The sequence below is a fragment of the Lissotriton vulgaris genome, chromosome 3_1 (assembly GCF_964263255.1).
Source record: "Lissotriton vulgaris chromosome 3_1, aLisVul1.2, whole genome shotgun sequence".
Classification (NCBI taxonomy): domain Eukaryota; kingdom Metazoa; phylum Chordata; class Amphibia; order Caudata; family Salamandridae; genus Lissotriton; species Lissotriton vulgaris.
This window is the reverse complement of record NC_141689.1, coordinates 701,090,647-701,162,735: the sequence shown is the minus strand read 5'-3', so window position 1 is coordinate 701,162,735 and position 72,089 is coordinate 701,090,647.

Genomic DNA, 72,089 nt, shown 5'->3' with positions numbered 1-72,089 from the left:
TGTCATGGGAATTGTAGTTCTGTTTTTAACGTGATAAGCAGTGTTTTAAGTGCGCTGGATCCCTTCTTTGCTGGGCCCTCGTTTCTGTCCTTGAGAGTTGTGTCTCAGTAAAAGAAATTTGGAACTCAAAAAATCTATTAAATACAAATCTGAGTGTCTGGCTTGGAGACTGTAATCGACTCAAATCATTATGGAGGACACCAGTGAAAGAAAGGAGAGGATGGCAGGTGGACGATGGACAGTAGGATAATCATAACTATGTGGTGGACCACATGGAGGGCTACGATGACCAGAGCCATAAGGACCAGCCAAGAAGAACACAGGGCAAGGGAGACTAAATTCACAAGTACCAGGGTGACTTAAGCCAGGATGAACTAGGAGCAAGTACTAAGTACTAAGGTGACTGGGACTAGGGTGAGAATGATCAGTTGAACCATGAGGATGTCAAGCAAGGGTATCAGGACCCAGCCGACCAGGATCAAAATAACAGAAAGATTAAGGGTGAGAGGAACCAAAGGCCCAGGACCAGCAAAACAAGGAAGACTATAAGGATAAAAGAGCACCGACCAAGACTAGAGGGACTAGGATGACCAGGTCCAGGGCAGTAGACTCCGGTGGACAGAACAGAGAGAACCAGTACCTGAAGAATAACGGGAAGGAGAACAAGGGACAGAAGGGCCAAGACCACGGAGATCTGACCAAGGAGGACCAGGGGACCAAGAGCACAAGAACCAGGACAGGGAAAACGACAACTGGGTAGGAGCAGGGCTTGCAGGACCACGTAAACCTAGATCAACAGAGCCAGGAGGAATAGAAAGTACCAGGAAACTCAGGCCCAGTGGGACCAGGATCAGAATGTCCATGAGGAGCAGACTCAGGAGGACCCTAAACAAGGATGACATGGACTGCATGGAACACAGGAACTTGGAGGACCAGGGCAGGGGAAATGAGACCAGAACCGGGAGGATTACTATTAGGAGGACCATGACAGGGGCTACCAGGGTCAGATGGACAAGAACAAGGTAAAACAGGCAAACCAGGTAACAAGGAGAACTAGTAAGACTAGGATAGGGATGGAGGGGCTAAGAGGGCTAAGGAAACCAAGACTAGTGGGACCAGCACCAGAAGATCAGATCTAGGAGTATTAGACAAAAGAGTGCCAAGTAGAGCAGATCAATTATCTTAGACAGCAGGGCCAGGATGAGGAGGATCAGATGTAATATGCCAACCAGAGTCAGGAAAAGCAAGGGGGCTGTACCCACAGTATAAAGACCAGGACCAAGAGGTTAAGGTCCAGTGGGCAAAGAATCCGAACTATGAAATATAAGAAGAGGAGGACCAGGGCCAAGAGCACCAAGGGGGTGAGACCGAGGACCCAGGCCACCAGGTCCAGACAATAGGCTCTAAGAGGACCAGAAAACAGAAGAGCACAGGGATCAATATCAAGGGAAACATGAACATCTGGGAATACTGGGACCTGGAGGAGCAGGGTGAAGAACAAAAGAAGGACCAGGAAAAGAAAGATAAAGACCAGGATGACCACAGTTAGAAGTATCAGGCCAGAGGGCTAGGAACAAGATGGCCAGAAGGATGGGGAACAGGATGGCTCAGCCAAATGACTAGAACAAGGAGAACTATGGGCCGTTGGTGTAGGACCACTATGACAAGAAGCACGGGGCCCAGGGTAAGGAGGATCAGGATCAGATCCAGCAGAACTAGGAAGATCAAGTGCATGACGACTATGGTCTATAGGGCCAAGACATCAGAATAGTGAGGAAGATGAGGAGGGCATCACCAAGAATACCTGGATGACAAGAGCCAGGAGAACCAAGTCCAGATTAAGAGGATTAGAGGGATCGGGACCAAGAGGACAAGGAACAACCTTAGGAGTGCCATAGGGACCATGACATAGGAATCAGGGTCCAGAGTACCAAGGAGAGTAGAAATACCAGGTGCTGGGTAGCAGGACCAGAGTGTGGAAGCTCAGGATAACCAAGACAGAGAGAGCTAGGCAAACAATGGGGCTAGACCTGGAACGCCAGGAGGACCAGGACCAAACTGACCAAACTCAGAAGGGCCCAAACAAAGCAAGTCAACACCAAAAGGGACAGGATTAGGGGCACACCACCATCAGGACAATGAGAAAACGTCACCTGGCCAGAAGGACCTGGATGATCCAGACCTGTAGGGCTAGGACTAAGAGAGCCCGACCTAGGAGGACCAGGGCCCAAGAGCTTGTTTTGCTACTTCTATGCTGTTATAGGAATATCTGGGCTACCAGGAATTGGATGAATTGAATGAGGAGGATCAGAAGCACCAGCTCAAGGGGACATGGGTAAAAAGGACCAGGAAGGAACGGGAAGGGCTAAGAGAAGGGGGCTTGGAAGAACCAGCATGGCCAGGGTGACCAGGAACAAGATGGCTAGGCATACAAAGACCAGAACAAGAAGAACCAGGAAATAGAGAATCAAATCCAATAGGTACAAAACCAGGAAGAAAACAAAGACTCTGAGAAACAGAAATAGCAAGGCCAGGCTATTGCAGGCCAGAAAAAATATGAGAAAGAGTAGGGGAACAGGACATGGAGGATTTGGAGCAGATGCCAAGAAAACCGGAGCCAGAAGGAGATGGGCTAAGAGTACCATGGCAAGCAGTACCAGTGGCACCAATGCCAATAGGAATAGGAATATTAAGGCCCAGAGGCTCAGATAGAAGACCTAGCATTCCAGCACAAGGTGGACCAGAGTGAGAAAGGAAAGGAGAACCAGGATAAGGGGGTTAGGGTGATGGGAGACAGGATGTCCAAGTAGGGTGGCTGACCAAACCAAGAAGCATTAGCACTATGACAACATGTTAGTGCAGAAGTAGGATAACAAGGAGCATGAGGTCTTAGAGGACCAGGACCGGGATGATATTGACCGGATAGAGGAAGACCAGGAAAACTCGTGAGATCAATAACTGCTTGTAGGAAAGTGTCTTTTTTTACATGGTTTTCCCCCCATTTTTTGCCCTAGTACTGATGCTTGTTGACTGAAAGTGCACAGGGTCCTTGCTAACCAGCTCCCCAGTGCTAGTCTTTCCCTTCAAAGAGGTACAATGTTCAATTGTAACTCAATTAAACAGGACTTTAGCACCCCTGTAAATCCCCAGTAAATGATACCCATAGTACCCAGGGCATGGGTACTAAAGAGGGCCTCTAAGGGCTGCAGCATGTATTATGCCACCTTAAGGGACCAACACACAAATTGCATAAAGCCTGCAATTGCAGGCTACCTGAAATGTTGCAAACCATTTTTTAAAACATGACGGCTCACTCCCAGTGTGTCATGTCCAAAGACACTGTATATATAATATGTAAGTCACCCCTACAGGAGGCCTTACCGTCCTAAGGCAAGGTGCATTATGTTGTATGTGAGGACTTATCTGCATGAGCAGATATGACACTGTGATTCCCAATTCCATTACTGGTCATTGCAAGTGTTCAGCCAGCCAATACGAAACCATTTGTTGGTCACTGGTCGTCACAAATGACCCAGCTACATGATGGATGCACTGAAGGTTATGGTGTTAAATATCAAACACCTTGTCTTGAGAAATCCACACTGATGCCAGTGTTGGATTTATTATGACATTCTCAAATAGGGCACCTTAGAGGTACCCCCTGAAAACTACCAGTCTTTTAGTGTGCTGGCTGACTGTACTCTTCCAGCCTGCCACCACAGATGAGTTTCTGGCCCTATACTCAGGAGAGCTAATAGCCTCAGAGGTCAGGAACAATGCCTGCTCTGGAGGAAGGTGATCACACCTCCTCCAGCAGGATTGCTAGTGAAGTAGCATATCAAGACCAGAGTCTTCAATTCCTCTGCCACCTTTGATATGTGACCCCGGCTTCCTCCAAACCTGGAGAATACCATCCCAAGACCTGGGGTCCATTTGGCACCAGAGCAGGCTGGAAAATTAATTAGCTAGTCAGCAGACACTTCACACTAACATACTAGGCACACCCCTAAGGTGAGTCACCTGAAGTGGGTTTCAAAGAAAGCTTTCATCATCTTGTTTTCGGGGAAACTGGGAAATCTCGGTCAGGTGTATGCCCACTCTCAACAGGAAGTGTTCATACAGGGGTGTAGTCATCCCAGGGGTAGGTAGCTCATTGTATACTAACTTAGACTCTCCTTAACACACCTAAATTCAATATTTAGGTTTGCCTCTGCCTCTACCTGGGAACAGAAAAAGGACAAAGAGTTGTTAAAAATGCAAGAAACGTGGACGAGCACCAAAATTAGTGCCAAGCTCTGCCTGGCTGCTACTCTCTTGACAATTGCAAGTAATGACTTGCGCTCCTGCTGAACAGCCTCCCCAAACCCTTGGACGACTGTCCTCTACTTCGCCAACCAGGTAGCATCTCCATTGAGATAGAGGAGCCATCTCCCTGCATCTGCAGGCAATGACCACATCTGCCCCATTCACTATTTTGCTGACCATCGGGTCCCCCGAGGGAGCAACTCCCCAGAAGGAGGTCATCGAGAGTCGAGGAAATCATCCCGTCCCTTTACCAAGTTTATTGACGCTGAGCCTTCCCGGAACCTCTCTGTACCAAATCCCGGTGTACTGGAGCCCTTACAAACACCAAGGCTTGTTATGTGTCCAGCCCAGATACCATTGACACCAATACCGACCTGCCGACGAGGAACATCAGAAGCTCCATGGTCATTACCAACAGTGGCACAATTTGTAAGCACAGTTCTGTTGAACTGGAGAGTCGCCATATAGAAGACCTGTCGAAATAACAATTATACCTTGCCGCTTGTTCGTCAGGCAGCAGCTTTTCGGCGCCAGCAAATCTGTCTCCCTTTTCCTCCGTTTTTAATCAGCAACTCGCGGTACCCGCTCCGCGGGTCCCGCATCGTGAGGACAGCCAACGAAGACCCTCTTGGATTTAAAGGGCTTTAAAGGGGGTTGTGACCTTGGATCTTGCAGGGCTGCGAGCAGGATGAGGCGCAGGACTACGAGTCCCAGGAGCGCCCGCCCGCCCTCACTGCAAACACCTGGCCAGCTCTCCCTGCAGGCCCCTCCCCCATTGGTCTCAAGAAAAGGCAGCTGATACGGTGATTTGGTGGGATACCTTGCCGCTTGTTCGTCAGGCAGCAGCTTTTCGGCGCCAGCAAATCTGTCTCCCTTTTCCTCCGTTTTTAATCAGCAACTCGCGGTACCCGCTCCGCGGGTCCCGCATCGTGAGGACAGCCAACGAAGACCCTCTTGGATTTAAAGGGCTTTAAAGGGGGTTGTGACCTTGGATCTTGCAGGGCTGCGAGCAGGCGGAGGCGCAGGACTACGAGTCCCAGGAGCGCCCGCCCGCCCTCACTGCAAACACCTGGCCAGCTCTCCCTGCAGGCCCCTCCTTCCCCTTTGGATCGTATAAGTTTAATGGTGTAGCCCCGCTGCGCGGGAGCGACCGGGAGAAGCCCGGGACAAGGGCGGGACCGTCTGTGGCCGTCCGGGGCCGACGGAGGCTGGGCTGGGCCCTCTCCCTGACATTTTGATTGCGGACTAGCTAAGGTACTGTGTTATAAGAGGAAAATTTCGTGGACTACTGATATTGTTTAATACTGAACTGTGCTGCGCTGGTCCACTAGCTATTTGTACCCCCCACTCTTCTCTTGGTTACCAGACGGGGGTCAGTTTGAAGAGGGTTTTTTGAGCCTTCACTGAATCGCCCAGGAACTCGGATTAGTAGGAGGGGTTAATGTTTGAGAATAGGACCAGTCTTAGCCTACATGGTTTTTATTAGATTTCTGTTGAATGATTTCGCCTTGTAGGTGATTTACCTGAGATTAACACGGACTGATCTTAGGCTACTTTTCGAAATTAACCCATATTTGAACCTTAGCATTCATCTGTAATTGTTTTAGGACTTTGAATTTATTGAAGCAAGAATTTGTTTACGCTGTTTGGTATTGTTGTATTCTTTGTCTTGCTAGACTTGCGGCCTGTCCTCATCACCCTACTTCACTTATTTAAGTAGTTTTTGATCTTTGATACCATCTCTACTCTCTTATAAATATGTCTAAAAAATTGGCCCCTGTTACCCCAGCACCACTCAAAACCTTAGACTCCTTCTTAGTCCAAGTGGTTAAAAAAAAAATAATGATAGAAGGGAATCCTTAGGTTTGAGCCAATCACCCATTTTGCTCCCACTGAGTCCCGATCCTAGTGCACAAACGCCTGGTACATCATTACTTGATCCTACAATTCACATACCTGACACTAATTCATTAGACATTGGCATAGATGATGGAACTTCCGACCCGTTAGCTGATCAGTCAACTAATGTAGTGTCTGATTCTGAGCAACAGCAAAATACTGTCGCGGAAATTCCTTCACCTTCATCGCCTGTTATGCGACCTGTGAGAAATTGTTGAAAAGCTCAAGCTAAACGGGGGGGGGGGGAAACAGCTAGGAAGGAAAAAGATTGCCTCACCCCCTAGACATAAAGGGAATAATGTGGAGCGCAAAGATGCTGATGAGCTCAGACAAATCATCGACGATGACCTATTTATTTATTTATTTTTTTATTTATTATTTTTATAACCAGGAAAACAGAAAACAGGAGCAATTTTACTGCAGAAACAAAAAATGAAAAACAAACCATAACGAAGAGAAATAAAATGTTATCTGTACAGCAGGTACTACAGATTGGGCCGATACTCCAACAAAAAAGGAAACAGTATGTTAGACAAGGTCAACAAAAGTACAGCAATAAATATTTCAGACAGGAAGTATATAAACATTAATAAACATTGATTTTAACTCAACCAATACCGCTAGGTATAATGCCTGCTTTCCATCTGGTTATTGGGCGCCAAAGTGCCTCCCCACGAGCCCTTGTTTTGGCTCCTCTTGTTTCAAAAATAGCTGTTTCAAACCTATAAACTGCTAGGAAGCGCGCTAGCCACATCTGAAAGCTAGGAGGATCTCTTTCTTTCCAGCGGGTTGATAATATAAGTCTTAGTACTGCCGTACCTATAAACATTAATCTTTCTTCAGATTTATTCAAATTTAGTGAATAATCATGTCCTAGTAAAAATAGAGTTTCTGATTCTGGTATTTTGTGATTGAAAACCTCTTCCCAAAAAGCTGCAATCATATTTTTGATTATCATCAAATCAGGACAGTTATAAAACATATGAGTTAACAATGCAGGTCCTTGATTACATCTAGGGCATAAATCATTCTCCCGCTTCCCCCATGAAAACAATTTGGCAGGGGTAAAATACAGGTCAAATACAGTTTTATAAAGTTGTGCTTTGAGGTTACTGGCCATAAATAACTTCTGGCTCATCTCCAAGACTCTATCAATGTCGACATTAGGGTTGTTCAATTTTGTGTACCATTTATTTTCCATTTTGTCAAGATCATCCTGTTTTAGAGTCAAAAGAATGTTGTATAGGGTTCCAATCCTGGTGCTTGTTCTGGGAATTACATCCAAAATTTCAACTTTAGAAAGGGAGATTAAGGACTCTTTGGCCTTTAATTTAGCGAATATCTGGGCGAAACTCAGAAAGTCTCCATTAGTTAACTTAAATTTAACTTTTAAATCAGAAAAGGTGGAGTCAAAATTATTTACTAAAAAGTCACCAATTGTTCTTATTCCAACCTTTTCCCATTTCTTTAGGACCACATTGAGTTCCTTACCTCCAATCGCATTTGAACGCCAAAGAGGCGTATATCGATTGATCCTGGCAATATGCAAATATTTAGTCACTTTCTTCCAAACCCTCCATGCGCTATTTATAACTTCACCCTTGATAGCCTTATAATTTTTTGCATCAGTTTTCCGTAGAAGTAAGCCCTTAGCCTCCTGACCTATAAGCAGTTCATAAATTGAGGGGATATTTTCAACTCCTTCTGGATTATAGCCATTAAGCATAGGTGTGAGTTGTTTTAAAAATGCTGCCCAATAATACAAAGGAATATCAGGAATTGCCAGGCCACCTCTATCCAAAGGCAGTGATAGTAGCGCCAAGGATCTCCGAATCTTACCATTCTGCCACATAAATTTAGAAATAAGTGAGTTAATCACCTCTAACGTTTTCTGATCGATAGCTAAAGGAATAGCCCGAAAGAGGTACAAGCATCTGGGGAGTGTATTCATTTTAACATAGTTGGCTCTGCCTATAATTGACAGATGTAGACTATTGACTCTTTCAAAATCATTCTTAATCTTAGCCAGTAATGGATCAAAATTAGCTTTAGATAGTGATTTAGTATCGACGCACATAACAACTCCCAAATACGTAGCCTTTCTGGTTCTACGTTGATCCGTGCAGATACTATTATCCGTACACAAGATAATCGTTTTTCCTTTGTTAAGTGAATAGCCCGAGCAGCGTCCAAATTCAGTAGTGATCTTTTCTATTTCACGTATAGCCTCAATCGGGTCGGTTGTAATAACCACAATGTCATCGGCATACGCTAATACTTTAGTTTCGAATTGACAGCTAATGACCGGTTTAATAATGTTGTTTCCTAAAAGATTCAAAATGAGAGGGTTAATATATAAAGCAAAAAGCAGGGGTGAACAAGGGCATCCCTGCCTAGTACCCCTTGTGATATTAATATTTTCAGAGAGTAGTCCTGCCGCTAGTATTTTTGCTTTGGGCTGACGGTACATTGACTTAATAGATTTAATAAATTTGGGGCCGAAATTATTTTGTTTCAGCGTTTCCCAAAGGAAATTCCATGAGACGCGGTCAAATGCTTTCTCAGCGTCAAGAAGGATCATTGACATCTGTCCCCCCGTGGCAGCCATGGCGTCGAAAAGGGCAATTGCTCGACGAGTGTGTTCTGTAGTTCCTTTACCCAGAATAAAGCCATGTTGCCACGGGGAGACAAGCCGTTCAATGACCCCACTGAGTCTGAGCGCTATAACTTTTGCATATAATTTGGAGTCCGAATTAATCAGGGATATGGGTCGATATGAGGTTAGTTGTTCGGGAGGCTTTCCCTTTTTCGGAAAAACGATTATTTTAGCTTCATCCCAAGATGTTGGTGGGGCACCATTATATTGAATACCAAGAAATAAATCATGTAAAATAGGGCACAGCTGTTGACTAAGCATCTTATATAAATCAATTGGAATATTATCCGGACCAGCTGCCTTGCCCGAGGACAATGAAGATAGTGCAACCTCCACCTCTGCCAAAGAAATTTCTTTTTCAAGATCTTCCTTACTAGAATCATCTAACAACTTTGTTGCCTCCGTATTAATAAGAAGATTATCCACATAGTCTATTATATCCCTTTCGGTAGCCGGAGTATCTTCTGTATATAAATTCTGATAGTATCTTTGAAATTGATAGTTGATATCTGTCGCATGGGTAAAGGTCTGTCCATTTTCAACTATTGAGGGGATATTATTCCTTGTATTTCTCTGGCGTGTAGAAAGAGCCAGGTGTCTACCCACTTTTTCTCCACTTTCATAAATTAACTGTCTGTGGGTTTGATACGTTTGGGCCGCTTTCTGGCTGAGGTTGGTGTTTAATTCTGATTTTAATATTGCTATCTGGGTCAACAGATTCCCTGCGTCTTGTTTTTGCAGTATTTTAACAGTGTGTTCCTCCTCGGCTTTAGCTAAGGCAGCAATTTTCAGTTCGAAATTAACTTTCAGGATTTTTCGAGCTTTATTTTGATAGCTAATAGTCTCACCCCTTAATGCAGCTTTGTAGGAATCCCATACTATATTTCTTGGTGCACTATAACGATTCATATTAAAAAATTCATTAGTCCAAGTTTTGATGTAATTAATATATTCATTATTAACTAGCAACTTCCTATTAAAAGTCCAAGAATGGGTTTGGGTGGAATTGTTAACGTACATGGTTAGTAATACTAATGGATTATGATCCGAAATTATCTTAGGTGGTTTTGTTATGTTAGAGTGATTTGCTACTTCTCTGGAAGTAAAGATATAATCTATCCGAACATGTTTTTGATGTGGATGGGAAAAGTATGTATATCCAGGATCATTTGGTTTATTAAAAAGCCATGTATCAATCAATCCCATACTGGATATTAAGCTCTTAACCGCTCGAAATACTCTCGGTTTCCTACCCATATATTTCTGTGCCGGTGTTTGAGTTATAAATGCCGGGGGTAGTGAGATATTTAAGTCACCACAGAGAATTAACGGACCCTGCCACGTAGCTAATTCTGTTTCTAAGAAATCGAATATTGCAGGATCGTCATGGTTAGATCCGTAAACGGAACAAATGGTAATTCCATTAGCAAGTTTAACAATTACCCACCTTCCATGTGTGTCCGATAAAGAACGAATTCCCTGGCCAAAGCAAGATTTCGCAAAAATTGCTACTCCCCTTATATTTGAGGATTGGGAAGTTGTTATCAATAGATTATACCCTTTAAGGCTTAATAAGGCTCTTTTGTTCCATGGGATGTGTGTCTCTTGAATACACAAAATATCTACGGGATTTAATTTAATTAACTCGGCCAGTGTATTACGTTTATCTCTAGATAAGAGCCCCCCTACATTCCAGGTTTGCACATTAAATTTACCCATTATCAAAATGAAAAGATTGAAAGATGTTCTTGTACTTATTCATATTGTGTTCTTTGCCCTGTAATATCACCTCTCTCTTTAATACGAAAATTAACAATGCTCCTGTTCCTGATCCTGGTTCATTTTTTATTTTTTTGCCCCCTTCCCCCTCTCCCCCCTTTGCCCTTCCCCTCCCCACGACCCCTACAATCCCTCCCCTGGACCCCCCCAGCTGCCCCCTCCCCTTTCCCCTTTCCGTAGGCGTTCAGACTCCACTTGGAGTCTGTGTGATGGAGCGCTGCACTTCTGCTGAGCTACCGCTTCCTAAATTAGAAAATAAACATGAATAGGAAATTTCTCTGAGAAAAGAAAAAAAAAAAGAATGCTAAGTACTGAATACTGAACACTGAATACAAGCCATTATGTCCCATGACCTTACTCATTTAAGTCAAATAAATCCTACATAAATCCTCTACATCCCATCAATTCGTTATTAATTACAGAAGAGGATTCCTTCATACGAACAAAATGTTCTTAATTAAGCGATTAGGATTATTCTCCAAAATTGACTACAGATTGTCTAAGGTCCATCTACGATATTTCATCAAGAAAAGAGGCAAGATGGCGGTCTGAGTGTTAGACCGATCAGCAGCACTTCGCTGAGCTCCGCTCCGTTTGTCAAAGATTAAGATTAACCCGTCTTGCTGAAAAGAGTTTGCCTTAAAGATGTTTTTTGGGAGGACGAGATATCTGGAAATGAGCTTCAGCTTCTTATGATTTATTTAAAAGAAGCATCCGACCGGCGGCTGTTCTATGAGGAAAGAATGCTTGAAACAATGTATCGGCTTGGAGAGAAACTGTTTAATTGACTTTCCCGCTTTTGACTTTTCTGCTGCTTGCCGCTTGTGCTTCTTATGATTTATTTAAAAGAAGCATCCGACCGGCGGCTGTTCTATGAGGAAAGAATGCTTGAAACAATGTATCGGCATGGAGAGAAACTGCTTAATTGACTTTCCCGCTTTTGACTTTTCTGCCGCTTGCCGCTTGTGTGATTGAAACACGAGCGATATGCTACAGGGGGTAGTATTTTTCACCAGGAACACGAGAGCCCCTGACTCACTCATCCACTTACTTGGGCTTATTCAGGAGGACCTGGTTTTCTCACGTCTTCCATCAAACGGAGCACAAGCTCCGCTCCGCGCTTTGCCCGAGACGATTCAGCTGAGGAGGGCGTGTCAAGCAGCGCTGCAGCCGGCATCTCTGAGAGACTCCGTGTTCCTGTTCCTGCTTACTACCGGCAGTTTGTACAAGGATCAATACAGTGAAAGGCAAAGGAAAGAGAAGTTGAGAACTCGGAAAACAGCAAAGATGCCCCCGAAAAGTGCCTCAGCAGCTGCTACCAGAAATCGAGTGGCAAAGGCAGCGAGAGCACTACGCAGGGAAATCGAGAGACAGCAACAAGAAGGCTTGCAGGATGGAGGAGAATCTGATGGTGCCCCTGCTAGAGCAGCAAGATCAAAATCCAAGAGACAACAACCCACAGTGTCTACATCTATCACCCCCAGACAGGAAGCCCTTGCTGCACGCAGAAAGATAAGTACTTCTGGGGGGAATTCAGTGCTTGATTTACTCTTTAAAAAACATACTGCTCAATCTAATCCTCAGGTTGAGACTGAATCACCATTGCCTCTACCCCTTATCGATGACCAATGTAGTAGTCATGCGGCAGCCCCCCCGGCTTTACTTGTTATACAGACAGATGATCCCCGGGGTGTTAACAATGCAGTAACAGAACCTCTAAGCGCTCCCCCCGTTCTTCAACCTATTGGGAATGTACCAGACAACCTGACCGTTCTGGAAAATGGGTTACTTTCTGAATCAGCAAAATCTTCTGAACCCATACAAATTAGCGAGATTGTAGATGGGCTCGAAACTAACAGTAAGCAGATAGAGGAGGGACGCTCTATGTCCTTCACCGGCCCAGGTGGAAACATTTTAGGAAACATTTTAGGAGTGCAGAGTGAGCTGCCCAACTGTTCTGGGGAGACAGCCATAAATTAGACTTTACTAACAACACCGTCTTGTCTGGTAAAAGCCCCTGAAGAATTAATACCTGGATCTCTACACCCTGGGCAATCTGCAGTAAACTTAAATGTATTACATGATATTGTTGATCCGACAACCCACTCAGATGCACCTCAGATTTCGGAGACTGAGAAGGATCCTAGTGAGTTCTACTCTTTTTCAGATGAAACTGGAGAGGTCGGGGAGGTCGGGGCTGATGTAATAGGGGAATGGTCAGAGAGCTTTGTTTCTACGGAAGAAGAAGAGGAAGATGATGAACTGGGATCTCACCCCTACTCTTCAGAAGACAGCTACGGGGGTGAAAGTAGGAACATTAATACAGTTAAATCCAAAACAGGCATTAGAACTATGCATAATACCTTAGCTAAAGAATGCTCTGATAGTAATTTTGGTGCCAATTCTGCTTCCTCTGAGATTCCTCCTACTGCGGTTGAGACTATACTACAAGCAATTGCCGCTCATAGGGAAGAGACAGCGCTAGATAGTAAAAGATCCCAGGCAGCCCTTCGTAAAATGCAGGGGGTCGTCAAGAAACTCTCTAAAGCATGCAGTAATATTGGCGAGAGAGTTACTGAAGTCGAAACAAGGGTTATGATAGCAGAAAAAGAGTCCACCGAGAATTCAGAGAAAATAAAGTTACAGGAAGCAGAGCTAATGGATATAAAATGGAAGCTCGAGGATTTTGAAAATAGGCAGCGTCGCAACAACCTACGCATCCTAGGAGTGCCTGAGAAATTGGAGGGGGAGAATATGCGAGCCTTCATTGTTAAACTCCTTAGCGCTTCCATGCCCGAAGTTCAAAATTGGAATTGGGAATCAGAAATACAGAGGGCCCATCGAGTTCCATTCAATCCACCACCCAAGCCAGGGCTGTACCCACGAGCCATATTAGTATATTTTGGGAACTTTTTGCTCCGACAAGTGGTGGCCGAGAAAGCGAGACCCGATCATAAACTTTCTTTCAACGATGTCTCTTTTTTTTCAAGGCCTGACTATTGTCATGCAACGGTGGAAAGACGCTGGTGGCTCCGTCTCCTAATTAAACCTTTCCAAGAAAAGGGAGCCCTGGCTTACCTGAACAACCCTGCTAAACTTAAAATCGTTCATGGTGGCACGACAAGGTTTTTTCAATCAGAAATTAAGGCAAAAGCTTTTCTTGATGAAATATCGTAGACGATGACCTATTTAATAGGATCTCGGACATGATAGATATTAAAATTAAGACCATTATCAAGCCACTTATTGGGAAGATCGATAAATTAACTGCAGAAGTAAAAAGATGAGTGGGTTGCAAAGTAAGATGGTTAATGACTTGGAGAATTTAGCCGTTCAAGTTATTAAACCAGTCGTTATCGTGGAGGAGGATCTGGGTGCAGATACAGGCCCTATGGAAGCTCAACAACAGCCCACCCCGGAAGGCCAATTACCACCACCTGTGCCCACCCAGGACACAATAAGAGAGACCCCCACTTTACAACCTGTGGCGCTAGCCCCATAGTATTTAGGGGATGATTCTTCTCAATTTATTATGGAAGCCTCACCATTAGTCCTGGTATTGGCGAACGTTCCTGTCTTATCTCAGGATCAAAGAGAATCCGCTCAAGGACTAAAAGACAAAGCTTTATATTGGCTCACTAATAATATGCGTATGGCAGATCAGGGAGTTGACCAGTTAGTGGGGGAAATTGTCATGACAAGGAGGGTATCATGGATTGGGAATAAGACTAAGAAGTTTAAAGGGGACTGCGTAGTTTTAAATTTTGCTAGCGCAGAAGTACTCCCTAACATTCTCGCTAATATCCTCCCACCCCAACGTAGAACTGGATCCATAATCCCCCTTACCCTGAAATTCTTTTATAATGAGAATCAGATGGCGACCTCCTCCAACATCTCCAGGCCTAGAAGGAACGCTAGAGTTGCTCACTTGGGCGGGGAAACCAGACCCAGACTTAACAATGATTTTCACCCCATGACTAGCCGTGGGATAGGGCAACACAACTTCCCGAACGGGCCAACGGCCAGAACACTAGGGCTATTTTGGCCCAACATAAATAGGTGGGGCCCAAATACCCCGGGTTATGATAATAGAGGCCAGGGAAACGGGTTTATGACCAGGCAGGGGAACGAACACTTCTTGATGCGACCTAATACTCCTCAGCCTATGTGGAATTCAGCAGCAAACGGATGGGGTCAGGTGTCTACCCCGTTTGATTGGGGACTGGGAATGGGGAACAGATACGGAGTTTTGTTCGGCCTAAATGACTGCGACTGACATATAGAGGTTACAAACCAGGGGAAAGAGTCCATAGTTCAACAACTGGATCAGATCAATCCACGCATCAATGGCCTAGACCCCGATGAGTCTATTCCTCAGTCAGTGCACGAAGACCGAATTACATCTGGGCATGATCATCCCATATCCTTGCCATATCTGCCTGACCATAGCTCGATCCAGGGCCAGGGCTGTGTTAACCCACATAGCGTATTGAATGAGGGATTTAATGAACTAACCCAAATACAGCGAGAGCCTGAAGTGGCATTGGTGCGGGACCCAGAAACTAAGACACCTATAGATTCCTGTAGATTAATAAGCTGGAACATAGCAGGGCTAAATGGTAAGCGTCAGGATAAAGCCTGGTCAAGCTTTGTTCTAGGCCACCACATTATTGCCCTTCAGGAAACTTGTGACATTTCAGACAATCAGTGGTGGGATGGGTTTATTAGTTTTACTAAAGCAGCCGTTTACAGTCGCATGGGGAGGGCCAAGGGAGGCCTTTTATTCCTGTTTTCCTTAGATTTAAAGGGAAGTTTTAGGCAGATTAGCACCGACTCCCCTAATATCTTGATGGTTGAAAGAGTGATTAAAAACACTAGTAGGACTATTTATATAAGTTTCTACAACTCAGGGAATAGTGATTATAGAGGCCGTAATATTACCGATCAAGATAGTATTTTAAATTTGGTCAGTCAGAATAATACGTTTGATACAGACTATATCTTATTAGGTGATTTTAATATTCATCCGTGCAATCTAAATTGCAGGAGTAGCAGTATTGAAGGGGATGATGGACCTGAGGGACCTCATTTTGAACATACCACAGAGGGAGAGGAGCTGGAAGATTTTGTTGCCAACTTTGACCTATATGAACCAGATGGTGGTATAAGATTGCCAACCTTTACTGGCATCCCTTATGGTACAATCATAGATTACATTTTTGTATCACTAGGCATCCTTAACCGGGTTACCGTCTATCACACCACACAATCACATTTTAGTGACCATAACCCGGTAGAACTAGAAGTGGCGTGGGGAGGCAACATGGGTCCATCCCCATTGAAAGTAATTGCCCACCCCCTGAGGACTACTGACCAAGGTAGACGCATGAAATGGGCAAAGGTGGTTCCGGAAAAATTTTACGCTGAAACTTTTTCAAAGATTAAGGGGCAGGTTGAGGTTTGTAATAATCCTTGTGCACAGGGTCAAGAAGTTGTAGAGGCGTTCGAGGTAATATGTGGGCAGGTGTCACAGGACCTTTTAGCAAAGACAAAAAAAGGAATCCCAGGAAATAAGCGCTGGTTCGATTCAGCATGCTCAAAAGCACATAGACTATTACTGGCAGCCCTAAAAAACACTCCCAGGGCAAAAGATGAGATTACCAGACTCAGGAAAACTTATAAATTAGCAATAAAAAAACGAAAGGATACTATCAAACAAGAGGCATGGGAGGGCCTCCTTTCGGCGGCAGTCCTGAAGGATAATAAAAAATTCTGGGACATCATCAAACAGCCCTTTTTCTCAGACGACAATAATGATCCTATGGACTGCGTTATTCCTGATGAAAAGTGGCTATCTCACTTTAAAAATGTCTATGGGGACACTGTTGATGCAACTAAAGATGTCCTGTCGACAAGCCCAGTCATCCGCCCCATCATCTTTAATCGAGATGAGGTGGAAAAAGCTATTATGTCCACTACAAAGCACAAGGCACCTGGCCCTGACGGTGTGCCTGCCGACTTTTTTATGTACTCCCCAAAACTGTGGGCTGAAGTTTTGGCAAACGTGTTCAATGCAGTTAATGGTAATCCTGTTCCTGCATCATGGAATACCTCCACCATAGTTCCCATCTTTAAAAAAGGTCAGCGGGATGATCCAGGCTGTTATAGGCCTATATCCCTCCTGGATTCATCAGTAAAAATTTTAGGAAGAGTTCTTCTATCCAGGTTGAGGGGAAACGTTGAGGGTTGTGGTGGTTTTGTCCGAAATCCAATACGGATTTAGGGAAAGAAAGGGGACTATTGAACAGTGCGTCAACTTGCATTTGCTCATCTCCAAATACACTGTAGCCAAGGAGGGGTCCGTGTATCTTGCATTTATGGACCTCTCCTCGGCATTTGACCTGGTCAATAGGACAAAGTTGTGGTCTATTCTGCGGGAGATGGGTATTGATGAGGCACTGGTCACCTTTATGGCCTCCCTGCACCAAGAACTCTTCTCAAGTGTACGTGTGACAAATGAGGGTAGGCGCACCGCTCTCTTAAGATCATTGAGGGGTGTGCGGCAGGGCTGCATTTTAGCCCCCTTGCTCTTTACCATCTACATCAATGGCCTGGGCACACACCTAGGGGGGCAGGAAGCCGACGTCCCGCTTGTAGGAGCAATAAAGATCCCGGCGCTCCTATATGCGGACGACGCCGTGCTGATCGCCCGCACAGGAGTTGGCCTTCAGCGCCTATTGAGCGCCTTTGGTTCATTTATGGAGCAATTAGATCTTAAAATAAATGTTGCCAAGTCACACACAATGGTGGTGGGTCTAGAGTGTCGCAGGAAGAGAAACAAAACATTTACATGCAGGGGGGACATGGTCTCTAGGGTATCCACATTCCCATATCTAGGCATACTGTTTGACCAGAAAGGGTCCTGGGGTCCACAGGTTAGAGCTAAGAGGTTGGCCGTCATTCGATCATCATCAGCACTCTTGAGCTTTGCTGGTAGGCTGGGGGCCAGGCCTATGGAAGCCATACTAAAAATCTATAATAGTAAATCTGTGGCCATTGCATTATATGGTTCCGCATTGTGGGGATATGCAAATGTGGAACCAATCCAGAGAGCGGAGAATGGATTTATTAGAACCCTACTCTCTGTACCTCAGTCGACCCCAACGTATTCTATCCACAAAGAAGTTGGCTTACAGTTTCTTTCCGATAAGTTGAGTATGGCCCCTTTGATTTTTTGGCTAAAAATGTGGATGAATGAAGAACTCCCATTCAATCATAAAATCATGTCCGATGTCCTGTCCCTTGATAAATCCAACAAGATTCCTTGGCTGGCCTATTTGGCCAGAGCTTTTTTAGACCTAGGCCGCCCGGAGCTTTTTACCTCCCCGGAGAATATTAGGATCCAAGACCTTGACTTTGTAAAAAAGTCTTTCATGGGAAGGAAGGAGGCATGCCGTGAAGAACGTGAACTAGTAAAACCGGCAGTGAGGGATCATTGTTTGTTGGTCAGCTCGCCATCACTCGCACCTTATCTTGGTTTCGTCACAATCCCCTTCCACAGGTTTCTTTTAACCAAATTTAGATTTAATTTGCTGCATTTTTACTTAGGCTCTTTTAACAATTGGCAGAAGCCAGATTTAGCCCCGCCCTGTAGCTGTGACCAGTTCTCAGCACAAGATACAATGCATTTTGTTATGTTTTGTGGGTTGTACTTAGAGCCAAGGAAAAAATTCTTGTTGCCAATTCTTAAAGAAGCCGGCTTCACTCAGGTGAGACCGGCTTTGCTCTTCTTACAATTACTACCTAATCCCCACATTACTTTTTGCGTTGCTAAATTTCTGGTAGCCGCCTCAAGGGCGAAAGCTGTCTGTCAAGATTAGTTACCTATGTCAAACCTCCTTTTTTAACCGTTTGTTACAATTTTAAAAATTTGTTGTTACTACTTAATACTATGTGTATTATGGAAAATTTTGTATGAAATGTATTTTATCCTTTCTCTCTTTGTATGGTTTTTAAATAAGCCGAATAAAGATATTTTGACTGACTGTCGAAATAACAATTATTCACTGGTCCATCTACTGGAATCACGGCCCATAACTTCCCAGTGATTGAAATTAATCCCAACATGGACAATTTCAAAACCTTTGGGTTCACTGAGGATCATCTCAATAAATTACTTAATCAACACCCCAGAACGGGAGGGACCACTGTAATCAACAAAAGTGGCCATGATTAATTATTAAAAATTCTGAACCTTAAGAAAAAGCTGGTCAGAACAAAACTCCATGCGGAATTTTTAACGGGATATTTAAGAGCGGGAGTAATACCCCTAGGCCTGCGAATAAGGAATGAGCCTGGGCTGTTTACGGATGACCAAAAATTTCTAGAAGTATGGTCACACATTGCAAATTGATGCAGTAGAGATTGGTTAATTTTAATTATAGAAACTGCAGAACAAGTGATAATTTTAGAAAGGAAACAAATAGAGGAGCTTGAGGGTATTTTTAGACAAAATACTGCAGTGGAAGACGCAAAAAAGAAACTAGAAGAATTAGCGCAAGATATAGATGGGTATCATGAATATCTAACCCATAGAAAATCAACCAAACTCAAAAAAGATATTGAGAATTTTAGCGCGGAGATAGTGTACCCTTTCCGGCAGAAAGACTATTACACAGCAAAAAGAGACCAGAGATGGGATAAACCTCAAAACACGAGACAGGTATACTCAAGGGGAGGAACAAAAAGAATTACTTTCTCAGAAAGTTCGGGTTCAAGCGAAGATGAGGAACAAGTAGGAGAACAAACAGGGAGGCCTGCCCCCAACTACCAAAAAGATCCCCAACCTTTTTTAGGAGGACGCCCATACAGGGGACAGAGGGGCTATCGGAACTTCCCACGAGAAGAACCGATGAGGAACCATCAACCTCAGAATCAGGGAACCCCAAACTACCTAAAGACAAGGAATGCGAGGTATTGGAGAGGAATGACCTCCCAATTTTTAACCTCTCTGATAGAGTCTTATCCACTGACGAAGTAGAGGTATTAAAATATGGATTCAGTTTTGCACCTGGTGCCCCACCCAATAGGTTTGAGTTAGAAAAAGACATCAGAAGTTTTTTTAGAAAGGTGAGGTTGAATAGATTTTTTGCAGATAGAGACTACACACCAGCACACAACACCACGGGGTTTAAACCAAAATCCACTTTCACACCTACTCTTAACCAAGTAGACAAAAACATTGAATTATTTGAAAGGATTGTAGAGATAGAGATCAATAACTGTTTAAATTCACAACATGGCTATATGAACAACCTGTCCCAAAACCAGAAGGTAGCTTTAAAGAACTTACAGGACTGCACCCAGATAACCATAAAACTAGCAGATAAGGGGGGTGGCATAGTGGTCCTCAACAGCTCAGACTACGACAGTAGGATGCAGTCCTTACTGGACGTTGTGGACCACTATGCCCCTGCCTCCTTTAGAATGGTAGACAGGCTAAAAAAGGATGTGTCTAGTTTCCTAAACCAAGGTCGGGAAAACGGATATATTTGTGAGGATGAGTACACAACAACAATAATCCCATAACCCCCGCAATATATGGATTACCTAAAATCCATAAGAGCACGTCAGATCCCCCAATGAGGCCTATAGTGAGCAGCTTAGGGTCCCTACTGGAACCTCTTAGCAAGTACGTAGATTTTTTCCTGCGCCCATTGGTACAGGTTCAAAAATCGTACCTGAAGGATACAGCCCACACTATCTCAATCTTCGAGGGACTCCGCTTCGACAAGGTGACCCAGTTCCTGGTCACCTTGGATATCGAAGCATTATATACAAACATCCCACAGGACGACACTATCAATGTCATATCCTCCATTTTAGAACAAACAGAGTTATATGATGGTAACATAGGATTTATTATGGGATGCGTTGAGCTGGTCCTAAAAAACAATATCTTTTTGTTTAAGGAAAGCCTTTACAAGCAGATTAAGGGGACCAGTATGGGGGCTACTTGTGCCCCCAGCCTGGCCTGCCTCTATGTTTCAAATTTTGAAGAGAGACATGTCTATAACGAGATGGCACCTTATTATGAAAATATAACGCACTGGCACCGTTTCATAGACGATATCATTTTCATATGGAACGGTGCCAGGGAAGACCTGGTCTCTTTCCTGGAGTGGCTAAATCTGGGAGATAAAAACCTCAGGTTCACTGCTCACCATAGTGACAGTAGTGTTAACTTTCTGGATATAAAAATAAAAGAACAAGAAGGTAAATTAAATGTGGAACTCTTCACAAAACCGACAGACAAAAATAGCCTGTTAGAATATCGCAGCAATCACCCACGTTCACAAAAGGATAATATTCCTTTTGGGGAATTTTTAAGACTTAGGAGGAATTGTACGAATTTAGAAGACTTTTATTTCCATGCAGACACCATGCAAAAGAAACTGCTCAAAAGAGGATACCCAAAAAAACCAGTAAAACAATTTCTAAAAAGAGCCAGGTTTTATAATAGAGATGCCCTGTTAGACACCAATAGGCAAAAAGTAAACAAAACAGACAATAGAATAGTTTTCGTTAGCCAATATTCAGGGTTAAGTAATAGGATCAAGAACATTGTGAATCGCAATTGGAAAATCCTAAATAGCGAATTAGAGACACCAATGCCCAAACCCCTTTTTTCCTTCAGACGGAATAGGACCCTGCGTACGGCCTTGGTACACACATACACCAATCAAGTTACTTCAACCCAATCCACCTTCACTGGTGAGAGACGGGCCGTGGGAAACTACAAATGCGGGGCCTGTTCAATTTGTCCAAACTGTATGGAAAGCAAGACCTTGAATTTCAATGGCAAAACCATGACCCCTAAAAACTTGACGAACTGTCGAAGTAAGAGTGTTATATACCTCATAATCTGCCCATGCGGGCTAGGTTATGTGGGTGAGACAGGGAGAGAACTACGTACAAGAGTACAAGAGCATAGATCTGCGATCAAAAATAAAAAAGACAATGCCCCCCTTACTGAACACTATGTCAAGAGCAACCACGACTGCAACCAATTCTCATGGTTTATTTTAGAGAAAGTTAGTGTAAGTAGGAGGGGTGGCAATCTAGAAGCCCTGAGAAAGAAACGAGAACAATGGTTCATATGCCATCTTGATACCATCAAGAGAGGCTTGAACTCCAGGGAGGACTGGATGTCGATAGTAACCCACAGTTAGCTGGTACAGATGAATCCGTATGTGGGCAACTTCAGGGACATGAGATCAAAATGAATGTAAGACAAGAGACTCTGGGGCACATGCATCATTGAGACATTTTGCACTTCTTAATTTGCGAAAAATACAGAATTGCAAATTAAGAAATGCAAAATGCTATGCATCATTATTTTCGGTATTTATTTGTTATTCGGTAAAAATCGCAATTTTTACCGAATCCCAAATAAATACCGAATTCTTAAGTGCATTTTCGCAATTCCCATTGATTCCTATGGGCCAAAAGGCCCATAGGAGTCAATGGGAAGGCTTTTACAAATTCGCAATTTGTTGATGCATTCCAAGGGTGCAGGGGGGGGTCCAAAGGACCCCCCCTGCACCCCTGAAATGCATTTGAAAGTTCATGTTTCACACACACATGTCCTAAGGACATGTGTGTCTGTAACATGACAGTTTAAAAAATGATTTATTTTGCTTTTTGACAGATTTTCGCAAATTACCACGAGGGTCAACCTCGTGGTAATTTGCACTTCCAATTTCAAAATTCGCATTTTTTTTTAAATTGATGCATTGCATTTAAGGAATCGCACAAATGCGATTCCTTAAATGCATTTGCATTTTTAAGAAATGCAAAAAAATACGAATTTTGAAAAAGAGTTTGATGCATCCTAAAAACGTATTTAGGAAGTGCAAACGGCCGAATTTACAGATTCGCACCGTTTGCACTTCCTAAATAGGTTGATGCATGTGCCCCTAAGCCCGATGTAAAATGATACCACCAGGCAAGGGCCACATGTTAAACATAAAAAAATATACAACAAAATAAAATGACCTTAAAAAACATATATACAACAAAATAAAATGACCTTGGATATTGTGACAAAAAGGATAGGTTGGAGGAGTGATTTTAGAACAGTTTAGTAGGAGGAATAGCATCAAACATGAGGCCATACCAATATACTGACATCAAATAATTCAACTGCAAATAGCAGTGATTGGTGCCAAGTAAGTCCCAATATAAGATTAGAAAACGTAACATCTAACTAATAAGCGCCCAACCAAAAATTCCCTTTGTATAAAATCGATCCTTAACATAAGAGCACTATACCCCCGTATTAGAATAACGCACCATCGTATATAAACAATAAAGTGCGTTTAAACAATGGGTAGTATCTTTCCATATGACTATGGTATAATGAAAGACTTGGTGACAAACGCTCCATGGCATTGTTGACAAAAACCCCGCTCCATGGGAACCAAGGGAGTCAGATGCGATTGGCGGACACCCGCCACAGAGAGGCGTGAACCGCACGTAACGAAAACGAGGCTTGAATTGCGGGATGCGAGCAACACCCGTAATTAATTTTAAAAAACGCGCGTTAATAAATCGCGAAAACGGAGCAGCAATACAATCAGGTGAAAGACATTAATCTGGAACCAATGAACATGGGTCTCACAAGTTTAAATAGGAGTCAAACCGGCAGTGGTCCGATTCAACATTTTTTTGACCGAAGCGGAGACGCGAGAGCCGAGTCGTGAGCAAGGAAAGGGAATGGAATGCCCATGCAGCCAAAATAGCTGGTAAGATGAGCTGCTTTAACCCGGCCCCCCGCTATAAGACTAGATATTACATATGGGGTATTTGTAAACTAAACACCCTCCCTATCTTTTGCCTTGTAAAATTACACCTTAGGACTAAGGACGATACAGCTAGCTGCCTTCTCGTCTGGATATGGGAATTTGATACCACTACCTACCAGGAGATATACACACTATTTATAGGTAAGGAATATAGTGGATAATAGTTTATTCCCCAGGTAGACGAGTTAACAACAAACTCTTTTGACCAACTCTCTTTAAATATTATAGAAAGGAACAGTGAGGCATCTAACCAGCTGGAGCTTCCCAGTTTATTAAACTAGAGTCCGTCAAAGAAGATATTCCTAGGAGTACCACGTTAACACGAGTGGTAAGGAGCAATACCCACCCTTTTCTATAATACTATGCAATGTTGTAACAGGACAGTGTATCAAAAGCTGTAGGTACAGATTAATGAAGTGTAAAGAGAGGCGGACTTTAAGTACCCTGATCATCATAAAAAGGTACTTGTTTACCTAACATATATGAATATAGGAAATTTACCACGTGTGTTTAATAATTGGAATAATTCCATAGATCTAAAAATGCTCTATCTTTGCTCCCAAGATTGCCGCTCCTTTTGAGGAATTGAATGTATGGCGCATTGAGGAAAGCTCTTTCTAGCATGCTAATTGACATGTGAGAAGGTAAATAATAGAAGAAATTTGTTTGGGGACTCAGTTCAAACTGGTGGCGGAGAGTTTCAAGAAATTAATAAATGTGAAACTGAATAGTAAATGCCCTCCTGACAGGAGTGAACATCATGGCAAGAGCAAGGTGGGATCCCTAAAGTTAGGAAATAACAAGGATGGCCCCTTTTTCAGTATAAGAGCACTATAAGAAAACAGAGAATAAAACCCTGACTCATTTGATCTCGAGGGTCTATGAAGAACTTAAGAAAACCTATCAGGTTTCTTATAATACTAATATGATTGCGAGTCTCACAATCTAATAGCATATCATTTGTTCACAGGTATCTAATTGACAGTGGCAACCACCCAGTGCCCAGACCATAGGAGAGACTAATCACTAAGTCTTGAAAAAGATGGCATCATATCAGTAATTAGCCATCGAAACGCGTCGACGCAGATAAACACACAATCAAGAGAACCGATCTGACCTGGAAGTCTACTAAATATTGGGCCTAGGTTTAGATTTTAAATAAGCAGGTTCTCAGATGTGTCACTCTAATGACTAAAAATTGATGTCTCTTGTTTGTCTCTCCCCTAATGTTTTCTTTTTCCTCACTCTGATTACAATTAAATGTATTGTGTGTAAAAAGTGACAACTGTTTTTAAAATCCTTTTTTTATTGTATAAAATTGAGTAATGAATTGTTTTTAAATTGGTGTTGTAATCATGTTAGCTATGTGAATGTGCTTTAGGATTATGATTTATAAGTTACATATGTTTTAATTTATGTGTATCTGTGTACAAAAAATGTCTTTTGTGCTCATTTTTTTAATCTAAAAAACAAAATAAAAAAAACTCTCTTTAATAATCCTTCAATAGAAGTGTGGATAGTCTTGGAACCCATATGGTTTGGTGTTTGCATAAGAATGTGTTTGCATGATTAGGTAAAAATTAGTACCTCAGCCAAGGGATAATTTCTGCTATACCATTACCAACAGTGGCCCTGCAGTCTTGTTTCTCCCCCTCTCTAGGTCACCAAAACCAAGGGAAGTTCAATGTTCATACCTCAAAAACCGTTATTCTACTGTATTTTCTATTACTACACAAATCCCTATCTGATTCCGATGATCTTGGTGTCTAAAGTTATGATGCCAGTGTTGGATTTAATATGACATGCAACCAGAGGGCACCTTCAAGGAACCCTATGAAACCTATCAGTCTTTTAGTGTGCTGGCTGATTGGACTATTCCAGTCTGTCACCACAGATGTGTTTCTGACCTCCTGCTCCAGAAAGCCAATGCTGTCAGCGGTCAGGAACCACCCCTGCAACGGAGGAAGATGATCACACCTCCTCCAGCATGATGACTAGTGAATTAAAAATCCAAGGCCAGGGGCTTCATAGATTTCACCACCTCTGACATGTAACCCCGGCTTCCTCCTGTTGTAAAATGTCAACCCCTGCCCTGAAGCCCTTTTGGCACCAGAGCAGGTGGAATAATTAGCTAGTCAATAGGTGTGCCACACTATCAGGCTAGCCACACCCCTAAGGTGGGCCACCTGAAGTGGACACTCGAGAATGGTTTCACCATCTTGTTTTTGGTGAAAATTCTGGGTCAGGTTTATGCCCACTGTAGGACTTGGCCCTTTCCCCAGAAATTTTCCGTTTTTTTATCCCTAATTGAGGATGTCCCCGATAGTAATAAAATGGTATAGTCCTTGTGTAGTGGAGAAAGCCTTGTGTAATGTCAAACTAATGTTACGGTGCAGGTGCTTCCTTCCCCTAACATGGCTGTCACTGACCCCTGCTACTGCAGCGATGTCTTTGTGGGCACATTCTAGTAGCCAGGAGCTGGCTAGAACCCTCAGACAATGTATGTATAATAGCCTGCCAGCCTGCCCACAGCCAGAATGGTGGAACCTCCTAGAACCTCCTGGAACCTTCTGGAACAGGTGAGGTGACACCAACTGCCACTACCAACTGTCAACTGGCACTATAAAAGGAAAGGGAGGGAAACTTTCCTGTCAGATTGAGGGAGCACAGACCTGGGGAAGAACCTACGCAGGAGTTTTAGGCAGTGGGGCCTAGTTAGGGTCCTATGATACTGGGAGTGACAGGGCTTAGGTGTTGCCTTCCAAGAGTTGAGGAATCCTGAACTTACCCCCTGATCTGGCCCGGTGGAAGGGGAACCCAGAGTCCACCTGAGGAGACCGGCTGAAGAGATTTGATACCAGCCATCCACTCCAACCCCCCCCCCCACTTCAAGGAACCCAGAGACTGCTATTTACAAGGGCGCAAGAAACACAAAGCGCCGAGAAGAAACCAAATCACCACAGGACTATTGAGAAGACAACCATGTATTGGCGCTGTGTCGCTTTCCGCGCTCCCTGACACCACCTGGGACCCCTTTTGCTGGTTGGCCACTGTTGTGTGGCCTGTCCTGTTGGTCCTGCTGACCTGCTTCCAACTAAAATAAACTGTCTGCTGGCTAAGCACTTTTATTCCCTGGCGCTAGGACCCTGAACTACCTGTCCTGAGGAAAGTGCCCCACTGAAGTGAATGCTAAGCGCTATCTCTGCATAGCGCTAGCCTCCTGAACAGCTAGCCTGACTGAATGGCCTGAGGCTCAAGCACTGTAACTGCCTGCAGAAGCGCTAGAACCCTGAAGCCCTATATCTGCCTGAACTGCTGTCCTGCATCATTTGAACTGCCTAATTTACCTCAGCTTGCTGAACTGGACAAAGCGCTGTGCCCCAGGCGCTATCCCTCCGATCACCTGCTGAAGCACTATACTCTTGAAGCGCCACGAAGTCCCTGTGTCGAGCGCTTTTGCCCCGTTGAGCTCTATGCCCCCAAAGCGCTGTGGTGCTTGCGAAGCGCTGCGGTCCCTGAAGTCCCCTGCCGAGGCGCTACAGAAGTACTCACCGCCGCCGCCCCGGGCTGCCTGCTGTGCCCTGAAGATCGCCGATCTTGCCTACAACTGCCCCCGGCGGCCCCCGGTGCCGAGAGAGGGCAGCCACCGCGAGCTGTGGGCCATGCTTGGCCCGGAAGAGTGTGGGAGAGGCGCTGTCATCCGTTGAACCTCGGGGGGGCCTTCCCGCTATTGCCTGACTGGTTGCGGCGGCCCCCGATCTGAGGAGAGGGCCGCCGTAATGTGGTAGAAGGGCGCGTTAGGCTCTGAGGCCAGAATATCCCCCATCACGTGACGAGGGACGCCAGCCGTGTCATCGGCCGCGCCCCGTCCTTCGCCGCGCAGCCATTGGCTGCTGTTGCCGCGCCTTCCTATTGGTTCCGGGCCGTGAACGACATACAGGCCCCGGGAACCGGATACCATTTCACCGGAGGGCTCGGAGAGTCCCGAGAGCCCTCCGCCAGCTGCCGCTTTGCCCTCGACTGGTCCCGAGGCTGGAGGAGCCTGAGTGCGGCCCGGGACTGGTCCCCTGAGCAGCATGGACCTCACAAGAGGGCACCAAGAGGAGCCGAAGCCCTTCCCCAGCTGCCATCACCGTCACAAGGTGCCCGGAGCGGCCCGAACAAAAAGGTAACCCTGGGGGAGGCGGGCGGAAGGCCGAAGAAGGCCCCGAGTCCCCCTCCTTTGGGAGAAAGTGGTAGTTGGGCCCTGTTGGCCCCATTTAACGCCTAGAAGCTTCCCCCCCTAGATGGAAGAGAGGAGGGGAAATGTACCTGCAGGCCTGCTGGGCCTCAAAACAAGGCCAGGATATCAGTTAGGCCCCGTGACTGGAGTTAGGAGAGTTAACCCCTGGCTAGGGGCCTGTTATTGTCTTTTTAAATGTAATGCCTACTGATGTAGCTATACTTCCCTAGAGAAAGGTTGATGCATTGCCTGCCAGTGTAAAATGAAATGCTCTACCCCGGTTTATTGATATTCAAAGGTCTGACTCAATGACAAGTTAAATAGGAGGAAACAGAATGCCTATGCCTGTTTGCGGAACTGTCCTACTCCTGCTTCACAGAAGGTGTTCCCCCAGCTTAAGGTTGTGACTAATGAATGCCCATAGGGAAGAGTTATATGCCAAGTGCAATGTTCCCGAAGTACAACTCCTGGAAATGTTTAATGCTGGGTAATGTAACATTTTAATCGTTATTAAAATAAGTTATTGTTATTGAGAATATGAACGGCTCTACATGAAATGTTGTTCTCACCTGCAAACAGGATAATTCCTAATGAAAGGTCCCTACTAGATTATGGTGGTATTTACCCTGGTATTGGACTGTTTTAGAGGTCCCAAGGCCCACAGTTTATAGGCCTCAATTCATAAAAAGGTTAACCCCTGATTAGGGGCTGTAATAGAAAGCCTACAGTACCAGGATGAGGGGTATTAGCGAGGGCTAGGTCCAAACCCAGGGATTATCCATATTTCGCCTAGTGTCCTGCTCAGCCTAGGCCTTATGCATGGTTTACCTGTTATTATATGTTTACTTCTGCTCCGAGAAGTGATTACTTACTGGATGAAATGTTGGGGCATAACAAGTTCTGCTTCTACTATGGAACTGCTAAATGCTCATTCCTGCTGAGAGTGATTCTTAAAATGGTTAATCCTGCACAAGGGGATGTTTATTCTTAATGAAATGTTTTTCCCCCCTTTAGTGCCGCCTTTACTGGGAGCCTGCAGTTATTAATTTACATGTTTACTGCTGTAAAACACTCACCCTTGCATGGTGAGAAGTGGGTAAAATGCCTGCAAAACCAATGAGATGCAATGTCATTTGGTTGTCTCCTTAATGTATTTCTTACAGGTGCTGACAAGAAGCAAGGCTAAGGGCAGGCCTGTGGTTAGCTATATTTAATATTATCTAATATTCAATATTTATCTGATATTTAATATTTATTCCTCTGGATATTTATTGCAAAGTGTTGAAACATATGTATTCTGAAGGAAAACTAATACGTAGTTGATACTGTAATTTGTGATTACCCTAACTCCGCTCTCTATAAAAGTTATCTAATTTTTGTACAAACTAACTGGAGTGGTGTCACTCATTGCGTACCCAATTTTACTGTCTCAGTGGATTCGTGTGCTGTATGGTCGCTTTACACATAAGTTTTCGGATGCCTACCTGCTCGTTCCATGCTACCCTCGGGGAGCTGGTGACCCCAGTTCCAACATCCACCCTCTTCAGGAAGTTGTCATATAGGGGGTGTAGTCATCCCAAGGGTAAGTATGCCATTATCTACTACCTTACACTCCCCTTAAAGCCCCTAAATGTATTATTCGCATGGCCCCCTGACACCTGGAACAGAGATTTGTCTACCTGGGAACAGTAGAAGGATAAAGAAGAACCAACAACAAAAAACTGTGGATTAGCACCGAAATTGGAGCCAAACCCTGCCTGGCTACTGCTTTACAGACAATTGCAAGAAATGACTCATCCTGCCACTGAACACCTCTCCAGACCCTTAGGGACTGTCCAGTATCTCACCAACCAAGCAGCATCTCTTTTGAGGTGGAGGAGCCATCCCCTTGCATCTGCAGGCACCAACCGCATCTGTCCGGTTCACTGTTTTGCTGACCATCAGGTCGCCTGATGTAGCAACTGGCAAGGAGGAGCTCATAAAGAGTCCAGAAGGTTAGCCTTATCACATCACCAAGTCTTGAGACGCTGAGCCTTCCTGGAGTCTACCTGCACCAAGAGCTGAGATACCAGAGCCCTTGAAAGCACCAAGGCTTGTTGTGTGTCCAGCTAGCACACCACCAATGCCAACACCAACCTCTGACAAGGGATGTCAGTATCTCCAAAGCCATCATGGAGAGTGGCCTGGAAGTCTTGTTTTCTCACCCTATCCAGGTCACCGAAACCAACTGAGAGCCTCTGACTTGAGTAACAAAATATCTGTGCATCAGAGCCCCTAGCCCGTGTTTACGTAAACCGACTGTGTCTTTTTGCTCCAGAGACCCTCAAGAGCCAAACCATCCTTTAAGTTCTGCTGATCTGTTCCCCCAGTCCCCACTTGCAGCCGTTCTTTTTGCAGATACTTCTCCATTGACTTTACGACGTAGCGCTCGAGGCTACCAATACAACCAGCACCTCTGCACTCGGACACACCAGGGCTACTAAAACCGAACCTCTGGTGGTTTCTTGGACCTTGGCCTTTAAGCCCCTCAAGTCCAGGAGAAGAACGCTGTAAACCGTTTGCAAGTTTTTATTTGCCGTGAATCTTTCTCCCATATTACTACGTATATTACTGGATAACATTACTGCGTTGGAGGCTCATACCTCAAAAACCGTTTTTCAATTGTATTTTCTATTCCTACAAAAATCCCTAACTCAGAAAGTATTTACCTGATTGCAATGATCTTGGTGTCTAAGATCATATAAAAGTTGTGTTCCTTTTAGATCGAGCTTATAGCGGCAGCGCCCATGCACTGCTCGCTTTGTGAGACATGCTGTAGTCAGTATGGAGTGGAAGCTCCGTGGCAGCTCCGCCCACTGTCCCCTCATCTTTTTCATTGGCTTTTGTCTTAAATGATGCCTTCTGATTTGTTTTAGGTTTGTATGTCCCTCTTTATTCCGGCCATGTCGTCATTTGTGTCCTTCCATGGCTACTGGCCCCTTTACTTCGACTGCTGCACACCACTACTTTCTTCCCGTGCCCCCCCGCAGTCCATGTCTTCTCGTCCCGTTTGTTCGTGCCTTCCGTACTCCCGTTTGCAATGCAATAGGTCTCGCGTAAATGTGAGTTCTATTGCATTACAAATGCTTGTTTTGAAACCCTGTACCCGCTCTTGACTCCAGTGCAACTCTCTCTCGTTTTAAGAGGTTTTCAGTGCCATCTTGTGAGTGCTCGAGCAAGCCTCCTCAAGTGGGTCACGTAATCCCAGCTGGTTTATACAGAATCCATTCTGACTGTTAGCTAAACAGCCTCCTAAGCACCGAGCTGCAGATCTTGTCAGGCAATTGTCAGGGGGCTGAGCATGTGCTGCGCCGAAGAGCGGCTGATCCCTGTGCATGGGACAGATATTGTGTGTGTTCTTTGTACCTGTGGGACAGTGGGTTAAAGTTGCTGGTGATGAGGCAGTGTTGTTGTAAAGAAGATGTTGAATGATAAGGAAGTCAAAGCGGTTTCCTTGTAGAAAATGAAGTCGCTTTTATGTTTTTTGTTTTTTTTAATATGTAATCCAGATCATAGTTTGGGTCAGTATTTCTATGCTTCGCTGTGATTGAACGTGGATCTTTCATAGTGCTTTATGCCATATAACAGGGTCAGACAGGGATAGAAAATAGACCTGCCAAAAAAATTTAAGTTACCTCTGAATCAGATTGCTAAAAAAAGTTACCTACATTGTGCAAATCAGTGCTAAACTTGTAAAGGCACACTGTGTGCAAGTATGAACCTTCAGTTCAGTACCAATTCATTATACAGTAGCTCAGTGGATTATCTACCTGCTGCACAGACCACACAAGATCTCACTGGGAAGACAAATACTATAGATAAAAATAATGTAAGGTGTGATACATGAAAATATTGTGGAACATCCGTGACCCCAAAGTTATTTGAAATGCTGTGGTGCTCATTGCTACTCTGCACTAATTCCAACTCTCCTTGTCTTACAGAACTAATGGTGAAAATGGAAGAAAATGAAAATAGGCAACGCCGGAACAACCTGCGCCTGCTGGGGATTCCTGAAGGAAAGGAGGGGGAAGACCCCAGACAGTTCATTGTCAAACTGCTGCAAGATTCATTCCTAGAACACTCAGAATGGGACCGTGAAGTGCAGCAAGCACATAGGTTCCCCTTTTTTTTGAAGAAGCAATATAAGAATGGTAATTTGATTGAAGGTCAGCCCCGGGTATTCCTTGTATACTTTGGCAACTTTCTCCTGAGACAATTGGTATATGACAAGGCTCGACCCAATTCAAAAAAAAGGAGCTCATGGGATTACCTTCTTTTTTAAGCCGGATTTTTGCCATCAGACTGTTGAGCGTAGATGGCACCCGCGACAGCTGATCTCTCCCTTACAACAATTAGGTGCAGAGGTATACCTTATGAACCCGGCAAGACTGAAAGTTATCCTGTATGGTACTACCAAGGTCTTTACATCAGAGATCAAAGCCAAAGAGTATCTGGAAGAGATTAAACGAAAGAAAGGACAAAAAGGGGCAAACTAACAAACGACCTAATTGGCTACTTGATGTTAATCTGACGCTATCTCCCACTCTATAGAGGGATAGAATAGAAAAGAAAAATATTGACATACAGTCTGGACTGCGTACGCATATACTCTATGTGCATAACAATACTATTTTTTCCTTTTTCCCCTTAGATTGGTTTATTTCTTCTCTTTTTTTTTTTTTTTCTTCTCTCTCGTACCCCATATCTTTTCTTAGACCCAGAACCTGACTCCTCCTTTGATGGGGAAAGGGCGGGAAGAAGGGGATGAAAGGAACTGGGGATGACTGTAACTTTAAATGATGGATCACTTGAGTATTTTGTCTAGCATTGGCCACTTTTTTCACAGATGATTGCCGTGGCTGGCGGCCATGGCTCATGACTGACCTCCATCATTCAGGCTCAGCCTGATTGCTCACATAAGGGGGAGGGTGGGTGGGTGGAGGGGGGTCCTCGAGGGGTGGGGTGGGAGGGGAGGGTAGGGTTGTTGCAGGCACACAGAGATACTCACTGTACACACACATACACACACCAAATGTTTTATGGAATCCAGATGACCATTCCAACACCCTTTAGATGGCTAGGTTAGATCCACTACGAATTGTCTCAGTCAATGTCTGTGGCCTGAATGATACATCAAAGAGACAAAAGGTGGCTATGGGTTTGCGAACACTTGGGGGAAATATAATATGTTTACAGGAAACCCATGTAGAACAATCCCAAAAACATCTGCTAAACACATTAGGGTTCAAAGTAGTGGGCGCCACCACACAAGGAGCTAAAACAAAGGGGGTTGGAATCTTAACCGATAGAAAATTTGCTATTAGCAACCCACGAACTAAATCAGATCCATCAGGAAGGCGGGCTATCACCCAGATTCAACTCCCTAATAATATCTCTTTTACTCTTTGCTCACTATACGGGAGCAATGCTGATGATCCCGGGGTTATTAATCAGGTCTCAAACGAATTAGCACACTGGCCCACCCCGATAGTGTTATGCGGGGATTTTAACATACACCTACCAGGTAATTGAGATGTCAACACAACCTGGAAATACAAAGGAAGGAAACCCCAAGTCTTCCAAGCCCTAACCAACCTTTTACAAACTCATGGACTGATAGACAGTTGGGCGAGCAAAAATCTTTCACTACCTGGATATACCTTTTATTCGGCTCCGCACCAAGTATTGGTTAGGCTGGACTATTTTTTTGTTTCCGCATCATTAGCTACTAGTTTTACTATGGATATAGCACCCCGATTTATGTCCGATCATAATCCCATTATTCTTACTATAAGAGAGTTTGGGCAACCTAGAGAGGCGTCTAGATGGAGCTTTGAGAAAGCGTTACTATATGATCCAAGTTACATCAATCATATGCGAGGATGGATCCCAGAGTTCCTGGGGATTAATACTGGCTCCGCCTCCCAGATGATAGTATGGGACACTTTAAAGGCAGGGATTAGAGGTGAGACCCTTAGGTTCTCAGTTCAAAAAAACAGAGCAGAAAAAGCCCAGGTCAAAGATCTCCAAGAAAAATTAAGAAAAATAGAAACGAAGCTAACTCAAACAATCCATGCAGGACTAGATTGCCAGCCAGTCCAGCAAGAAGCGATACTGGCTAGGGCGGAAATAGGGCGGTGTTTATGGGTAAAATAGCAGCTAAGTGGGCAGCAGCAAGAGAGAAGACATATGAGTGCAGTGACAGTATTGGACATCACTTAGCTGTTAAGACGAGACAACAAATTACCTCTAATGAAATACACAAAATTAGATCGTCTTCAGGCACCGAGGTCTCCGATCCTAGCTGCATCCGGCATGAGTTCCAGGAGTTTTATGCTAAGCTATATAAGGAAGAAAACTGCTGCACGACCGATGCTCTAGATAGAAAGATCCTTGAATATCTTAGCGAGATCGAATTAAACAAGCTTAGCTTAGAAGAAAGTGAACTATTAGACCTCACCCCTACATGGGAAGAAATCCTGGATGCCCTCAAAAGTCTCCCTGACGGAAAAGCTTCTGGCCCTGACGGCATTCCTGTCGAATTTTTTAAAATCTTTGCCAGCCAAATCAAAGTTATATTCTCAGAAGTAATTACCTCCATCTTCAGCAGCACTTTACCTCCAAGCTATTGGTCTAGTGCCAGAATATCTATCTTTCCAAAAAAGGACAAATCTCCACTAGATATGAGCTCCTACAGACCAATAACCCTCATCAACTGCGACTCTAAAATTTATATGATCCAAGTTACATCAATCATATGCGAGGATGGATCCCAGAGTTCCTGGGGATTAATACTGGCTCCGCCTCCCTGATGATAGTATGGGACACTTTAAAGGCAGGGATTAGAGGTGAGACCCTTAGGTTCTCAGTTCAAAAAAACAGAGCAGAAAAAGCCCAGGTCAAAGATCTCCAAGAAAAATTAAGAAAAATAGAAACGAAGCTAACTCAAACAATCCATGCAGGACTAGATTGCCAGCCAGTCCAGCAAGAAGCGATACTGGCTAGGGCGGAAATAGGGGCGGTGTTTATGGGTAGAATAGCAGCTAAGTGGGCAGCAGCAAGAGAGAAGACATATGAGTGCAGTGACAGTATTGGACATCACTTAGCTGTTAAGACGAGACAACAAATTACCTCTAATGAAATACACAAAATTAGATCGTCTTCAGGCACCGAGGTCTCCGATCCTAGCTGCATCCGGTATGAGTTCCAGGAGTTTTATGCTAAGCTATATAAGGAAGAAAACTGCTGCACGACCGATGCTCTAGATAGAAAGATCCTTGAATATCTTAGCGAGATCGAATTAAACAAGCTTAGCTTAGAAGAAAGTGAACTATTAGACCTCACCCCTACATGGGAAGAAATCCTGGATGCCCTCAAAAGTCTCCCTGACGGAAAAGCTTCTGGCCCTGACGGCATTCCTGTCGAATTTTTTAAAATCTTTGCCAGCCAAATCAAAGTTATATTCTCAGAAGTAATTACCTCCATATTCAGCGGCACTTTACCTCCAAGCTCTTGATCTAGTGCCAGAATATCTATCTTTCCAAAAAAGGACAAATCTCCACTGGATATGAGCTCCTACAGACCAATAACCCTCATCAACTGCGACTCTAAAATTTTCTCCAAGGTATTAGCCTCTAGAATATCTCGAGTAGTGGAACCCCTTGTTTCAAAATGGCAACATGGCTTTATACATAAAAAAGGGACCACTGAACATGTCCGGAGAGTTATTACTCTGTTTGACGCTGCTCAAGTCGCTGGAGATCCGATGTCATTAATACTACTCGACGCCGAAAAGGCCTTTGACCGGGTCTCTTGGCAATTTCTTTGGAGAGTAATGGACAGCATGGGATTCGGGGGTAGGTTCATACAGGCGGCGCAGGCACTCTATCACAACCCAACCGCTAGCGTCGTCATAAATGGACATCTGACGCAGCCCTTTAAAATCTCACGAGGTACCAGGCAGGGCTGCCCCTGCTCCCCGTTACTGTTTGCGCTCTACTTAGACCCTCTCATTAAACAAATAGAGAAGAATCACAACATTTCTCCAGTAACATATTTTCAAAACAGCTGTAAAATCCTGGCCTATGCTGACGATCTCGCCATCACTACTCCAGACCCTGCCAATTCTATACAGGCACTAGAAAGGGAGGCCCACAAATTTGGGATATTATCTGGGTATGCCTTAAACAAAAGCAAACCACAGATATTAGTAAATAACAAAATCATCTGGGCCGATGCTAGAGTGGTACTAAAGGCCAAATACCTGGGCGTACTAGTAACACCTAGACTGGAGGAAATAGTTGCAGCTAATCTGGCTCCCCTTGCTGTTCAGACTAAGAAGGCACATAACAAATAGATAATGTACATCTAACGCTGGTTGGCAGGTGCAATATCATTAAAATGACCTATTTTCCTAAATTACTTTTTTTTTTCGCTGTATCCCTCTTGAGTTTAGCAAAAAAGATCTACTTAAATTTCAACAAATTTTTACCCAGTTCATTTGGTCATACGCTCAACCTAGACGTGCATTAAAACATCTTACGTTACCGAAAGACAGAGGGGGATGGGCTTTTCCCAACATCATCCTATATTACTGGGCGGCAGTCCTTCAATACAGCTCAGTTTTGTTCAGAGAATCCTCCTGTGGAGTTGATCCGTCTTTGCCCTCACCCTTCTGGTCCTTGCTAGGGGAACAACAATGGGGCTGTTTAGTCTGAGAAACAGCCTATGGATATTACAATCGCGTTAAATTTAAGACGCTAATGAATTCTTATAAAGTTTTTCGCCATGTCCGGAAAACGCTTGGAATGGGTAGATATAATTATTATTCCCCTATAATTAATAACAACAACCTACCTGCTATATTTAGTTCATCTTATCTATCCGAATGGCATAGAGCAGGGGTCACAAAATTAGGGGACCTTATAACAACTAGGGGAATTGAAACCTTCTCAACTTTGCAGACTAGATTCAAATTAAAAAGTCAAGACCTATTTAAATATACGGCTATGTACGATTATCTTGCCAGGAAAGTGGGAGGAGCCAACGGATTTGCCGAGGTTGAGCTTATGAACACTCTCCGGAATATCACCTCTACTCGCATTGGAAGTATATACCAATTAATAAACAAGGAAACCCCTGATGATCTAGAAATTATTGCTTCCAAATGGCACACTAAACTTAATTCCCCTCAAAGCATATTTTTCCACTCCCTGTGTTTATCACAGCAAATCCTTATTTCGGCCAAACTACAAGCACAACATTTTAAAACTATATTTTTTTTGTATATGACACCTAGCAAAATCATTAAATGGGGATCTGGGAGAGGAACATTATGCCCACGCTGCTCTGAGATAGGGGCCGACTCTATACATATATTTGCAACATGCCCAATTATTAGTTCCACCCTACTCAGAATACAGAACTTACTGAGTAAAATAACAAATCAATCAATCCTTCTGAACCCTACTACTATTCTCTTGGGAACACAATCTGACTCCTTGAGAGTAAAAGAAGAAGGGCTGATATTTGTTGCAATGGCAGTATGGAGGATATGCATTTCTTCTGGATGGTTAGACCCAGAGTCCCCCTCCTATGCACAATGGTTGGCTAGATTAGTTGCCACATACCATCTTGAAAAATCTGTATATGCTAAGAAGGGACGAAGAAAAAGGAAAATGGGTATTGAAGTTTGGGGGGCATTCTCTAAATGGATTGAACAACAAGGGCAGGTGGATATAGAGACATAGAAGGGCCACCAGAAATCCACAAAACCTTGTTTCCTTTTACTTCTTTTTTGTCTTCTTTCCTTCTTCTTTTTGTTTTTCTTTCTTTTACAGACATATTCTCTTGTCACATTTTTTCTAGCTTTATCCTATTTTTTTTTTCATCTTTGATTATAAGTATCTGTGCCACTGGTTTGTTATGGGAGGCGGGTGGGGGGGGGGGGGGGTCATGAATTATCTTTCTTTTGTAATTTTGTTAAGACTCCGACTTTGTGAAAATCAATAAAAAAAAATTAAAAAAAAGAAATTGTTGAATGATAAGGAAGTCAAAGCGGTTTCCTTGTAGAAAATGAAGTTGCTTTTATGTTTTTTGTTTTTTTTAATATGTAATCCAGATCATAGTTTGGGTCAGTATTTCTATGCTTCGCTGTGATTGAACGTGGATCTTTCATAGTGCTTTATGCCATATAACAGGGTCAGACAGGGATAGAAAATAGACCTGCCAAAAATATTTAAGTTACCTCTGAATCAGATTGCTAAAAAAAGTTACCTACATTGTGCAAATCAGTGCTAAACTTGTAAAGGCACACTGTGTGCAAGTATGAACCTTCAGTTCAGTACCAATTCATTATACGGTAGCTCAGTGGATTATCTGCCTGCTGCACAGACCACACAAGATCTCACTGGGAAGACAAATACTATATATAAAAATAATGTAAGGTGTGATACATGAAAATAATGTGGAACATCCGTGACCCCAAAGTTATTTGAAATGCTGTGGTGCTCATTGCTACTCTGCACTAAAACAAGAGGTAAATATGATTTGGCAAATAACACTTTTTCTTTGCTGTGGTTTCTGATCTGTGGAGGTTTTGTGTAAAAACGAGGCGTGACAAGTAGTCACGCGATCACTGCGTGACTTGCCACCACGTTACATGGGCCTTTAACATCAACATTATTCTAGCATTAATGGGGCATGGTCTCCGCATGCTGTGAAGCAGCTTTGCAAAGCTACTGATGTGGTGAAGCTGCATCACACAAGTGGATTTACAGATAAGCTAATGATGCAGTCGCATGGAACTGTGTGCACAAATCCGTTACCTGCGTATCTGTGCGGATTGCGTGACAAATTAAATGAGTGAAACGGACGAGATGTATGGAGCGGTTCGAACCCAGAAACGATTTGGTCGGTGATTTTTATGTTTCTTGCATCGTACTTGCTCGCTCGTACAGCAGTACGAGTCAGTCGGAAAACAAGCACACCGCTCATAATTTTCCCGACCGGATCACATTCGGAGCCCTTCTAAGCGGTATCGAAATCGGCCCCTTAGTGTGTAAAGCAAGTAGAGATGTTTTCATGTATGTTACAAAATATTTGCAGTGGTCTCACTTTGCAGTCAGAGAAAAGAAACCTCAATCCAGACTTCCATATTAAAAGAATAAGGAAAAAAGCATCTAAAGTTGCCTGACGTTTACCAACACATTTTCTGCACCGATAAAGCGCTACAGGATACAGAAATGCTTCCCAGGTGTGGTTATTGTTCATTCTCTATGTGTATTGCTCCGAGGTTTGCTGGGTGTGCTGCAGCATTTCCTGCACTCCAAAGCGATGGCTCAGTGAGTTAAGTGCTTGCCTGTGATCTGCAAGTCGAAAGTTCACATCTTGAGGCAAGTTCGGACCTCCTTCCTTCTGAATGTGCTGAATTGAGTAATATTAACGTTGGTCACAATAACAACGGTTTAACACGCTGCTTAGAAATAACGCATAAAAGTATCCAAAATAACATGCAGCATTGTATAAAAAAGCAAATTATTACTAAAGTTAACTATTCTAAGCCTACAATTTGAGTTGAGCTTTTGTTCTGTACCAGAAGCATCAGGACGGAATGTCATATCTGTGGTTTCATTGCTTTGATGTCCCTAACTCTGCTCTTGCAAAAGTTGTTTTGTGTGATAGAGATGCACCATAGAAACCATAAATACTATTTTGAGCCATATTCAGGCGCCAAGAGGTCATTATGTTCTCTTCCACTCTATCTGGGCAGTTCTCTCTGTGTTTAGTCAATAATGACAGGCCACGTGACCCAGTTGCACAGCAAGGCATGGAACGTGTACCCATTTTTAGGTCGAGCATTCAAGACCTCTTGTATATACTTTATCATATACTTATATGTGACTGTACTTTGTGGGCTTGGGGATCAGCCCTAGGGCTTGTCTGCTTCCGCTTAGGGACATTTTTTCTGTTCAACTGCCTTTATTTAACTGTCTTAATAGAAAACGCCTAGCAGAGGTCAGTAAAAGACCAGAATTACTTTCTGCTGTGGGACTTTCTTTTTTAAATTTTTCTGGCAACTGCCTCTATTTAACTTTCCCGTTAGAAAATGACCAGCAGAGGTTAGTAAAATACCAGAATCACTTTAGCATTATCTCGATTCCAGTCCATAGAAATTGTCTTCCACGAGCACCTGTAGACAATAATATTTTTTTCAAATCTTGTTTTTTCAATGATATGACCACCGAAGGCCATGATTTTATATTAAAAACAGAGCTTTGGACTATACCATTTCCTACTGAAAGGCAATATTTCTCTCCATGTGTTCCCATACCTGGCGTGTCACTCAGTGTGGTGCTTACTTTCCCTCCATGTTAAAGAACAGTAGATGTTTCAGCACCTAGGCTAATGTGCTACGTAGCAAAATACACATAAGTTCCCAATGGCGAGACAGATTGCATTGCAAATGCTTGTTTATTTGTGTGCACGTTTCACTTTAGGTGCACCTCAGGTGGAATGCACTACATAGAACTCATTCTAGCTTGCAGTGCTCAGGGGTTACTTAATGAAATCTGTCTGTTCCAGTAGTAATATCAAAAAGCATTATAGTATCCGTTGGTTAGACTGCTGATAATGTGCAAGCTTCTTTTTCAACGCCGAGGTCAGAACCACCACTGAATGACTTAAAATATATTGAAGTGTGTTGGCTAATGTACTACGTTTACAGAGAAGTCAACCCTTAAACTGTTTTCGAGCACTTAAGTAGACTGATAGTCTGAGGGTTATGAGAGTGGTGGTAAATGAGTGCTCTCAGTCGTGATAATTTACCACAAACTGTAATGTCTTTAATGGCTAATCTGATATAATGGATAATGCGCTGCATGGCTAAACACTTATAAGGTCCCATAGGCTAGACCTATTGCATTGCAAATGTTTGTTCTTAATTGGTCTCTGATTTCTTTTTCTGTGTGTGTCTCATTTATTAACTCTGTTTGTTCAACAACACTCTCCTCTGATAAGCCTTAGCTACTTGCCCGCACTACCACTAGAAGAGCACTTGGGATTATTACTGTATGCGTCTATAAACCAATAAGGGTTGTTTGGACTATTTGCATGTTGTACTCGCTCCATTTGGTACACTACATGAATATCATGAAACACTTAGAGAGAGAAGGTAGGAGGCACTCTTAGTCCCCCGGGTTGAGTATGTCAAACAAAGAAAGAGTGTCATGCGCAAAGGGGTCTGTGTAAAAGCACAGAGGCAAAGACTGAAAGAAAAACCCTCTTATGGACACAGTGGAAACCTTCAGGGTTTTTTTTGGAAGCCCTCACTCACCAACCTGGTTGGTGACATGCTTCATCATCGGGCCCACCAGGAGAAGCCGAATGCCTCCCTGGTGTGCTACAACGCCAGATTACTGCGGAGCTGGATTTTGTGACAGTGATGTGAAAAGTGATGTTAAAAATGTCTGAAACTGTGCCAACCAAAAAGATTTTATTCACTGGTCAGTTTAGACATAGTTAAAAGATATGTGTGGGAGAACTACCACAGATTATGATGGGAGTTTCCACTAATATAAGTGGAAACTCCCATCATAATCTGTTGTAGCACACCAGGGAGGCATTCGGCTAGATGACTAAGCCCAACCCAAGAAAATCGTAGGATGACTGGGACCGAGTAGCAGAATGGCATGGACCAATAGTACATAGACCAGGGCCGGGAAGATCAGAATAACTCACACCTGGATGACTGGGAGTGTCAGACCTAGGGGGGAATTAGAAGAAGGATAGGTTCAGAAGCACCCAGCAGAACAGGAAAATCAGGGTAGGGAGGATCAGAAGGAAAATAACAAAGGAGACCAGGAGATTCATAAAGGACCAACAGAAGGAAGGACCAGGATGGAAGGATCACAGCCAGAAGGGACTAGAACCAGGAGCTCCAGATGACGAGGATTACCAGTGCTAGGGGGAGTAGGGTAAGAATGACCAGGAGGACTAAAACAACCCAGAAAAGGAGGACTTGGAATAGGACCAGGAGGAGGACCCAGACCAGATGACAAAGAAGTACTCGATTGAGGAAAAAAGAACATGGGGTGGGAGGTAACTTATGTGATTCTAGTTCACATGTATTAGGAAATCTCTCTTTTAAACTCTTTTACTCAGCTTCTTATGCTATCAACATACAGAACCCTCCACCTTTTCAGACCCTTTATAAACTGATGGTAAGTATTTGCTGAAAAATCAGACATTTAATGTGAATAAAAAACTATGGCTGTGTACACTCTGAGATTTTAGTAATATTAGCAGGAACTGTCTGATGCAGGCACAGTGGTCTGGGGTAAATTATAGGACAGAGGGAATTAAACTTAGCAGAGCGGTCTAAAGGTGGATGGGTAAAAAAGACTTTGATCTGTAAAAGATAGCAGAAGGAGTTTGAGAAATTCAGAGGGCTGAAATCCGCAAAAATGACTACTGGCTCACAAATGGGAACAAACAGCTATAGGAATAAGCAATGGGTACCTCTGGATCATAATAAGGCTCTGACAAATAAAAGAAGGGGTTAGAGAGTGTAGAAAATTACCATCTTTTACTCTGCCTTTGTGTGCCATCAATGCTGCGGCAGTCCTGGGGAAATGTGTCATGGGAGTGCTTTTGTGTGTGCGTCTGTGCGTATATAAGGAGGTATGTACAGATGCACGTGTTTGTGTGCGCCTGTACGTGTATTAAAGACTATGTTCACATTTGTGTGTGCTTGTGCATGTTTGTGTGTTTGATGGTGTGAACATGTATTTGGGTGTTTTTGTTTTAGAGCATATGATTCTCTGTGTGCTTGTGTTTGTGCGCACAGATGTTTCTGCATGTGTGCTTATGTCTGTGCATCTGATGGTGTGTGCATGTATTTGAGTGTTTTTGTAATAGAGCATGGGATTGTATATGTGCGTGTGGAGGTTTCTGTATGTGCGCCCCCTGTTCGCGTATGAGAGTGTGTGCGCACATCGTGGTGTGCTTGTGCATATCTGTGCGTGTGATGGTGTGTGTGTGTGGGCATGTACTTGTGTGTACGTCCTTGGGTATTTTTGTACTGGAGCATATGATTGTATGTGTGCTTGTGTGTTTGTGCGTATGCGTGTATGGGAATAAACGCATTTGTGTGTGCTTGTGCATGTCTGTGCATGTGATGGTGTTTGCTTGTGCATGTATTTGGGTGTTTTTTTATTTGTGCCTGGGATTTTAGGTGTGCTTGTGTTCTTGGATGTGCCTGGCTATGTGCGTGTCTGTATGCATCAGTGTGCATATGAGGACAAATTTGAATCCACCATTTAAGCTGGATTCAATCTGCTGCAATAGCCCGCTCAAGGTTATTTAACACGGTTCAGGTATAGCAAACCAGACTATATTTAGCCAGTATTTGCTGGTGTCCGAAATCAGAGCTCAGTAAGAGCTGAGTTATATTACAAACAGTGGGTCAGTCTGAGGTAGCCAACACCATTAGATTTGGTAATGTGTACCATGTATGTCCACAATACAGGAAAAACCAGAGCAAGATTAACTCAGGTGAAAAACGTTGCTGTGAATGCATTTCCGCATTCACAGCAAAGATATAGTAACCAGAATGCGGGATCCAACTGAAATAGAATCGATCAGGTGCGATGCGACAAAATGGGGCCTTGATTACAATGCGACAACTTGGATGCAGATGCGTGCACGCCTGATGCCTGTGCAGCGACTCAATGATCTTTGGAGCTGTGACAGGCCTTGTGACACGCTTCTCCGGTGATGCGACGGCGACTTCTGCCGCGGCTGCAGGCTTCTTCGGTGATGTGACGCGCTTCGGCGATGCGATGATGACAGTGGCAGCTCGCTTCTTCAGCGATGCTGCGACAACTGCTGCAGCGGCGACACACTTCTCGTCGTTAAGTCGCGCTTCCAGCTCCCAGCGACACGCAGTCTCTCAGAAGGACTAGCACAACAGCAGGTACTACAATTCCCAGCCAGGGAATTTAGGGGGAGCTGGTTGGTGAAGTCTTGTATCCCTGAGACTTCAGGCAGGAGGTAAGCTCAAGTACAAATCATTGGAGATTCTTCTTCAAGTTAATGAAAAGCACACTCAGTTCTGTTTTCCTTTCGTTGGCAATGAAGCAACCACTGCAGGCCAACCCCAAACACACAGCACAGGGGTAGTCTTCTCCTTCAGCTTCCTGCTTCTTCTCTTCAGCAAAGGTTTGTCTCGATTCCCAGAGTGATCTAAAGTTCTGGGGTCTGGGTCCCCCCTTTTATACACCAACATCCTTTGTCTCTGAAGGCAGAGAGTGTCTGTGTAGTCCTGGTGCACTTTGTTTAGAGGACTCCTTCTTTCCTTTGACAGGGTGGGCCTAGGTCATCAGCCGCGCCACAGGAGGTGGAGCCAGCATTGTGGAAGGCTGGCACTGCCCTATTCACCCAGGTTCAACTCCTCCCACCACTCTACATGCAGATAGGTCTATTCAGCCCTGTGCTGAATCTAAGCATGGGCGAATTTTGCGAATCTCGCGTTAGCGAATTTTGCGGATTTGCAAACTCGCAATCCGCAAAATCCGCGAATTCTCGCGAATTTGCGGATTTTTTTTTTTGTGTTTGCGCGGGTTTCTGCCAGTTCGCGAGGGTTTTGTACAATGTCGCAAATTGCGAACTTACCTGTCGGGTCGCAAGTTTCGCGAACTTGCTGTTTCTACGTGTCCAGCCTGTTTGGGACACTCTTCTTCATCACTGCCACTCTCTGTCACCACTGCCACTCTCTGACTACTCATGCCACCCTCTGGCCCACCCATGCCACCCTCTGTTTCATCACAGCACCCTCTGGTTGTCCAGTCAGTGTACATTATTGTGGCAACGCAAGCACACCTTCCCTGCCTCAAGTGACCTGAATTAATTTGGGGCTGATTAATGTGTCACAGAATATTTTTTTCAGCTGGCACCTGCTTCCTTAGTGCTTCCTGATTAGTGATCTTTTGCACTTGCTAAGTGCTTTCATTGTTGCAAAATTAGTTACAACACCTGCCCTGCCCCAACTGACAATAATGAATTAGGGGCTGATTAATGGATTTGAACTTCCAGCCTGGCTCCTGCTTGTCTCCCTTAGCTGTAATTCAGGACCTTTGTGGCATATGTGTAACTATTCTGAGGTTCAGAGCAGGGTCACATAATAGTTGCAACTGGCAACTGAACTCTGGAGGGGCCCCTCAGGAAGCACTACAGGAAATGGCTACTAATGATGAGCCTGAACTTTTGAACCTGGTAAGTAGTTTCAGTTTTGCTCGTATTTCTGCAATTTTGCACTTATTCGCGGGGCGCGAAGTTGTACTGGGAAGCCGCGAACTCACGCGAACAGTGCGAGCAAAATCCGCTGCTCGCGGATTTTGCGGGAGATTCGCAAATCTCGCGGATTGCGAATTTACCGAAAATCCGCAAAATCCGCGAGCGAAACGGATTTTCCGCCCATGCTTAGCTGACTCACCCTGTCTCCTGGAGCACCCCAGCCCCTGTCACTCAAAAACCATACAAGGAATACCCAACCTAGCAGAGGTAGGCTTGGATAGTTAGGCAAGAAAATACCTACTTTCCAAAAGTGGTATTTTCAAACACAGAATGTTAAACCCAACTTCACTAAAAGATGTATTTTATTATTCTGAGTTCAGGCATACTAAACTCGAATTTCTACCTAGTTCCCTGATCAGTTAGGATTATAAGATGTTTTACTCAAACTGCCCATTCTGACCTATGGGAAAGAGGTAGCCTTGCAATAGTGAAAAACGCAAAATGGCTGTAATTCACTATCAGGACATGCCACACACCTCAGGACATGTCCTGCATTTTACCTACAATGCACCCTGCCCTTGGGCCTACCTTAGGGGTGACGAATATGTAGAAAAGGGAAGGAATAGGGACTGGCGAGTGGATGCACTTTCCAAGTCAAGATGGCAGTACCAGACTACCTACAGGCTCTACAATGGCAGGCCTGAGACAAACTTTACAAGATGCTCCGATGGCTTGCACAATCTGTTTTGCAAGCCCACCAGCAGCATTTGATTTACAAGCCCTGGGCACAAGAGGTGCACAGTACTAGGGTTATGTTATGTTATGTTATAAAATGTTTTGTAGCGCGCTCTGCTACTGCAAAGTATCCTGGCGCGATATGTGAGATTGACCAGAGACATCAGTCAAGGGGGGAGATTAAATGCTGAGATTGAATAAGTGGGTTTTGAGCCCTTTTTTGAACCCCGCCAGTGTGGGTGATGCTCTCAAAGAAAGCGGCAGAGAATTCCATGATCGAGCTGGTTGAACAGAAATGGATTGACCGCCCAATCTTGCGTATCTGACTTTGGGCATTGTCATCAAATGCAGATTAGCCGATCCGAGAGCGCGGCGAGGGGTGTACAAAATGAACCTTTTATGCAGATATTGTGGACCAAGTTGGTGCAAGGCGCGATAGGCCAGGACCAGCGATTTGAACGAAATGCGATGGGCCACTGGGAGCCAATGAAGGTCTCGGAGATGGGCACGCACACTGGTTCTTCTCGGGAGATGAAACAGGAGTCGCACAACCGTGTTCTGAATAATCTGCAACCGTTTTATGAGGTATGCGGGGAGACCACTAAACAGTGCATTGGCATAGTCAAGCCTTGCCAAAATCAGGGCCCGCAGGACAGTCTCTTTCGCCTCCCTAGGGAGAAGCGGAAAGAACCTCTTGAGTGACTTGAGGGTGGCGAAACAGGTCCCTGTAAGTTTTTTTAGGTGGACTTCAAACTTGAGGTCCTGTCCGAACCATAACCCCAGGTTTTTTGCCGGGCCTCCGAAAAAACTGGGACACGGAAGATCAGTCGGTCAGATGAGATCTCTGAAATTGGCCGGGAAGTTACCGTAGAATAGGGCCTGACAAGTAAACCAAAGAAGCCAATCATGGAATCACTAATCCATACATCAATTTACCATAGGGAGCACTTGCCCTGTGGCACTGAATAGCCGTGGCACAGTGCCCAAAAGCGTCTAAAACCAGCAAAAACATAAGAGGCAACAGCAAAAAATGGAAGGGTGACCCAAGCCAATGGTGCCAGGTCTTACAGTAAGTATTTGCGGAAAATCAGAGCATTTAATGTGAATAAAAAGCTATGACTGTGTACACTCTGAGATCCTAGTAATAATAGCAGGCACTGTCTGATGCAGCCACGGTGGTCTGTGGTGAATTATAGGACAGAGGGACTTAAACTTGGCAGAGGGGTCTAAAAGTGGATGGGTAAAAAAGATTTTGATCTGTAAGAGATAGCAGAAAGAGTTTGAGAAACTCAGAGTGCTGAAATCCGCAAAGATTACTACTGGCTCACAAATTAGGACAAAGTGCTTTAGGAATAAGCAAAGGGGACCTATAGATCATAATATGGCTCTGAAAAACAATAGAAGTGGTTAGAGAGTTTAGAAAATGACCATCTTTTACGTGATGTGCCCAGTTCTTCAACTGATTTGTTTTGCTGGATGAGAACTGTGCATTTTAACTCTGCTAAACAGTGGGAAATTTTCTGTGAGCTCAATTTTAACATTATTACATTGGAATACCTCAAATTGACATATTTAACTTCTCAGATATCAGTCCCTAGTATATGGTACAAAGTGTACCAGGGGCCTGTAAGTTAAATGTCACTAGTGGACTGCAGCAACTACTATGCTATCTGCTACACTGCCAGTGCAAACATGCATGAAGGTAATTTGAATATATGGTATGGGTCTGAACTAGGCATTGCAAAGGAGCTGAATTGGAATAGTCAATAAATGACTTGGAATTAAGGTAACAAAACGTCTATTTATTCAGTGCCTCAATAAAGGACTTTAAAAAATATTTGGAAGGGAATGTCCCCTTCATGTGGATGGATGGTCACCCCTGCCCTATGTTTCTGGCTGCTTGGGAAACTTGTATCCTGGCGTTTTCATTGGCCCTGCAATCACAAATATATAGCATTTGCAGAGAGGCCTGTCACTGGAAATAAAAGATACACAACCTTTTTTGTGGCCAGGAGGGACCAAACAAACCTATCATCATAACTGAAATGCAATTACTGTTTAGGTCGTGGGTCAGCAGATGAAGTGGTGGTGTCAGTTTACAATGTTTTGTGAATTATCGGTCTTGACCAGACGTTTTTTATGTGCCAAAAAAGAGTGTGGTCTACTGACCTCACTCGCTCAAAGATCTGCTTTAGTGTGATTCCAAGACCCTTGCAGTGACATTCCATATATGTGTTGAGTGCGTGTTTGTACAGTGGATGTTTAGAAATTGTGAGATACTAAAACTCCTTGTGTCATGAAAGTCTGACGGCTTGGACAAGTGGAATGCCTTTTATATTTCCTGTGGTTTAGCATAGCACATGGTCAAGAACAGGTAAAGCTTTGACAGTCAGTGGAAGTGCATTTATTGCATTATTTTGGGTGGAGGGTGGAGACCCAGACAATAAAGTGCAGGAGGATGGAAAAAAAGATATCCCATTGAAATGTAATATGCTCCTAGTTAACAAAGGGTTGGTGATTAGTTCTTCCTGAGCAATAACATTTGGTAAGCAGCAAGACTGAGATCTAAGTCTTTGGGTTCTGTTCCAGTTGAGGAGGTTTCTAAGTAGAGCTTCCTCTGCTGTATGTCCCTGAATACTGCTTCACGAACACTGATCACAGCCAGGTGCACAGATGTCACACTTCAGTGTGCCCTTGCTTTGGTATTTGTTCTTGGGTCCAGCACCATTTCTACCTGCTTCGAGAGCCATAACCTTCCACAAATTCTGTTTAATAGCTCTTGTCAGAAAATGATGCTTGAACAAGAGCCATCTCAAACCAGTTCAAAAACCTTAAACAGTGGATCCACATCCCCTGTCTAGAAAGTTTGTATAAAACTTGAACTGTAAAATTAATAATCTGTAGGTCACAAGAATGAAAGTAACTAAAAGTCTATTAATTCACAGTGTCTTATTTCCTACAATATTTGTAATAAAGGCAATGAATAAAATCTCTCTCTTCTTTTGTTTTCTTTTCTTTCTTTGATACCCATAAGTCTTTCTCTGATTTACCAGAAATATTTCTTCATATTCCAAAGAGATTTAGTTTAATTATAGTCCCATTTCTTTCTTGAGTTGACCAGATAAACGGTATTATTTGACACCCACAGATCCTTCCCTTCTTAACTTTCCTCAGGATATTTTTCCATATCCCGAGAGAAAGAAGAGAAGCGGTCATCTCTGGTGTGTAGCCTGAATGTTATCCAATCTGCAGGTTTTTTTCTCTTTCCTTTATACAGAGAGAAGTTCATAGAGGCTCAAGGAAGGCCCAAAATGTCTGATTCCCTACTGGTGGAGTTCCAGCTAAGGGTAATGGCCTGAACATCCCTAGGATTCTGATCGGATCATCAGTCATAAGAGCTGCTCCTAACGCTGCCTCATTTTAAAACCTGGTTCCTTCCTTTCTCTTCTGCAATCCCACTGTTGCTGGCAAAGGGGTCCGGGAGAGGTGGTTTGATTGCATAGATCCAAGACCTGCTATGTCATCCCTTATATAGCCAGGATTGAAATCAGCATTAACTCCCTCTCTCTAAACTTCAGTCTCTGTCGCCCTGCCTATGGGAGTTGTTACTTTGTTTCACCAGAGCCAGGTGTGGTGTCTCATCCTGGGCTCTACTGTAACACTGCAGTCCACCTGCTATATCCTGCCCCTACTATACTCTTTCAAGGCAGGATTCTCATCTGGCAAGACCTGCTTGACTGTTTCAGAGGGATCCAAACCACAACACTTTGTTCAAGTTTCAGGTGCTTCATGACCAAGGAAAGGAGTGCTCTGCAGGGATCTCGAAATGCTGCTATTTGATCAGGGTTGTTGCCTTCATGCCAGCTACTGTCCCAGAGCTGAGGGGACATCACCTGAATTCTGCACTTCTTCATTGAGGAGCTGATGGTCTGCCTAGTACAGAAAGACCAGCCTGCCATCTTAGATAGGGACGGGAAGAGCCTGGCTTTGTAGGAGGAGAGACTTTCCAGGAGAAGAAGCCTTTGTCGGCACGAGAAACACCCAGAACACGCTGAAAACCAGAATGGTGTGCATCAAGGATTCAACACATGTCATGGGGGGTCTTCCAATTTCCCTAAGTGATTTCCATAGTGAATTGTACCAAGACAGTCAACTATGATCAATGCCATGTCTTCCGACATCCATGCCATGTGCAAATGAAACTGGTGTTCCTCTGGCTCATGCTGGGGCTGCCATACAAGAGAAACCATTTCTACCACTGATGCAGAAGCCCTAATCCACCCTTGGAGGCTCCAAGGGCTGAATATGAACACCCAATGAACGCAAGTGTTGAGGCTAAGCACCTGTCTGTATCTAATGTTGAAGGCCTCATCGACTGAAGATGTGCACCAGTCATGCATGCCTGAAGCACTAATCTCCGTATGGCAGCCTGTGTGCTGATGGAAGCTGCCTCCTCAGCCCAGCATGAAGTCACTACTGCTGGAGCTGGTTCGCGGAAATCATCTGTCAATGCCACAAGAGATACATCTCCCTGATATGATAAAATGGGGAAAAACCACGACAAAATGGAGTGAGAGAACATGCAGAGACAAATTTGTTAATAAGAACCTTAGACTTTGCATTTGTGAAATCATAGCACCATGAACTGTTGACTTGATCTACACATTAGACAATCAATGACTATGCCAAAACTTCATATGAAGGACCGTAGATATTAGGAGAACTCCTGGAGCTGGGAAAGGGCGACATTAAGGGAGCAATGCTTCACTAAGATTCATGGATGAGATTACAAAACTGTGACTGGATTCCTATTTGAACTTCAGTATTTATATTTGCTGTGAGCTAAAAGTACTTTTTTTTGGTAATATAAGCACCACAGTACTGGATGATATGTTATTTTGCCTGTTGGTTGTCTGTTGAGTTATAAACTCTTGTTCTCTGAGAGTTTTCTCTCAGAAATAGAATAGGACCAATGTGTAATATCTATTTAATTTAAATGAGGATTTGTATTTAAATATCAATATAATTGATTTATAATCAATTTAGCTGGGTATATCCAATGTATTTGTGATTGTGGCATTAATATTCACGAAAAATATATACTTTTTGTTAAGTGATGCTTTCTTCTTTTGAAGATTATCTGTTTGAGAAATAGTAATGATACAGTTGGCTTATGAATGCCACATCAACTATTTTGATATATCCAAAGTTACTCACCAAGACTTTGTGTTGATTATGCTGAAGAAATCGGCCACTACTTGGAGAGCAGCTATGTTGGAATAAGCAAATTTTTGTAAAGAATTTTCAGGGTTTTATAATGTAATTTTGGCTGCCATAATAAGGGAAAAGTAACCTGAAACTAGGGAGCAACTGGGTCAGTCATTTTGAGATGTGCACCAGGTACTTTGTCACCATCACATTCTTTGTTTATTTTTAATATGCTTGAGTTATGGGAGTGTATTTTTGGTCTGAGAGTACCACTTTCTGCTGATGAAGGCTATTTTATGACTACATTAAAGGAATCTGGACTGTTGCATGGTGTAGCTCCAGCAATAACACAACTCAGGCCCTGCAGTCCCTATGGCGCAGGTAGGCCCCTAGCCCTTCGGAGCCTCCTTAACCCATCAGGTGGCCACATTCAGTCAAAGGTCAATGAATATCTGTTAGATATGGGTGACTCGGGCCCCTCTTCACATTTAGCACCTCCATTTTGTGTTACTATACTGAGTTTCAGCTATTATTGGAGGGTTTTATATTTGCTGTACTCACAAGGATGATCATACATAGATCAGACCAGAGGCTGATGGTATGTAGCCACAAATGTGATTTCATCTATCGTGTTCTGCCACAATCCATATTTTCACATGATTGGAGTATTCTTCTGAAAGTCCCATTTGTTACCAAATACTTTACACATAGGCCAGACTAAAACCCACAAGCTGCAAACCAAGCACAAACACTAAGAAGATGTTATATGTCTGAAAATGCATCTCTCTCATTTAAAACTCTCTTCTTCGCTCCAGGCTCCCACCCAACTCCACTCCAGATCTTGTCACCAGTAGACTAGAACCCTGCAACTCCCTCTACGTTGGAGCAACTGCCCAACTCATGACGAAACTCCAGACTATCCAGAACACTGCAGCCACACTCGTCCTTGACCTCCCCAGGCAGACTCACATCACCTCTCACCTCAGGAAACTCCACTGGCTACCGGTGGTGAAGAGATGCCAGTTCAAGCTGCTCACCCACACATACAAGGCACTACACAACGTAGGACCGGCGTACCTCAACACTCAAATTAACTTTCACCAACCTACAAGGAAACTGCGCTCCAAATCTCTCTTCCTATCAGCTACACATTGCATTTGCTGGATGAACAGTGGAGGCCACTTCTCTTCCCACCTGACGGCTAAGACCTGGAACAACCTCCCCCTGCACCTCAGAGCCTCACCTTTGCTCCAGAAGTTCAAGAAGGACCTCAACACCTGGATGTTAAACCTATAGAAGAACCAGCAGATAGATCTCCCAGCAACTCATGACCCCCATGGGTGAAGCAGATTGGGCTTTACTAATCCAATTGATTAATTGATGCTTAAGCACAACCACAAGCTTCCAATTAAATGGTTGGAACACATTTCAGACCCCAATCATGATATTCAATATTTTCAAAATAGGTCACTCAGTATCAGCCATTCAAAACAGAGTTGCTTTTTAGCTGAAGACTGAGTAGTGCTTTGGGGCTATATCAAGGGCAAGAAGAATTATACAAATCTTGCAATAGAAAGTAGTACAATCCTGGAGAAGTGTCCCTCCTTTTTTGTCTTCCTTTTCTTGGATTCTGAAGCCCAGAATCCCTGGTCTGACCAATATGGACTGATAAAGGTTTTTTGTTGATTCCAGGCTAGGCAACCGTCACCATATGCTGTCATTGCCTGGGAGACCAATAGTAAAATAGGAAGTGGGGAATAAGGGGATTTCAATAGAGAAAGCGAATTCTAAAGTGATAAACATATACCGTGGTAGTTTTATCCTTATCCACCAACTACAACTTGTTTCAGTGAGTTATGCGTAAGAAGAAATATGTACAGGCTAGCATGTCCTGAATGGACTATGAAAGTCGGCTGCAGGAGGGCCACCAACTTGTGCAGTACACACCCAGGATTGAAGGTACCCCACTGCAATGAGTCATACGGCTTTACAGCAATGGTAACATTAGAGTCTTGCCAAACAGAAACACAAAAGGATGGAAAACTTGCAGAGCACACAAGCATGATTTCTATTTGGTAGTCCACCAGCCAATCAGTATATCATCTCTGCTATTCAGCCAGATAAATAGCGATGTCACCTTGCTAACTGCACTGCCACTGGCCAAATAGAAAATACTCTTTACTACATAGCCAGCGGCAGGTTAAATAGTGGAGAAAAATTAACTACCCAGCGGCTAACTAAATAGCATCCATCAAATACATTTTATCTTTCAAACGTACAATAACTCAATTGATCATCCAAGATAATGTAGAAAATTAACATGACCTTTGTGATTCTTCCCTTCCCATTCCAAATCCAAAATAGCAAGCAATGCAGAAACGTGAGCGAGACGTGTGAAAAACAGGAAGAGAAACTCGGCAGTCACTCTGACCCTGCTGGCTGCTGCCTATGGTTCTTGAACAATGATGTTTGCAGAAATTAAATTTGTATCGAGAGAACAAGATCATTCGCCAACCAGATCTTAGGAGTCATGAGGAAAATGTTTCTAACACAAAGCACGAGTCATGCATGCACTCTTTTCGGTTGTTCGAAGACCATTGCACCGTTTCAGCACCCACTAAAAAGTAATCTCACAGTGCGGAAGAAAACTGCATAAATCATGCATAGTCGCAGCGGAAGGTTGTTAGTGGATGAAGTATGCAAAAATGCGCTCGCTTTATAAAAACGTTGCACGTGCGAAAATGAAACACATACAGTGAAACGTAAAGGCAGGAAGTGGAAAAAAAATGATCGGACAGCTGAACAAAGCAGCTGCGGATTTATACCCTTTCTTGGCGCAGCAACATAGCTTTTCGGTACCAAATTGCTGTTTCTGAACTTTTGTAGAAAATAATCAGCGGAATGTATGGGTCCATAATTATGTTCATTTTACTAAACACCTCCTTTCCAAATTCTCTAATTTTCTAATTTCAAATGCAAGTGAAGCATATATTATTTCCTTAATGTAATTTCAAGATAATGCGGCAAAACCGTAATTTTTTTTTTTTAAAGCCGTAGTCCGTAAACTGAAGTTTAAAACTTCGGTCTTCTCATTTACAGACTTGATAACTTCTAAAAAATATATTCCTCATTCACTGTGTTCAAGGAGGGGTGGGGCATATTCCGAGCACAGTCTGAGGTACTTTTACAAGCCCCTCCAACCCCTCCAATTAACCAAAAAAATGCTTCTATGGGTGGCTCGTTAAATCTTGGGTCGTGCGTAAAGCCGTTTTTACGCTCGGGACAAAATTATGTGTTTTTTGGTTTTATTTAACAAGTCTGATAATTTTCGGATGTGTTAAATAACGTTATTTATGATAAATAGCGCCTCAACTGTAATCGGGCCCAAGCGGTGGATACCCTGGGGAAGTTTAATAATTTCACTAAGTTTCATACCCTGTAGCAGATATGGACTGTGCAGGCAGACCCTTTTAATGATAGCTGGAACCCTGCTCAGGGGGTTTGCAGCTCATCTTTTGTGCCACCACATGTTTTTGGCTCCTCATCAAGAGACGCTGTGAAGTGGGAGAGTGGGGGAGGGGTATTGTGTGTGTTAGCCCGTGGCACCGTGCGCGTTGGGATCCACAGCCACAGATGCGAGTCTCACTACTGTACAAAGAGCGACCATTTTCCTCTGATTGCTAGACATCATTAATAAAAAGGGACCTTGAATGATAAATTGAAAAGGACTCGCGTTGCGAAGGAGCCATTTACTAAGGGCACGCAGTCTGTTACAAATAACCTGAAAATCCTTCGGGAATCAGTTTTCCCTCTTATATTCATTAAAAGAGTCTTCACTCACATGCCGTTGATTCATCATTGTAAATACGGTCCTATTTTCAGCCATTATTTTCAGACGAAACAGAGGGTTGAGACTTGAGACACAAAAAAAGCCTTATTTATTATGCAAGGGGCCGCAAGTCGCGGTTATTAGATACAGCAGCTGCGCTGACTGCCCTCGAAGGGTATCAAATGTCACCCACCCCGAAGCATGAACGCTAAAATGCTCCACAGGCTTTTGTTCAGTTGTCGAAACAGCATGTGTGTCATGTTTCACCTTCCCGACAACTAACAATAGGCCAGTCAAGAGAGTCTCGGGCCCACTAAATGATCTGGAATGTTCTGTCAGGACAATTGCCCTCTTTAAGCTTTCATAGCCAATCCTTTCCTTCGAGGAGTAACATGAACCTTGCTGCAAAATCTATACTAAATGTTTTATCCATTCCAGGGGAATCCTTAAAAAGATTATCTGAAGTGAAGAAAAAACGATTCTCCTGCTCACAGGCCTCTCTGGGGTTTGGATATTTAGCTTCGTGCTTTTGACTGGTTTGTTTTGCTCGTGTTAGCTTTGAGGGCCACTCACAACCGCAGTCAAATCCCTCCTGCTTTCCCTGTCCACGCCTAACCTTGACATCTCTTCATGTTTCCAGCGCGAGAGTAAGATCACAGAGCAAGCTATCGTCACCAGCGACGGGGTTTGTTTATCCCTGTTTAAAAGAACACAGCAGCTTATCTAAGACAGAACAGTGTCTACACAGGGGCTATTTATGCATATAACAAGAATTACACAGTGCAATTCAACTGTGGCCGGAATAGAAAAACCATACAAGAAACACCTACAAGTGGCAAGTCAAAATCTCAGATGTTACTATTCTAAACAAAATCACTGTACGCACGAACAGATGTGGTCTAGCAGGGTGAGGCTTCATTTAGAAGTGTAAGAGAAACAATCACATGCTGTGAGAGTGTTAATAGAAGATTTGCATATATGTTTCCTTAGCTGATGGTGAAGCCAAGAACTGATGGATCGTGGAGGTAAAAACAAAGGAGTAACCCCGTGTCAAATGTTTGGGAGTGATGTGAGATTTTTCAAATCTGCCTCAGCGCTACTGTAATCAACACCACCATTTTACCTCCAAATGTTATTAGTAGTGCAATTTACCGTCTTGGACGTTAAGAGCCTCATTTTCAAGAATGGTAATAGTAAGCCAGAATTCAAAATTTGCAAACATTCGTGACAAGAGTTTTCAATTCTATTAAGGACTAGGAGGCGAGGATTATGCTAGTCTCATTTCTTTATTGAAATGCCCAGCAGCCAAGTAAAAAACCACATTACCCAGAAACACTTGGGTGATAACCATAGAGTCTTGTAGTATAAATAAGCATACAGACAATCCCACTTCCTCTTTCTTTGGTGAGGAGAATCCAGGAAACAGTAAACAATCCAAAACAGTCAATGCAACAGCAGAGTTCAGTCCATGGAAGGCAACGAAGGGAGACATCCCAAACAGCCGAAGGCAGAAAACAGGAAACATCTTCAGAGAAGAGAACAGGCACTCCTACGTGGAACCGGAGATGCATCACTTGGGATCAGAGCCTGAAAAAGGACACAAAGCCGTAATACACTTCCAATACAAAAACAGGAACATGTCAAAAGAAGGGTGGGAAAAGAAGACAAAGCAATAGAGACTGTTGTAACAGAACAATGCATAAACAATTGTCAGTATAACAATGTATAATCCATGGGTGGGATAATCCTCGCCTCCTAGTCCTTAATAGAATTGAAAATTCTTGTCACGAATGTTTGCAAATTTTGAATTCTATTGCAGGACAGGAGGCTCCGATTATGCTTGTTCAAAGCTCATCCAACACCACAGAAGCAACCGTAGGTACAGGTTTAAAGTAAAAAGTCTTAAACACAGAATCTGTTGACCAATCAGCAGCTTTCATAAGGTCTCCCAAGGTGACTCCCAACGAAAAAGCCTTAGAGGCCATGGCTCCACGAGCCGAATGGGCACCAAAAACAGAAACATCAATACCTGCCTCTCCCATAAGCCACCGTACCCAGCGAGCCAATGTAGCAGGAGTAACGGGGCGGAAAGGCTTTAGCAATGCAATCAATAACTGACCTTGCACATCAGAACGAAGAAGCGAAGTACTCACCTCATAAGCCTTAAGGCATTGGACCACACAAAGATTGGGACGAGCCGGGAAAGAAGGGTAAGAGATAATCTCAGTATCAGTCTTGGTGCGCCGTGAAAGGCGAAACGTAACCCCTTCAGGAGTAAAACTCCGACCAGCTAGATCCAACGCGTGAACGTCTGAAATCCGTTTGCAGGAAAGCAAACACAGCAACATGGTAAGCTTGGCCGAAAGTTGCTTGCGGGATAGCAAGGAATTGACCGGCCAGGCTTCCAAAAAGCGTAAAACTACCGAAACGTCCCATAAGGCCACATACTTGGGACGCGGAGGAACTGCCATACGAACACCTTTAAGGACTTTGGACACCAAAGGATGCTCCCCCACAGGCTTACCATCAATGGGAATATGGCCCGCTGAAATAGCAGAACGGAAGTTGTTGATGGTACGGTACGCCAAACCAGAAGCTGAATATAAGGAAGCCAAAAAATTGACAATTAAAGAGACATCAGCTGATGTCGGATCAGCTTGCCGTTGAGCGCACCAATCACTTCAACGTTTCCAGGAACCTCTGTAACGTTTGTGGGTAGCTGGAGCCCAGGCGTTGCTGAGGAGTCTGGTAGCGTCCGTCGAAAGGCCTGACACAGCCCACCGTTCCCCGAAATCCGCCACGCTAGGAGAAGGAGAGAGCCTGACTGAACCAGGGGATGCGGATTCTGAAGCGGATCTAACAGGAGATTCCGCTTCTGAGGCAGAAGAAATGGCAATGCGCAAGTCATTTCCAGGAGAACAGGGAACCAAGGCTGAGCCCGCCACAGAGGAGTGATCAGAATCAGCTCCGCCTGAAAACGTGTCACATAGGCCAGAACCCTGGGGATCATCATAAATGGAGGAAACGCATAACACAGGGAGGTCGGCCACGGTTGAAGGAAAGCATCCGTTGCCAGAGCCTCCGGGTCCGGTCTCCAGCTGAAGAACCGGGGAAGTTGGGCATTGAGCCGGGACGCAAAAAGATCGATCTGACAAGGGCCCCAAATCCGTAGAAGTTGTCGAAACACACGCGGATGGAACCTCCAGTCGCTGAAATCCCTCAGGTACCTGGAGTTCCAATCCGCCACCACATTGCGACAACCCGGAAGGTATTCCGCAATAACTGTGATCCTGTTGTGTAGACAGTAATGCCAAAACTCCTTGGCGATCTCCGACAACAACCTCGAACGAGTCCCTCCCAGCTTGTTGATATAACGGACTGCTGATACATTGTCCATCCGGAGAAGTATACAGAAGCGGGACTGAAGAGGAGACAGACTTTTGATCGCGAACGATCCCGCCAGCAACTCCAAACAATTGATGTGGAGAGAGCGTTCCTGGGGAGACCATCGTCCCCCCGGTCGTGATCGATCCGCAGCGGGCTCCCCAGCCCCACTGACTGGCATCCGACTCGATCACAGTTTCCGGAGAAGACCCGAAGAGGGCCCTGCCGTTCCAGGCCACCATGTGGTCCAACCACCATGTCATTTCCGACTTCGCCTCCTCCGACAGAGGAATGTGGTCGGAATAGCGAAGGCCCCTCTGAAGATGCAGAATCTTCAAGCGCTGCAACGCTCGGTAATGCTGCGGAGCCGGAAATATCGCCTGCAGAGAAGACGCTAAAAGACCGACAACTCGAGCTAATGACCTCAACGACACCGTCGGACTCGATACAACAGACCTCAATTCCCGCTTGATGTAACGAACCTTCTGACGAGGTAGCAGAAGTTGACAAGAGAGGGAATTGATTTGGAATCCCAAGAAATCTATCACCTGAGTAGGTTGAAGTACAGATTTGGGAACGTTCACTAAAAAGCCTAGAGACTGGAGAAGGTCTACGGTCCACGTCAGATGAGTCATAAGCTTTACTGGACAATCCGCTAACAGGAGGATGTCGTCCAAATAGATGATCAAGCGAACTCCGCGACTGCGGAGAGACTCCACGACCGGACGCAACAGTTTCGTGAAGCACCACGGTGCTGACGAAAGGCCGAAATGAAGAACCTGATATTGATACCATATCCCCAGCCACTGGAACTGAAGAAAGCGGCAATGGGGCGGAAAAATCGGAACCGAGAGGTATGCATCCTTGAGGTCTAGACAGACCATCCAATCCCGTTCCCTCAAGAGATCCCTCAAGAGATGGATTCCCTCCATCTTGAAGTGGCGGTACACCACCCCTGCATTGAAGTCCTTCAGATTGAGGACCAACCTCGATCCCCCTCCCTTCTTCTCCACAAGGAAGATTGAGCTGGCAAAGCCCTGAGGATGACGCACCGTCGGCACAATCGCCTCCTTCGCCTCCAGAGACCTGAGTTCCTCTGTGATGAACTCTTGACTTTGACTTGAAAAATGGAGAGGAAAGGGAGGACGGGACTGACGAACAGGTTGATAAAACTCTAGTTTGAAGCCCTGAACCGTCTCCAGCACCCATGCATCGCTGGAGATTGATCGCCAGTTCTCTAGGAAAAGGCGAATCCTGCCCCCCAGAACAACACTGCATGCAGGAAGAATTCTCACCTGAAGTGGCGGAATCGTGGTAGCCGCCGGAGGATCCACCAGCACGTCCTTTTTTGAACTGGCCACGGCCTTTTCTGGAGGGATAGAAGTTTGAACGTGGGGTATATCCCGAGTCCTGCTGACCTCCCCGCTGGGACTGGTACCCTTTCTGGGAGAGCTGTTGCTGACCACGGCCGGAGGAACGCCCCCTACTTCTTCCGGCCCTGTTGAAAACCGGACGAAAGGTCCGGCGCAGAGACGCCTGTGCCTTATCCAGGCCGCTGAAGGTATTCACAAAGTTGGTGAGCTCCTTTAAAAATGGATGCCCAAAAAGCAGACCCTGAGCCGCAGGGCCCGACTCTGAAGTAGCCAATTCTTGTAGTTTAGGGTCCAATTCAAGTAAAATTGAACGGCGCCGCTCGGCAGAGAGCGCGCAGTTGGCATTACCCAACTGGCAAATGGCGCGTTGAGCCCAATTAATCAGCTCATCAGGATCAACCATCCGATTGGTACTCTTTGCAAGAAAACCAAGATCCAACATTTTGGTGAGGGGTCTCAGGAGATCCAAAACTTTGTCCTGGCAAGCCCGCCAGGACCTATCAAGACCCTTTTTGGGATCTTTCGTAAACTTGCGCAGGTATGTCGCCATGGTGGGATCCACCTCCGGGGTCTCCGCCAGATGATCAGCCAAGTCTGGACGTGGGCATTCTGACCGGAGACGGGCACGCACATCTTTTTCAAAGGGCTGACGTATGTGCTGCTGGACGTACTCCGTCACATCAGGGGAAGGAAGCCAAGCCGTGGACTGGGGTGGACAATGTCCGCCGGCTCAAAAGTAAGGACAGGTGGATGCATAGATGCATCGACAAAATGTTCTTTACACTTCTTCTTCTTGGGAGGGGGAGGGGCGGGGTCCGAGGACGAAGAGGACTGCAGGTCATCACTCTCGTCCTCCTCCACAATAGTGGTAGGCTTGGTAGATGATAAGGACTGTGCCAACTTCTTAAAGTCCGATGCATGCGGATTAGCTGGCGAAGAAGAGGATGCTTTTTTAGCTGCAGGGACCCAACCCTGCTGTCTGGCATACTGAGTCAAGTGCCGCTTTAGAGGCGTTATAGCACGTACCATAGCTTTGTTCATGGAGTGTTGAACTCCCCGGTCTAAAGCCTCCACAAGATCCTGCTCCATGGTGCCTGGAGCGTCATCATCAAACTCCTCCTCCTCCTCATAATAGTACTCACTCATGGTTCACAGGTGTTGTGAAAAGTAATGCCCACAAAGGAGGAAGGAAAATTAAATTCAAGCTAAAGGCTAATGCAAAGGGGAGTGAAAAACCCTCACCGCAAGCCCAACTGTAGAAAAAACTACAGGCAAAATACAATTAAAGAGTGGAGGGTCGGCTCACTGTATGAAAAAAACGTCACTCTAGGCAAAGCCTATGCAAAATTATTACAGCCGGAGTCTTTTTCTAGGCACCGGCGTCAACAGGGGTTAATTCCGATGGCCGTGGGCGTTAACGTCGTAAAAGACGTCTGACTAGAAGCTCCGATACAATGTAAACATGGAGCGCCGGAAACAGTACTACGCGCATGCGCGAAGACCGGCTGCCAAACAGAAGAGAGGGGAGCTCGCGCAAGCAGCGCGAGGCTCCCAAACCCCCAAAAGACCACTCCACAAGCACAGAAAGAGCGCGGGCACAAAGCGCCTTGCTCCTGGAAGGAGAAACCTCGCTCCCAGCCGCGTGTCGCCGGAAAACAAAAACGGGTGCAATAAGCACAACACGGCAAAAAGCGCAAACCGAGCGCACCACGAGGTATACACAATTCAGCAATGAAATCACAATAAAGCGCAATAACAAGTATAATAAGGTAAGAGCACTTAACTGGCTGCGGAGCAGCAAAGAAAGAGGAAGTGGGATTGTCTGTATGCTTATTTATACTACAAGACTCTATGGTTATCACCCAAGTGTTTCTGGGTAATGTGGTTTTTTACTTGGCTGCTGGGCATTTCAATAAAGAAATGAGACTAGCATAATCGGAGCCTCCTGTCCTGCAATAGAATTCTCAAGTAGATTGCTCAGCGCCGAAAAGTTGACCTTTTTGTATTATTTTGAAGGTCGAATTTGCTCTTGCCCATTTGCAATATCCTCTTTATTGTGGTTTTGGCATTGTGATCTTGAAGCATTGTGTGTAAAAACGTAAACATTTGTTTATATACGAATTTGTTTCACCATTGTATACTCAGGTGGTGCTGGAGGGACCTCTTGCTGTCTACCTCTGTGACTCATATACTTTGATTTTTCTTGTAATAAACTTGCCCAGACTTCAGGTCAGTGTGTGGGCAAATTTTCCTTCATAGTTTTTGGTGTGTTGGCCATAAACACCTACACTTGACTGAGGTTGCGGGACAGGGGATGGACCACATTCCACATGATGATCCCAGGCACTGAAGGAAAGTAGAGGTTATCCATCGGACTAGGGTACAGAATGTCCCAGCACTCAACTTGCAGATCAGGTCAGACAGCATTAGCGCATTAAAGAACATTTAATGAATTTCAAGTCTGATTATGTTTATTAATTGTAATACCTTTTGAAGAAACTAAACATTGTTCTCTGGTTGCAAGAAAAAAACTGGGCGGGGTATACCACTCCCCACCTTTCTATCGTACCTCCTTAATGAGATGAGTCTCAGCACAAGGGTGGCAGCCACCAATCCTGATTGAGGAAATACTGACATAGATAGGGAAATAAAAGTTGAAATAAGAACCCCCAGCGAAGGCAACTTCCATCAATGCAATGTACCACCAGTATTGAAAAAGCATGTGCAGGTCTACACTACAGTGGGTTGTATTCTCTAATGATGATAGGAAAAAGTACTTTTGGAGGAAGATACCTTTGATCTAGACTGATAGAAAATCCCATATACAAAAGAATAAAAAACAAACAAAAGTAAGATGGACGCAAATTAGTAGGCAATTTTCCTGAATTGATATGAGGAACAAAGTAAAAGAAATATTTGTCCCTGTTTTGTGGTAATAAAGAGACTCATGAAAGACTTAAAGACCAAATTACCCATTTGAGGGACATGGATTGGTCTGGAACCCCCTACTCCTCTGCCTCCTCCTAATTTATTAACTTAATTTTCATCTAAAATCAGAGATCAAGTTGAAGAAAAGGAGGAGCAATTTTTTAGACATCTTGAGGTTGTCCACGTCAGTGGATTTTGGAGACCCAATAGAAAGAGGATGGGACTGGCTAATCAGCCTGTGGGAAGAAAATGCCAAATAACGTTTACTCGGGTGCAGTGAATGAGAACACAGTGGGAAGAGGTGCTATTATAGGCAGTGAAACACTGTAGGACAATGCTGAATGTGCTAGACAAGAGGCTGAATCCACATAACACACAGCTTTTGGAGGGCCTGGGCCCACATCTGCTCGGTACAGTCAGATCATAATTCAGGATAGTCTGAGATGTAACACTAGATCGTACCGAAAGCAAGAGCAGGGGCGGCTCTAGGCTCATGGCGGCCCTGGGCAGGGAGCGTAGGTAGGGGGCCCCCGGAACAGGGGGTCCGGACGGGGCAGAGTGCGGAGGCCAGTGAAGAGGGGGGGTCAGGGTGTTTGGAAGGGGAACAGAGCCGGAGGCCGCCAAATCCCTGGCAGGGGCCGCCACGCAAATATGTATCCATCCTCAGAGGATTATTATATTAAGGATCTATATTGGCGTGGTGGCCCCTGGGGTTTGGTGGCCCTGTGCAGGAGCTCAGCTTGCACATGTCTAAGGCCGCCACCTGCAAGAGGACTTTGTTAGGAACCCTAAAATGATAGAATGACTCCCTCATCTAGTGATATTGAAAATGATAAACCTCAGGATGGCTTTTTCCCTTGATAGAATATCTGGACCAGGGAGGAGGCTGAGTTACCATTCGTGTCCCTTGGTCCCCTGCAGACCTCGTCAGCATCAAGAAACAATTTCCTAACATCCGTGAAACCATCTTAAAATTTCATGAGAAATTTCAAACAATATTTAAAATTTATAAATCTAACTGGGCTGATGTGGAACAACAGTTGCAATGCGTAGTGCTGAGTGAGGTCAGGGACTGATTAGTGGAGTAAAGTAATTGGCCTCAACAAGTCTCTGATGATACAGTTGTCATTGCAGCTGCAAAGCAGGCTTTACTAAATACTATCATAAAAGTTCTAAATAATGTCATGACCGATTGGACCACAATATTCAATTTTAAGGTAAACAAAGGTGAATCTCCAACAGAATATTTAGATTGAGTAAACGATGGTTTGAACAATACTCAGGCGTTGTTCAGTATGGAGAACAAGCATTGGCAATGCAATAGGTCTCGCATTAGGAACGTTTGAGCTATTGGTCTTGTAAATGACAATTTTTTTATTTATGTGTTGGTATTGAAAATAGCTAAATAATAGCTTTGTCATTTACAATGCCAATAGTTATAACTTTTACAAATGTGACACCTATAACCTGGGGTTGCACTGAGTGGTGCTGTGGTGGTGCTGAGTGATAATGTGATGGTGCTGAGTGATGTTGTGGTGGTGCTGAGTGATGCTGTGGTGGTGCTGAGTGGTGCTGTGGTGGTGCTGAGTGATAATGTGGTGATGCTGAGTGATAATGTGGTGGTGCTGAGTGATGCTGTGGTGGTGCTGAGTGATGCTGGGGTGGCGCTGAGTGATGCTGGGGTGGTGTGAGTGGTGCTGTGGTGGTGCTGAGTGATGCTGTAGTGTTCCAGAGGGATGCTGTGGTGGTGCTGAGTGGTGCTGTGGTGGTGCTGAGGGGTGCTGTGGTGGTGCCGAGTGGTTCTGTGGTGGTGCTGAGTGATGCTGTGGTGGTACTGAGTGGTGCTGTGGTGGTGCTGAGTGATGCTGTGGACATGCTGAGTGGTGCTGTGGTGGTGCTGAGTCATAATATGGTGGTGCTGAGTGATAATGTGGTGGTGCTGAGTGATAATCTGGTGGTGCTGAGGGGTGCTGTGGTGGTGCTTTGTGATAATGTGGTGGTGCTGAGTGGTGGTGCTGAATGATGCTGTGGTGATGCTGAGTGGTGCTGTGGTGGTGCTGAGTGGTGCTGTGGTGGTGCTGAGTGATAATGTGGTGGTGCTGAGTGATAATGTGGTGGTGCTGAGTGGTGCTGCGGTGGTGCTCCGTGGTGCTGTGTTGGTGCTGAGTGGTGCTGTGGTGGTGCTGAGTGGTGCTGAGTGATAATGTGGTGGTGCTGAGTGATGCTGTGGTGGTGCTGAGTGATGCTGTGGTGGTGCTGGGTGATAATGTGGTGGTGCTGGGTGATAATGTGGTGGTGCTGAGTGATGCTGTGGTGGCGCTGAGTGATGCTGGGGTGGTGCTGAGTGATGCTGTGGTGGCGCTGAGTGGTGCTGTGGTGGTGCTGAGTGATGCTGTAGTGTTCCAGAGTGATGCTGTGGTGGTGCTGTGGTCATGCTAAGTGGTGCTGTGGTGGTGCTGAGTGGTACTGTGGTGGTGCTGAGTGATGCTGTGGTAATGCTGAGTGGTGCTGTGGTGGTGCTGAGCGGTGCTGTGGTGGTGCTGAGTGGTGCTGTGGTGGTGCTGAGTGATGTTGTGGTGGTGCTGAGTGGTGCTGTGGTGGTGGTGAGTTATGCTGTGGTGGTGCTGAGTGATGCTGTGGTGGTGCTAAGTGATAATGTGGTGGTGCTGAGTGATAATGTGGTGGTGCTGAGTGATAATGTGGTGGTGCTGAGTGATAATGTGGTGGTGCTGAGTGGTGCCGTGTTTGTGCTGAGTGGTGGCCGACAGAGGCCAGCCCAGAGGTGGGAGCTAGCAGCAGCGTTGAGTGAATGTGACTAAGAATCACAATAAAATAGTAATAAAGTGCCATGGCTGAATGCACTCATGCAGACACATGTCTGAGGTAGAAACAGTACCTTTGCTGCACCGTGAGTGTTGCTTCTAAGAGTGTGTGTGGTAACAATCACTGCTACAAGATAAATCATGCACACAAATTAAACTCACGTTCATGGGGGGTAGGGGATTGGACAGTCTGATGAACTCAGGCAGGAACTTAGCAGAAAGGATGGTGCACCCACACGTATAACCAGCTGGAGTTTTGGGCGACTGTTTGAATGGGCTGATAGGAAAAGCACAAAGCTGTATTTACAAATTATATTCCTGTTAGGGTAGGAGGAGAAGTGGCAAGCCTGTTGAACACAGCTCACCTTTTATCAAGTCTGCTCAAAGCTGGAGAGGGGAAGTGCCCTGGGCGGGGAGGAAGAGGCTCTTATGGACGTAGAAGGGAGAGCTGCTAATGGCAGTAAGAGACTGTCAGGGCTGGGGAGAAGCCACGCCAGAGTCAAGCAGGAGCAGAGAGAGAGTCAGTGGTGAGGAGAATCTTGACTCAACGGTATTTCAGGCTGCTGGGGTGGAGGATATGAGTAGGCAGGCCTGGTGAAGAGAATGAGAGAGGAGTGAAGTCAGTAGGCATGCCGGAATCGGGCACTGTGCTTCTACAGAGCCAAGGCAAACAAAACAAGCGCGCGCTGGAGAAGCGTGAGCCTGGTGGGCGGGCGGGATGCGAGCGAGTGAAAGGGAACGGGCCAAGCGCGGGCAAAGCGGCGGCGACAGAGAACGGCCCGGAGGTGGGAGATAGCAGCAGTGTTGAGTGAACGTGACTAAGAATCACAATAAAATAGTAATAAAGTGCCATGGCTGAATGCACTCATGCAGACACATGTCGGAGGTAGAAACAGTACCTTTGCTGCACCGTGAGTGTTGCTTCTAAGAGTGTGTGTGGTAAAAATCACTGCTACAAGATAAATCATGCACACAAATTAAACTCATGTTCATGGGGGGGGGAGGGGGGCGGACAGCCTGATGAACTCAGGCAGGGACTTAGCAGAAAGGATGGTGCAGACCCACATATAACCAGCTGGAGTTTTGGGCGACTGTTTGAACGGGCTGATAGGAAAAGCACAAAGCTGTATTTACAAATTATATTCCTGTTAGGGTAGGGGGAGAAGGGGCAAGCCTGTTGAACACAGCTCACCTTTAATCAAGTCTGCTCAAAGCTGGAGAGGGGAAGTGCCCTGGGCAGAGAGGAAGAGGCTGTGAGCTGCTAAAGGCAGTTAGATGCTGTCAGGGCTGGGGAGAAGCCACCACCAGACTCGAGCAGGAGCAGAGAGAGAGTCAGTGGTAAGGAGAAGCCTGACTCAATGGTATTTGAAGCTGCTGGGGTGGAGGAGATGAGTAGGCAGCCATGGTGAAGAGAAAGAAGAGGAGTGAAGTCAGTAGGCGTGCCAGAAGCGGGCACTGTCCTTCTACAGAGCCAAGGCAAACAAAACAAGCGTGTGCTGGAGAAGCGTGAGCCTGGTGGGGGGTGGGATGAGAGCGAGTGGGAGGGAAGGGGCAAAGCGGCCACGAAATGAAATTAAAAGCGGCTGGGAAATGCTCTCGGCAAAATGTAAAGCAGGTGGCGGGGGAGCAGATCCCTTTGAAGTGAAGCTCTCGGCATTTGTGCTGGTGGGTCTGATGCAATGAATGCAAGTGGGAGGAAGGCAGATGAGTTTGATGTGGACGCGCGTTCCGCACGAGTGCACCACATGAACTGGCCGCAATCCGCAATGGTTTCAGAGCTTCGTTTGCCTCTATACTCTCATCTATTTATCCCTTACGGGATAGAATGGTCAAGACCTAAAAAGCACATGTTCTCATGGTATGTTTCACAAGGTGCATCTGGACAATCTCTATTTGGGTGGTAGACCATAGGATTATCTGACTTGATGTCTCTGGCTAAACCCTTCTCGACAGTACAAGAAAGAATTGAATGAGGTTGCAGTTTTGAAAAATGCAGTAATTTAAACAGACTCTGAAAAGGAGGGGCTAAGGGGAGAATGGACATATTGTGAGAGAGGTGCAAACAATGGGGAGGGCGAGCGAGTTGCATCCTAGGACAAGGATGCGGAGATTTGGTCCCTCCATGAGGTTCTTTTTGGGTTACCGGAAATAGGATTACCCCAATTTAATATCTAAGACACCCCTCAAGATGATCACCTAAGTTTACCCAACTTTCCCAGAGTCAATATCCCATACTTTAGGACAGCTTGAAAGGTGCCGACTGCAAATGGGAAACCCCCTTTATACATTATTGATATCATTGCTAGTCATTCAGCCCGGAATACCTCTGAATACCCTTCATTACCTCTCCTGGACTTGTCCAACGATGCAGTTGGCATTTCAAACACACTAGTCCATCCCCATATTACCAAAGCCATCGTCTTTACCTTAAATCCCGTCACTGATCAGTATACATTTTTGTTGAGTACTACCTTCAATGCAAACCTTTTGGGGCAGGACCTTCTGTGTAATGTAAATTGTACTGTTTATTACACTAATCATGTTGTCTCTTTGACTGTACACAAAGTAAACAAAAAACTGATGTTTTAGCTGTTTTATGGAAAAGTACTGATTGCATTGATGATTTAAAAATTTAAACTTGTGTGCCTTAATCTATCTCAGATATGCTTGATCAAGTGCTTTTACTTTGAACACGCAAATTATGTTGCTTGTGTCTGGTCAGCAGAGATGGTAAAGATCAAAGTACATCCTGTGAAAAAAACAGCCCCACATTCCCCAGAGTCCGGATAGCACTGCATGGCTGGTTGCCCTGAAATTTCAACTCCACGACATCACCTCACTGTTTTACGGTATCACACACTTCAGGGGAGATGACATCATTTTTGCTGCTTGAACTCACTGTTTTGCTCCAATTTTCCCTTCTATTGCTCAACAGTATTGCCCCACTATACACTATTGCACTGCACTGTATTCCACTGTACCCCACTGTAGTCTATGCTATACCTCTAGGCACCACTGCAATGTAAGGCACTCCAACACAAACCACTTCATTTTATATCATTTCAGTTTACAGTACTACACTGTACCACAATCCATGTTACCTAAGCCCACTGTACACCACTCAAGTGTATCCCACTCCACTGTATAGCACTCCAGTGTACCCCATTCCAGTCTACGCTGTTTCAGTTTACGCCACTCCACTATACCATGCTCCACTGTACGCCACTCCACTGTGCGCTATTTCAGTATACGATATTCCAATATATACCCCTACACTGTACAACACTCTAGTGTATAGCAATCCACTGTATGCCACCACGGTGTATGCTAATGCAATTTACAATATTCACTGGACATAATAACACACTCCAGTGTATGCTATCCCACTGTATACCACGGCGCTGTACACCACTACACTGTAAGCCACTCGACTCTACGTCACTCTGTTGTATCTTAGTTCATTGCATGCCACTCCACTGTATGCGACTGCTCTTTATGCCACTCCGTTAAATGCCGTTTCACTATACGCTGCTCCTTTAAACCTCATTCCACTTTACTCCACTATACCACTAAGTACTATACTAGAGTACACTTTACAACACTGTCCGCTACTATATTGTACCACACTCCACTTAATAATGCTCCACTAATGTAAACTGGACAAATATTACGAAACTGTTAGTGAGATTATAAAAACCATTGAAATTTACACAAAATAACAAATGTTAAACATAAATTATAGATAGGAAAACTTTTTTTTATATTTTATTTATGTTTGGTGTGGAAAGCCAAATTAAACTCCACAAACATTAGAAATTCTAAAGTTATAATTATCTCTTAATTTTATATCTGCAGCATTTACATAGTTATTTCTATGTTATTTGTGACAAACCCACCTTAAATTACTCAACCATAACAAATTCAAAATGTATACTTATCTACTGAAATTATCGCATATTTACTACTTACAATTTGGTATCAGTCATATTTATTACTCACATTTATACCTCCGCACAACCTTTTAATTGATATCACTCGTGCACCTCTGTACACAGGTTTGTCACCTTACTCGCCACACTAAATTAACTATGTGAAAGCAAACAATCTTGTACTACCTGGAGAAGGCAGAAGCTGAAATCTTATTCTTATCCCAAGTAGCTCTTTTTTGGAATTAAAAATATAAATGTAAGTGCCACAATCAATACAACGTTATTAGGTAATAAACAGTTTCATACAATATATCCGCTATATATTACAAGACTCTATGATGCTGTCCATGTAAGGTGTAGTTATCCACAGAACAAAATAAGGAGGATCACATATGTACAATGCACAAATGTATTACCTAGCTTACATAGAGAGATCATCAAAGAATGTCCTTCTTCTTTGCCAGTGCCCAAAGGGAGTCTCAGAAACATTGCATCCTGTAACGCAGGAGAGGGTAGGCTCCAGGAATTGGGGTCCGAACCGTACCCCACACCAACACCACCAGAAGGGAGTTGTGGTACGTCAGGGTACGATCCATGTACTCAGTCTTACGGATACACAGGGGATCATCTCAGAATTATGGAGCGGGAAATCAATTCTGGTATGGAGCTGTTGCACGTGAGAGAAGTGGGTATATTCCTGCGCAACTGGATTTAAGGAATGCCAGACATCATGAAGCTTGTTGTGTGTTATCCAATCTGTAAAGGAGTGCACGGTGCAGATCATCTCTGTGCCTGGGAGCAGAGGGGTAGAACTGTCCATATCTGCATCATAGACAATTAAAATCACCCCTCTCCCCCATAGGCTTGGTGCATGTAAATCATGGAGCATGACTGGGGTGAGGGCCTCAATGAAATTGGATTGACCCACATTAGGTGTATAGAGGGCCACTAGGGCAATAAGCGTTTAGTTCAGCTGCCCTTCTACTATCACATGTTGTCCCTCCAGGTCGTTTTCTGGAACACAACCTGTAGAGTTACTATAGCCGCCACCCATATCAACACCACCCAAGCATAAGCCGAGTAAGCTATCCCAACTATTTGACACCTCCAGCGGCACTGCAAGCATAGCAACTCCACTGCCATCATGTGTGTTTCCTGGAGTTATACTATGTGAATGTGTCTACATTTCAGGAACAAATGAACCTGCTGACATCTCTTAGGTGCCTCCATCACCTACACATTCTAGGATAAGAAGTTATATATAGCGGGAGAACTAGCATCACCAGACGCCATTACAGGAAACCACAGTTCTCCCTCCGCATGGCCTGCCTCCCCACGTGCCGCCCACCTCCCCCCGACCCACATCCCTCCCACAATGCACCCACATTTGCACACACACAATAAAGAGAAAACAGAGCATAAACCAAAACAATAACTTCAACATCAGTCCCAACTCCCTCTCCAGGTCGTTAAAGGAACAAGCCCCAGACCAAAAAACATCCAGAAAACAAAACCAGACTAATAAAGTCCTCAAAGATCAGGAAGGGGTAATCTAGAGATAGGAAAGAGAAATACAGAGTGAGGCCCATCTGCAACAATCTAAGGCATACAGCACCCCCATTCCATGCAAGACACCGTCTTTCACCAACCCCCAAGTACAATAGTGTAGGATGTAATGTCACCACTCAGATCACTTGTTCCATCAACATCAGAGTGAGTGTTGGGCCACCGAGCAATTTGGGTGGGATGTCAGTGAGTGTGCGTATCTGGTCGTCATCCGATGAGGACATGGACCGGGCTGGTGAGCCTGTGGTGTGGGTATGGCAGGACCCCAGTTCAGTCACAGCGTACTCTTTCACAGCTTGCTCCACAGCCTGTGAGAACCCTGGCACTGCCACCATAAAGGGAGTGTCTGTGCTGTCCTCCTCCAGCACCTGCCACCTCTTTTGTAGAAGGCAAAACCCTTTTCGGACACCAGTCAGTCCCAGGCCTTGGCCGGGGTCATGAAGAATTAAGTGGTTCCGGAGTAGAGGACACATAGTTTAGCAGGAAACATCAAGGTTTATCGCAGGCCTATTTGGCGAAGCTGACGTTTGATTTTCATGAATGAGCCATGCTATGACCTTACCTCTGTTGTGTAGTCATGGTACATATTTACTGAATTGTTCTCCACTTGCCAAGGGCCCTTGGTGCACACAACCTGCAAGATGTGATCACACTGTGTTGAGTAGCCAATCATTGAGCAAGAGATCAATGTTGGGACTTTCTATCCCCTCAGGGAGCCCCACTATTTGAATATTTTTGCAATGGGAATGGCCCTCAGTGCCATTTGATCGGATTCGTAAAAGAGCTACCTCCTACAATGGGGTCTTCAGTTGAGATTTGCACATCACCATATAGGGGCTTAGTCAGGCAATACCAGATTTGTTGGTCTCTATCAAGTCCCTCAATTTGGCCTGGGCAGCCATAAGTAGGTACATCTCCACTGTAAATGTGCCCGAGTCGGGACAGCAAAGCGTCTCAACCACACTCCTAGGATAGTTCATCTAGGGACCAGCACAACAGGAACAAACACCCCTCACCAACAGTTCTCAACAGGAGGAAGGAGGGAAACCCGGCAGGGGGAGCAGGGAAGAAAACGTTGCCAATCGATGACCACTATGTATTTACGGTCTCCACAGTCTTTGCTGCAAGGAGTCCCCCCCAATGTCCTTCGCAAGCTACAGTAAGCCAGAGGGAGAGCGCTGTCTCCACTACCACCTGTATATGACCCCCCCTTCCAGGCAGCATCACATGTAACAGGAATCACCAATGAGGCAGTTA